Here is a 60,038-nt window from a genome sequence, read left to right as displayed (position 1 = left end):
CCAGGGAAAGCCTCTCCTCATCCCCCAGCCAGAGTGCAGGAAAGTCAAGAGAAGGAGACTGGCCCCTCCCTAAGGGCATGGTGGTTATAGTTGCTGTTGTTGGGGATTAGAATCAGTCTGGCGAGATTCTGTCTATTAGGTGTAAGCTAATAAAGGAGCTGAACTGATTCTGGACTGTCTCACTATTGTTCTTGGGCTGAACCTGACAAATAGTAGGTGAGCCAGCACTTTATTTAATAAACAAAAATACAAGTACAGAAGCCTGATTGGAATCAGAGCTACTAACTGTGTGGTGGCAGAAAGCTACTACTTCCCTCAGTCCATTTCTTTTTAAAATATTCATTCTCATCACCTGCAGGGATGCATGAAAAAGAAGCCTGAAATGTTGCTGCAAACAGTTCCAGCCCACTCCTGCACCTTTGGTTTCCAAGCCAATGAATGGCTGTTTAACAGTGTTAGTCATTAGCCTGTTTTCAGATGACATAGGACATACAATTAGGACAGGTAAGCCATGAACAAGTCATAGCTCCGGGCTGGTTGACATTTAACCACTGCCATACTATGTTCATGCACTCATTTCAGTTGTCATGATTAGTTAATGACATCTGCAGCAAACCACAATAGCACCAATATGATGGCATATGCATGAAAACATAACACCATGAATGCAACTGAAGGAGAATATAGAGGTCCAAACTAAAAGCCCCCTAACCCAAATACATCTTCCTGAGAAAAATAAAGCAATGATTCAGCTATTATGTCAAGCCAGTGCCAACTCTTAGCAACTCAGATTTTCCCCATTATGATCTGTCCCTAACCTGATCCTGTAGGCGTTCCCAATGCCATTGTAATGGAGTCCATCCACCTTACTGTTGGTTGTCCTCTTCTCTTTCTTGCACCTTTCCCAGCATTAGAGCCTTCTTCAGACTCAGTTATATGTTGTAAAATTAGGCAGTTTACAATTATTACAACAAAATTATGCCCTTTACAAAAAAGCAATTTCCTAGGGCAACTATAACTGTCAGCTCAGCCATACTACCATTTAGAAGGCCAAGGAACACTAATAAGCTGGGGCTGTAACCTCATCCCTCTTTAGGCTTGTCTTTGCCTCCAGTGCTGTCAATAATCCAATTACTGCTTCAGTGTAATATGTCCTGGTCTTTGGTTCAAACATACCCTTAAAAAATTCTACTACACCATCATTAGGTAATTGAATAAGGATGTGTCATGCAAGTACATAAGTCATGGCATTTGCATGACTACATCATTAAACATGTTATCATTTGCTTCACTTGTCCCTCTGAGGACACTCCCTCACATCCTGCTTGCTGCAGCCTGAAGACACTACTACTTCTGAAGGCAAATCCTCATGATCTCATCCCCAGCCTGCTGCTCCATATCATCCCTGGCCCATTGCTGAAGCTGCCTAGAGCTGTCTTTACAGGTAGTCCTTGCTTAACATCCATTCATTCAGCGACTGTTTGAAGTTATGACAGTGCTGAAAAAATGGACTTGCGACTGATCCTTGAATTTACAACTGTCACAGCACCCCCGCAGTCATATGATAAAAATTCGAGCCAGCTCACATTTATGACTGCCTCCCCCAGCTGACCTTTGTCATCTTCACCTGCCTTCCCTCCACTGGGCTACCATCCCGGCCACACACAGGGAAGCACTGCATTTCTGGGGTTTCTTGCTGCACCATGGCTCTGGGGCTTCTTGCCACACTGCAGCTCTGGAGCTGCTAGCACCCTTATGCATCTTCCCCCATCTGGCAGCAGCCACCCCCAGCCCCCACACAACCTTCCCCAGCACGACTGTGCTCATGTTGCCCCTCCCAAGCCATCTGCGCATCCTCCCCCTACCCCACTGTGCTTGTGCTGTGCCTCACCAGCCATCCGTGCACTGTCACACACCTGGCAGCAGCCACTTATCTACCTGTCAATCTGCTTGCAAGCCTCCTGGGATTTGCAACTTTCTGCTGGCTTCCCCACTGACTCTGGTTGTTGGAAGCCGGCAGGAAGTTGAGAGGAAGTGCTCACTTAACAACCTGCAATCCTCACTTAACAATGGCAATGGGGACTGCAGGGATTGCTGTCGCTAAGCAATGTGGTCACATGACATTTGCGCTTTACAACCACATTGCTTAGCAACAGAAATTCTGGTCCCAATTACCATCATTAACTGAGGACTACCTGTACTTGTTCTAGTTTGTTGGTGCTATTTTTTTTCTTTCTTCTGCCAGTGCAAAACTTTAATATTTTAAGTCAAACATCAAAAGCAAAGTGTCTGCTCTATCTTTATAGAATGAAGGACAGTGAATGTCATTTACTTGTGTCACTTTCAATTTATTTCATGGCAAATGGGATTCTTTGAGAAAAAGGGAAGAGGTATCAATATTTTTGGCCACATCTGGTGGCCATAGTCTGACAGGGCTATGATTTATAGTATTATGAAATGATGTCATAAACCAGCTAGAGATCATGCATGTAACTGCAGGTTGGAAACACCATGAAATTTTCCATAAGATCAGTGATCTCCTGGGAGACCAACAGTTTTGTCATAAGAAACATGTACTAAATAATAAAAAATAAGGTTAAATAAATAAATATTACAAACTAAAGCTTGAACTCCCTACTCTACCCCACTACATATTCAGCAGAATGACTGGTTTTCCTGCCTGTAGGTAATGCTGAGCAGAAGGGAAAGGATGGCAGCAAATCTTCCAATTGCTGTTATGAAACTATCTGCATTTAATTGTGTGAGTGGAGCTACCCTGCTTGATCTCATTACTGAGGCATGGTAACAGCAGATTATTGGAGGGGGGGAGCACAACTTATGTTAATATACTTTCTCTTGGCTCAAGGACAAGAGGAAACCACATTAACATAACTGTAAGATGGAGCCCTAAATTTAACCACAATATGCTTTAACACAGCATGCATACTAGGTCTATAAATTATGGGAAGAAGCGGAGTCTACCAATTGGGAGAAGCAGAGCTGTATAGCTTTACTAGACCCATGCATAAAGTCCATGTTCAAAACCAATTATGGATATTCAAGTGTGTCAGGCCCCATACAGCTGGCAAACCAAAGAAATGAGAATCATGTGGATTTTAGAATGGCATCGGTAATCCTGGTCAAAGCTAAAAATACAATCCTGAAAAGTGTAAGAGTATATTCCCAGGCAGACTTGCAGCAAGTCAATTAAGGCAGAATCTATTTGAAACACTTCCTTCCCATGGGCCCCACAACTGGGCTATGTTGCCTCTTCTCACATAAATTGAATTTCTCTTCCCCTGCTTGCTTCCACAGTCTCTCGCAAACTGTGAATGCATATTAATGAATAGCTATTATGAAGAAAACAGACACAAGAAGAGCTATGTACATATAGACCAGGTAAAAAAAGTTGATGTGAATACCTCTTTTGCTTCTCATGGGCTGATCTAGACCTAATTCAAAGTCTGTAAGTAACAGAAATTACAGATACATAAACATCCTGACATGTTGTTCCATGTAGTTATTAGTCTTAAAGCACCTCATCTGTTTTGCTGTTCAAATAAATTGCCATTCAGGCCACTATTCAAAGCAGTTAATATCACTGCTTGGCAACTGAAGATAATCCTAAAGAAGATTCTTCTTAAACTACAGGGAGAAACCCCAGTCCATTAAAATAACAATACCACCATCATCTAGTGGTCATCTAGATTTTTGCACCCCAGATCTGGTTGCAATAACTGAAATCTCTGCTTGATTAATGAAGAATTCAACAGCTCTATAAAGCATTCCCAGCATATATGGTAGTACCATATAATCAGGCAGAGTCAACAGTGACTTCTCTCACATTAAGTCCTTTGCAATGCTGATGCATTGCCTTTCCAGGATGACTTCTGCAGTGTAATTAAACTTTAAAGCCTATGGTGAGAGGCCATGATAATGTTTTGATAATTCTCAGCTGAAAGATGGAGAAGCATACATGTCATCACAAGGACTTATTTTTCTTTTTTTATAATAATTTTATTAAAGATTACATTGTACAGATAAAACTAATACAAAGTATAAAAAATAAAAAAGTAAAAACAAACTTAAAGTGTGAAGAAAAAATAAAAAAAATAAAAAGTGAGAAAACAAGTAATTTCCCCCTTTGTCCCAGCAAATATAAACAACTTTAACAACTTACCACCATCTCTTAAAATACAACTATCTCTTCATCCCATATCTCACCTCATTTTCTATAAACTAATCTTTAAAACTCTATCATCTATCCTAATCAGCAAAAGTCCATTAAGGGTTACCAGAAATAACAACCTATCTATTATAAACCTGATCAAATAAACCCATCTGAATTCCTTCCTTTTAAGTTTATATCTCATTTTCTATCATTAAACAAATCCCACAAACCTCATCATTCAAATCTAGTCAGTAAAAATCCAATAAAAGTTACCAGAGATAGCAATATAACTGTTTTAACCTTAATCAGATAAATTTGAAATACAACAAATGCACTCTTTCCCATATAATTCTTATGTATAAACAAAACTTTAAAACTTCATCATCCAGTCCTGGTCAAAAAAAAAAAAAAATCCATCAAAAATTTCCAGAAATAGCAACCTATCTATTTTCACCTTGGTCAAATACAGTGGTACCGTGGGTCACGAACTTAATTCATTCCGTGACTCTGGTCGCGACCCGAATTGGTCGCGACCCGAATCAAATTTTCCCATAAGGTTCAATGTAAATATGGTTAATCTGTTCTGACCCCTACGAATTTGGTCGCCAACCGATTTTGGTCGCGACCCGAATCAAATTTTCCCATAAGGTTCAATGTAAATACGGTTAATCCATTCTGAACCATATATATATTTTTTTAAACCACAAAAATATGACACAAAGTACAGTACAGTACAGTATGAAGAGAGAGGACACTAACTTTGCTCGAGGCGATTTCTGGTGTGGAGGACAGGAAGGCGGGTGGGGAGGCGGTTATTGTTTGGAGGGAGAGTCCCCCTCCAAAAGGACATCGGAGAGATCTCCTTCAGGGGTTTCCTCTCTTTGCCTCTTAGCTGCAGGCTGACTTTTGGAGAAAAATCTGTCTAATGTCACCTGTTTTTTCCTGCGCTGCATAACCCTCCAGCAGAGCCCTGTTTCATCACAACTGAACACTTGCTGAGCGATGTATCCTTCCGCCTTCATGAATTCCATGAATTCTTTCTTGTAGGCTTCTGCAGCAGCCTTGTCAGAACTCGAAGCCTCACTATGTCTTGTCACACTGTGGATGCCACTTCTCTTGCGGAATTTATCAAACCAGCCTCTGCTGGCTTTAAATTCCTCACTTGCTGCACTTGTAGAGGTTTTTTTTTGCAGTAAATCACTGTGCAATTTCCTGGCTTTTTCACAGATCATAGCTATCACCTGCCAGCTGTTTCTCATTCAGCCACACTAACAAAAGTTTTTCCACCTCTTCCAGCACTTGTGTCCTCTGCTTGGTTAACATCGTTACTCCTTTTGCCACATCAGCTCCTTTGATGGCATCTTTATTCTTCAAAATAGTTGAGATTGTCGACTTCGCCATCTTGTACTCCGAGCCCAGATCAGTCACATGAATACCACGCTCATGCTTTTCTACAATTTCCTTCTTCAATTCAATGGTTATTTTCTTCAAAACCTTATTCTTACCGTGCTTGCTCTGCGCTTTCTTTGGAGCCATGCTAAAAAGCACACCAAAAAGCTTCACAGCCAGTGTCTGTCTGCAACCGTGATCTCACCTACAGGAAGCCATGACCACCTGTCATGGCAGGGAAAATGGCCGCAGATCCTGTTCGTCACCCGATGCGGAATTCGCGAACGGAAGCAAAATTTTGCGAACGGTGCTGGTCGCAAACTGAATTGTTCGTGAACAGAAGCGTTCGTGACCCGAGGTACCACTATACTTTATATCCCCTTGCTCCCAATAATCTTAATCTTTGGTCCCTTCAAATAGCATCCAAACACTTGATTTATTTTCATTTTCTTGTCTCTTCTCACAAAATCACTGACAACATTAACAAATCCCTTTTGTAAATCCCATATAGAAAGGTTATCCAAGACTCTCTTCTGGTCTATTATTTGTATGTCCTTTTTAGTTATCAAAACATCAGCCAGTTTTGTTTATATATTCAGTATTTCATCTTTTTCCATATCCTTCTTGTAACCTGTCATTTTTAAGTCCACATTTGAATCAATTTCAATCTTGTTGAGTAAAACTTGTTCCTCTTCCGTAACATTGTTTAGTCTATCAATAATGGCAGAGATCTTTAAAACTAATTTCTGAGTCCATTGTTCACAAATATCTCTCAATGCATACATTGTTAAAAGATTTTGCTCCATTCTACATTATCAGATGAGTTTAAGTATTCTTTTCCTTTAATTATAATCTTTATGTCCTTCTGGTGCCCTCTAGCGTCAAACTTTCAAAGTCCCATCTTATGTTGTTTTTCTTCTGAATGCAAAAACATGAATAGTTTCCCATGGGAAGGATTCTTATATTTAATTTCAGAATATTATTAAATCTATCTGGACCCTTAGTCAGTTTATAACTTTCTAAAATCAACATTCTAATTACCCTTTTGCTGTTAATTCTGAAAAAAAAATTAATCCTTAAACTTATATTTAAAACTTCTTTCATAAAGTATTGAAGTAAACTCACCCAGTGAATACCATGAAACTTGCTGTTCCAGAGATTCTCAATATTTAAAAAAGCAATAAAAATTAATTCCAAAGTGATTAAGAAATGAGGATCAGCTGAACCGTATGTCCTTAAAGGCTACATTATGTCTATGAACTTTGATGGAATCTCCGACTCCCAGCCACTCAACTCAAAACCAGATTGCAAAAACATTGGTTCCTGCTGTCTACTCACAAGGAGCCACTGCCATGCCTTCAACAATGGCAGAGCTTCTAATGTACTGCCTTCACTGGAAAAGTTCTTAAAAATTCAAGGAGATATTTAGAGATGTATGTGCCTTGAAAATTGTCCGTCATTCATATTGAACTGCATAGCAGTCAAACATCAGGAGTTGAGCACTTCCAATTTGGGATGCTGTGATGAGTGCATGTTTCTCATCTCTTTCCTGATTAAAAGGCTTTCAAACTTCTGTATTATCAGACTGTGTGGATAAGAACTTTTATCATTTTGTAAATAAAACTTTTCATTACATATTATTTTGTTTTTAGCAAGCTATTGGAATGGCAACTAAACCTAAGCATTCAACAGCTGTCTCAATATCAACTATGCCACTATCTGCTGAGCCAGGCAAGATGGTGGAGGAGGATTCTCCTGCTACTTTACTAAAAGAGATCCTGGCTCAGGTACAACTCTTGAAGCTGATCCAACATGATCTGGCAGAAATTAAATGTGATTTAAAATTGATGCAAGAAAAAATGGCTCACTATAAGGATTGTTTAAATGCCCACAAGACTGTAAGCCAGTCATAATATTTTGGATAAACGAATCATCTGGAGTCACATTTGCGTAGGAAAAACCTATGTGTGATTGGTATAAAAAACCCTCCAAGTCAATCAAACCTGGCCAAATTTATGTAAGATTTTTTCAGAAAGCTCCTTTCTTTGGGAACAGACTTTCCAGCTAAGATTGAACATGTGATTAAAATTCCTTTAATGAGAAGGAAGACTGGAACTAGTTCCAATATTATTATTGTGCAATTCTTCCGTGTTACCACAAGAGATGAGATTTTACATATATTTCGCAAGGAATCAGTAAAGTCTCCTTTGAAGTAGGGCTCTAGTCAAAGCAAGTGATCAATTTATCCTGATTTTACTAAAGAGGTTTCAGAAAAAAGGATGTTTACAAAGCTCAAAGTCTTACCAGATCAATGCAACTTCAGTATTTCATGCATTTTCCAGCTATCAAGATCAGATTCACAAATTTGATAATCCCTTGAATGTTTGTTCAGACTATATGTTTAAATGGGAATTTTTTTTGGATAAAACATAATGCTGGACCAATGGGAATATATGTGGAATAAAGGCTTGAAGTTTACTCTTAATTATAACTTAAAAGAACATTTCTATAAAATGATGTATTGTTGGTATTTGACGCCAGATAAATTGTCTAAGATGTATAAAGGAATCTCAAATGTATGTTGGAAATGCAATCAGCGTGAAGATACTTTTTATCATTTATGATAGACTTGTAAAAAAGCTAAGAAATACTGGGACATAATATGTATTTTGATTAAAAAAATATTAAAAATAGATATACAATTGAAACCAGAGACCTTTCTTTTAGGTATGATGGATAAACAGAAAGAAAATATGGAAATTTGTTTCTTTATATGATAATGGCAGCAAGACTTTTATATGTGCAAAAATGAAAGGACCTACAAATACCTACAGTTGAAGAATGGATATTGAAATTAATGGAATTGGTAGAGATGGCGAAACTGACTACTTTATTCAAAGAAAGGACATTGTCTAGTTTTGTTTTGTTTCTATTTAGAAACCACTCTTGGATGTTTTACTCAACACTCAAAAAAATGAAATTTTGATTTTGGGATTTGATGACTGATTTATTCTATAACTATAGAAATATCGTGTATTATTCTTTTTATATTTCTTGTTGATATAACTTATTTCGTAACCTTTTTTAAATGTTAGAGCAAAGGATAATTTTTATTATGCAAATTTTTAGATATGGGAGTAAGAGGTGAATGTATTTTATACTTATTCCTGTGCCAAAGAAAGTCAGAAGCTACTTTTCTTTTTCTGTACTTTTCTCTCTCGTTATTTCTTTTTTCTTTTTGATTTCTCTGTACTTTTTTCTGAAACTCAATAAAAATTTAATTTAAAAAAAAGAATGATCAAGCAGGGTTTATAAAAATTAGGCAAGCAGCAGACAACATTAGCTGTAGATTTAATAGACTTGAATAAAAACATACTGTTTATGTATTTTGTCAATTTGTAATTTTATCATTAGATGCTGAGAAAGCCTTTGACAAAATACATAAATAGTATGTGTTTGCTATACTAAATAGTTTTGGATTTCCTTTGGAATTTATAAAATGGATTAAGATATATGAGTCACCCACATCTCCTACTTTTCCACTATTTAGAGGAACTAGACAAGGATGACCAATTTCACCCTTGCTTTTTAACATTTGCATGGAACCCTTGGCTTGTGCTATTAGACAACACAGGGAGAGTACACAACTTAGCTGAACACAAATTGGTTTTATTTGCAGACCACATTCTTTTATTTCTAAACCTCACACTACTATTCCAGTGTTGATGCAAAGGATAGATGCCTTTAATAAAATAGCAGGATAATCTATTAACTGGTCCAAACTGGAAGGGTGCCAATAGGAGAAAATTACCCATTAATTTAAGGAATATTAATTCTGTATCTGTACCGAATGTATTAAATACTTAGGTATGACTATAACAAAGGATATAACACAGTCAGCAACATGTAATATAAATAAAATATATAGAGGGGTTTCTTCAGATATTGATAGATGGAAGTCATTAAACCTCACTGTTTCGGGAAAGGTGAATGCTCTCAAAATGAACATTATTCCCAGATTAATTTATATTCTGAGAGGAATTCCAGTTTTTATGTCTGGAAAATATTTTCAGAAAATAAATTCTTTGTTTAGAACATTTCTATGGGGTTCTTCAATTCCAAGAATCTTCACAGAAAATGTAATTATCAATTAATGAAGGAGGATTCAGTCTTCTGAATCTTTAGCTAATAGCATCATGTATCAAGGATTAAATACTGGAATTCAACAAGTGGTCTTAATTTTCTGATTTGGGCAACTTTGGAATATACATATATAACACCTTTGGTCGGATGGACAGTATTACGATCTAAATATACTAAAACTCTAATATCTCTGGAAACAATTTTGTCAGTAAGAAAGCTAGGGAATGTAATGTCTAATAAGAAAAGATTTGAGCCTTTTTCCCATGCCAAATTTATGAGGACTTTATGGGGAAACCCAACTTTAAAAGTTGGGAAAAAGATGGTGATATGGAAACATTGGATGGAAGCACGGATATTGGACCAACTGATAGATGATGATGAATTTTTAATGTACTCTGTCTTAAGAGATATATATCATCTATCAGATGTAACCCAATGGCAATATTTACAGCTACAAAATTTGTTAGCAACATTGTTTGGACCAGCAGCATTTTCAGCTTCTAAGACACCTAAGACATTAGAACAATTTGTTAAATCCTTTAAAACTAAAAAATCTATTAGTTTTTATAGATATTTGCTATCAATAAATCAATCTGATATGCAGATGTTAAGGAATGAGTGAAATATAGAATTAGAGGTTTCTATATTGCCTAGACAATGGGAGAGTGTCTTAACTTCTATAGCAAGAGTGACAATGGACCTTAAACTACAACTTATATAACAAAAAATAATATTTCGAATTTATTGGACTCCACTACATCTGTATAGAAAATAATTGTCATAAACACCATTTTGTTGGAGATATAATAAAGACAATGTCTCCTTAAAGCATATGTTTCTACAATATCCTATACTTATCAAGTTTTGGGAGAAAGTAGTGGACTATATAAATATGATTATGTGACAAAAGCTAAAAATTTTCAGAGGATAATATTCTTTTGAACTATATACATGGAATTTGACATCTGAACAACATAAATAGATTATCCATGCCCGTACTACAGCCAAAGACTGATATTGCAGCATTGGAAAGATTTTATTTATTTATATTTATTTATTATTAAATTTATATGCTGCCCATCTCCCCCAGAGGGTGACTCTGGGTGGCTTATAATTAAAAACCAAGACAATAAAAACAATAAAAATATAAATACCTCCCAATTAAAATCACAAGTAACAAATCTATAAAGCAGTATACAATTCAAGAAGATGAGGGAAGCAGTATCAATAATCCCACCAGCCAATTCCAGCGATGCGAGCCCCCATCAAGCCCCCAGGCCATCTGGCATAACCATGTTTTTACAACTTTTTGGAAGGCCAGGAGAACAGGGGCAGCCCACACCTCAGCTGGCAAGCTATTCCACAGGGTAGGCACCATGGCAGAAAAGGCCCTCTTCCTAGGCCCTGCCAACCTAAATTCCTTGACTGGCAAGGTCTGCAACATGCCCCTTCTGCCGGACCGAGTGGGGCAGGCAAATATAACGGGGGCAAGATGGCTCCTCAGATAACCTGGTCCTGTGCCATGAAGGGCTTTAAAAGTGATAACCAACACCTTGAATTGGAGCCGGAAGCAAACCAGCAATCAGTGCAGCTTGTGTAACAGAGGCATTATATGTGCCACCCTAGGGGCATTCAAGATTGTCCACCTGCTACATTTTGTGCCAGCTGTAGCTTCCAAATACTCTTCAAGGGTAGGCCCATGTAGAGTGCATTGCAGTAATCCAAACAAGAGGTGATGAGGGCATGAGTGATAAGAAAGATAAATGTATGGCCCCATTTTTTCAATGGATTGAAGATCTGATTGTGCTTGCTACTTGTGAGTGGATTGCCTACAGATGCAGACTTTGTATGGACAAGTATAATGAAATATGGGACTCATTTATACAAAATACGGTAGGTTAAAAAAAAACCATGATAGTCATATAAATCTATTAGAAATATATATGTACTTGAATAATATTTGTATTAGATAAGTATATATAGAATTGAAATTGTTTATTGTTATGATATATTAACACTTTTTTTCCTTTGTTGTATTTTTTCACTTTTTTGTTAAACCACTTTTATGTATTTTTTTTTTGTAATCAAAATTTTTTAAAGAAATTAAAAATATCAGGAATTCAGCACAGGAAACATTTTGTATTATGTCATCAAATGTTTTGTTATAATTTTTATGTCATAATATGTTTTATAAAATTTGGCAAATTTCAATTCCATGGGAGTCATGGGTCCCAGATTTTGGACGTATTCTCTAAGTTAGCTCATTTGATGTATCTTGGTTCAAAAATTGTTGGCCTATGACAGACCATTTTGCCCAGTTAAAGGTTGTAAACATGAGAGTTTTAGTAGTATATCAATAGATAATGCAAGGTTAAATCGAGTGGGGTTTTTTGCCTTCAACCCTTACGTCACAAAGGATTACCAGTAGCTGCCCCTTTCTTAAGCTTATCTGTTATGGCTACCTTCACAGTGTTTTTTCTTCCTTATTCCCAGCCTTCCCTTTTCCCTCCTTGCTCAGTTCAACCCTGCCATCTGGCGGCAAAAGCTTTTTATGATATTGAACAAAGGATGACACTGGGTAACTGCAGATGTCAGTGTACAAACAAATTATGAGCCAGCTGGGAGAGAGGAAAGTGCCTAGAAGTTACTTAGTCCTAATCGGATATGACCTTTGGGATTCCTGCTGACAACATTTACAACTGGGATGCGATTAGCCAAGTGCTGAAACATGGTGTGACTGAATCTACAACCCTTGAGGAATGGAAGTACTTCAAATGCTTGGCATATTTCTTATATATTACAACTCTGCCAATTAAATTTGTCTATGATTAAAATTGTTTCAGATGTTTTCTAGAAATAATTGACTTTCTTAAACCAAAAGAAACAACATCTTACTTACAATGTAATTCTTTTTCCAAATTCACTTATTACTGTTTTACTATTAATCTTTCAGATCTGTCTGAAACAGATATTCTTCCTTTTTGTGAACCTTGCCCACTGTCACAGTTATAGGGTGCCATGGTTGCCTCATTTTCTGCTGAATTCTAAAATTCACTAGTAATATAAGAAGTAATTTCAGCAGCTGCTTACAAAATGAATAGGCAACACTGTGCATACAAAAGTAACTTACCAGGTTTACTTGAGTATGTGACAGCTTACTATAACATTGTGAACCAGCTTCCTTAACTATTCCATGAATAAAGAGATGCTGCTGCTGCTTGAACAGAGTACAATTACATAAAGGTGTTTGACTACCCAGATATCTAAGGCTGAATTTTCTTTTTATTAGTTCTGCCATAGCTACATATCCATACAGAAATGTGAATAGATAGAGTGCTATACTAATAGAATATTATCCAGAGATTTGGATAGAACTTGGCCGTCACATTTCTTTGCTATAGTATTTCATCAGTGTTATTCAACAGTGCAGTGATAAAGTCCTTTGAAGACACAAGCTGCAACTTCAGTTGCAAATGATACTGTGGAAAGGTCCTGGTGGAAATAGTTATCATACTGACACTTTGATTTTTCTATCAGAGATTCAAATAACGAAGAATATCAAATTAGATTTAACATCTTGTATTAAGTAAAACGTAAAAATAATGGCTAGGTTGTTTCTTGCTGTTTTCTGAAAAATGTAGTATGTCAGGTGGCAGTCAACTTTCATCTATAACAAAATCTTGGGAATGTATGTGAGAGGCAAACCACAATGAGGATGCAACACAGAAAATCAAGGCTATAAGTACTGATTATATGTATGATATTTAAAATAATAAATAAATGAGGTTTATTGCAGGGAATAAACTTTGCTAAAATTCAGAATCCAAGCTTAGAAAAACAAAGCATTAATTTATAATGAATCTCATCTCCAGAAGAGGCCACAAAGCAGGTAGAAAAATGGTATCACAGACCAGAGCAGAGTTAAGAGTGGGACAAGAGTGGAAGTGCACCAACACAGATGTAACGAAGGAATTAAAGCAAACCAAATACACAGTAATGCACAACTATATGGAATAAAACGAGTAAGAGAGGTTGAACTCCAATCAATACTTAATTTCAACAATTAATGTACTGTACATTTTAGCAAAATAAAAGCATCCATGGAGTGGTAGTGCCACTTGTAAGTCCAAATTAGAACTCAGAAAAAAAACCATGACTTAATAATTATATAACAGAAAGACTGAGAAAATGAAAAGAAGGAATAAGATACAAACAAGAGAAAAAGCTTCCATAACATCATAGCAACATCTTGATCCAGCTTTCCTGCTTCGATGTTCCTTATTTTCTAAAGGAATACATACTTTTTCTTGTTTGTACTTTTTAAACTCCAGGTTGAAGGCCAGCAGTGGGTAGCTTCAGTAAGTGAAACTTGCCTCACTATAAACCTTAAAGATCTTTTCAATGGCACAAACATAGGCAGCTGTTCTCTGGTCCAAGCCTAGGTTATACCTTGTGGCTACACTCATGATTTGCTAGAAAACAAAATATAAACATAAGCAACGTGGTCCCAATATTCTGGTCTGAAACCAAAACCTAAAAGGGATAGGGTAAGAAATGGTACTAGTACAATAATGACAATTGTTTCAAATGCTGCAATGGATATTACAGATGCACAAGAAAAGGCCAGAAAATCCACCATATGAAAATATTACTTTTGTTGTTTAATTACACCGATAGAGAAATGCAACCCAGAAGCACTTACCTTGGCTGAACGTTCCATGGTGAAAGCTAGTCCAGAATGCACAATGTCCTTCTCTGAAGCACCCTTTTAAAAAAATACAGGCTTGAGAAAAATACACTACAACATTCCATTTTCCTATCAATATTTATATGTGACTCTCTCTCACTTATTTTTGCAGTGTAATGGACTGAATGGATTTGGGCTGTGAAATTCAGAGAGCTTATTGTTATCAACCTATCTTAACTTAGGCCACTGATGAGAGAATAAAATCAATCCACGGATGTTGGCTTGCAATCTGAGACAGAACAGAATTATATTCCTCTTATTGCATTGGCAGGGTGTTGTCAGCCACCTTCTTCTGGGTAACCAATGCTGTCTTAGGCAAGGGCCGCCCAGATGAATTACCATTGGGCTGCTTGGGCAGGGTCTGTGGTGACTGGGGCATTTTCTTCCTGTTACCCAGGCTTCTTTTATGCCTGTTAATTCCAAGGAAGTGGATAGGGGCTTTCTACGATGTCACCCACCTGTGAGCTGGATTTTTGGCTCTCCTGGCTTCTTCTGATAGCTAGGGGGGCGGGGAGTGGGTTTGTATCCTGGATCCAGGAGGCTGTAAATGTTTCTTTGTGTGAGAGTTCAATGCCTTCAGCCCTGAAAGAGTGTTGGTTCCTTTCATTCCTGGATCCAGAAGTTTTAGACAACTACCATCCAGTCTGTAACCTTTCCTTTTGGGCAAAAGTTGTGGAGATGGTGGTTTGGGATCAACTACGGGATGTCCTTAGGAAAGTGGATTATCCAGACTATTATCAGTCAGGGTTCAGGCCTGGGTATGGAAAGAGATAGCGCCCTGGTCAATGATCTGCGTTAGGGCCTGGATGGGGGTAGTATGCCTGTCTTGGTTCATTTGGCTCTCTTGGAGGCTTTCAATACCACTGACCATGATATTCTGCTGGACCAGCTACAGGGATCAGGGGCACTGTTTTACAATCTGCTTCCTTGAGGGCAACTCTTAGTTGGTCCCAAACCACCATCTCCACAAAAGAGAAGGTTGGAGATTGGGCAGTAGTTGTCCATTCTTTCATCACTGGCTGGTTCCAGTCAGCAGTGTTCAGGAGCTGGCTCTCTCCCCATTATATAACGTCTATATGAAGATGCTGGGGAGGTCAATTTGGTAGGTCAGGGCCCGGTCTCACCAGTATGCTGATGATACCCAGCTGTGACCCCAGACCCCACTAGAGATGCTGCTGATATCTTGTGCCAGTGCCTGGAGGCTGTTAGGGTCTGGATGGGAGACAACAGGCTTAAACTGAACCATAGGAAGGCAAAACTACTCTTTGTACACTGAGATCCCTCCATGCCTCTCTCTTGTTGATGGGGTTGCACTGCCCCTGAATGAGGAGGTCCATAACTTGGGCATCCTCCTGGACTAGCAGTTCCTGCTGGATCTGCAGTTGGAAACTGTGGCCTGGGGGGACTTTGCTCAGCTGCAACTGGTACACCAGCTATAACCTTACTTGGGGCAGGAGGACCTGATTAGTGTAGATCACACGCTCATCACAATGTGCATAGACCACTGCAATGCAGTCTACATGGGGCTGCCTTTAAAGACCATCTGGAAATTCAGCTGGTGCAAAATACAGTAGCCCAGATGCTCACAGGTGCTTTCCGGTGCACCCATATTTTGTGGGCACTGCATTGGCTTCCAATCAGCTTCCAAGTGCAGTATAAAGTGCTGGTTTTAACCTGTAAGTCTTCATGGCTTGGCATCAGAACCACATCCCTCCACTGGAATCAGCCCAACTGATGGTGCTGGGAGAAACAGCTGGTTGTCCCCATTTTTGGGAGGGTCAGGGGGACCAAGGGCTAGAAGCATTGTTTTTCCATCATCAGGCTGGCCCTCTAGAAGGGCCCCAACTCTAGTTGCTTTCTAGAAGCTTCTGAAAACAGAGCTTTTCCAGAGGGTGTTTGGGAATGAATCTTTGTGCATTTCCAACTGTCAGCTTTTGTATTTTTAATTGTCATTGTTTTTCATGCTGTGAGCCACCAAGAGTCTGCATATTATTGCAATGGGACATAAATGTGATATATACATATGCACACAGACATATAAACATATATATTGTAATTTTAACTGATTTTAACTGTTTTGTAAACTGCCCAGAGTCATTTCAACAAGATGGGCAGTGACAAATTTTATATATAAGTAAGTAAGTAAGTAAGTAAGTAAGTAAATAAATACTGTATACACATGCCTACTTACACACATACACTTATAAACAAATAAATAAAGGAGCATGTTTGGTGTAGTGGTTAAGGCACCAAGTTAGAAATTGGGAGACTGTGGGTTCTAGTCCTGCCTGACTTAAGCACAAAGCCAGCTGGGTGACTCTGGGCCAATCATTGTTTCTCAGCTCTAGGAAGAAGGCAATGACAAACTACTTCCAAGAATCTTACTAAGAAAATTCCAAGGACTAGTCCAGGCAGTTGCCAGGAGTCAAATAAATTTGGTTCATCACTCTTAAAAACTATTAGCCTTTAACATGGCTGCAGTCAATAACTCCTCATCAATCTTTTCTAAAAGCTCTGGTTTTATTTTTATTGTTTTATAGGCCAATACTAGAGCCATTATGAAGCTTCATGTCTTCCCAAGTTCAGGTAAGTAGATAAAAATTGAACTTGGCAAGGATACTTTCTTCAAGACTTAAGAGGTTATACTATAGAGATTAATTGCAGTGTAACATTTAGAAAATACCTTAATCAAGAACTTTTCACCATCACAAAAAGGAAAGACATGCTATATTCAATTAGGTTTCAGGTAGGAATGAAGTTCCCCTTTTATCTTGAGAAATAGGGTGCCCTAGGCATTCTTCTTCTAGAGATTGCTCCAAAGAAACAGAGAAGAAGAAAATGATTAAACATACAACTTACTGCTATTCTAGCTTGGAATTCTGGTGTGGGTACAATAGGGATGTCTCCATTGCTATTCCCAAACTTTCTCTCCAGACTTTGCTGCACTGACATCAGCAGATGATAGTTAGAATCACGCTCATATTTGAAGGTAAGGCGCCCATAGCTGACATGGTTGAGATTCTTCAGCCATTCAAAGAAGGAAACTGTCACACCACCTGCATTTATGTACAAATCCTGCCACAAAGAAACAAATAGTTTCAGCTACCTGGTGAATTCTCAGCAACAGAACTGCAAGAATATGACGCTACCTACTCATAAACCCATGTAGAAAAGCAGCACAAACATGTAAAAGTAACACACTCATAATGTTGCTTGATTTCTACTTCCAGACATTGAAAATGACCTCAAGCACCTATATTATGATACATTGATTATCTTGTAACACAGTAGATAGAGAGTAGCCAACTTTGGTGCAGCACAGAAATTTATTTCCTGTGCTGTGGATGAATGATAATATACACTTCAGAAGCCTAGCCCATTTGCCCTTTCCCTTCTTATATTAGCAACAGTGATTCAAGGTACAGGTAGTCCTTGACTTACAACCATTCATTTAACAACCATTCAAAGTTATGACGGCGCTGGAAAAAAGTGACTTATGACCGGTTCTTGCACTTACAACCTTTGCAGGGTCCCAGTGGTCACATAATCAAAATTCAGGCGCTTGGCAACTGACATGCATTTATGACAGTTGCAGCATCCTGGGGTCATGTGATGACCATTTGTGACCTTCCCAGGGGGCTTCTGACAAGCAAAGTCAATAGGGGGAAGCTGGATTCGCTTAACGAACATGTGATTTGCTTAATGACCATGGCAAAAAAGGTAAAATTGGGCACAACTTACTTAATGACCACATCACTTAGCAACAGAAGTTCTGGTCCCAATTGTGGTTGTAAGTTGAGGACTACCTGTACTGAACAATTTGAGGTAATCATAATATTGGGAATTGTCAGCCATTCAGAGCCTCTAAGTAAGTAAATAAATACATTACATTTTCATTAGAATCCTGGTCTTTAATAGAGGAGAAGAAACAATATATTATGGAACAAAGGAAGCAGTAGTACTATCTCAAACTATAAGGATTATAGTTACAGAAAAAGAAGTAATGCCAAATGTCAGTCAGTGGGCAGAAACCAGTTACAGACTTCTTGTTTTATTCATACTTGTATCATATGGCATGTTTCAATGTGTAAACTTCTGAATACTCACTGGTACTTAGGACAGAAATTATTTCCTGGATTGACCACTGAAAATACTTCTTTGGATCAAATGAATTATAGAAAGCTCCTAAAACATCTAGTTTAGTATTGACTGATCAAAATCAAAGTATTTTCAGTAACACACTCTAGGACAATAGAATACAATATAGTCTGCCCATAGCACAGCAAGGGTACTGTACTATCCTACCTCCACCTCCAATTAAAATAGATGCATTTGGTACTTTTTTTTTTTTTGCCATGTTAAACAACCATTACACACTGAGCCAAAGTTTTCAGTGAACTTTTTCTTATGACCCCAAGAACTCTTTCCTGGTTAGTCACTGTGCCTTCATATTCTATCAATGTAAATGTGCTTCTGTAGTCACTTCTGCTATTTTCTCATCAATTCACAAAGTTTGAAGAACAATTTGTTTGGGATTTCTCTGTCCTAAATAATTTGGTATTGTCTATGAGCTCGGACATCATGCTGTCCACCTCAACTCTAGATTCTTTTTAAATACACAAAATCTGGGATCCCAAATATAGCACCAAAGTGCCTTGTCATCTGCAAGGGCCCTACTTAATTTAAATAATTAAATTATTTATGGAGGAAAAAAGGAAGTTTGCTACAAAGCAAAGCAAAATTCCCAGATGTAATTTTCATGCCTAAAAGGAACAGATCTCACAAGCGTTCTTAAAAAATAAAAATGATGTATTGCAGTCCAGTATTGTATTTATAAATATACACTCCTCCTCAGAAAAAAGTAAAAGCAAACAGATATCATGTAGGAAATCATGAAAGAGAAGAATAGAAGAGGCTGCCCTCTTCCCAGCAGACATTTTGTAAGAATATTCCTAACATGTTCTCAAAATTTCACATATATCCTCAGCTAGAAAAAGCTGCTGGACCTTGATTCATGCCTACTTCCAATTCATATCCTTGAGAGACTTTACTATTTGCCTTCCTGCACAGTGAGGATTGTACTTCCTCCTGTATTCTACCAACTATTTTTTTTTATTTTATAAATCTTTATTGGCTTATAAAATTTAACACACACAAATACTTAACAAACATAAAACGTGAAGAGCAAATACAGATAGAAAAAAGAAGAAAAAAACCCTAAAGATCAACACCACACAGCCACAATAAAAAAAAAAGAGAAAAGAAAAAAAAAGAAAAAGAAACACAAACATTTTTAAAAACAGGGTTTTCTTCTAACTAAACAGTGAGTTTTAACTATTTACATGTCTTCTCTTCTTGGTTCCTTCATCTTGTCTCTGTTTCTATTTTATTCACAGTTCTTACTTGTTACTCTAAATGTTCATCTGTATGGAATATATCGTTTCCATATAGCCAAAAAAGGGTTTCCAATTTGTTATAAAGTCATCAACATCTTTATCTTTTAGCTGGTCAGTCAATTTAGCCATTTGAGCAATTTCCAAAGATTTGAGTAACCATTCCTCTAGGGTTGGTACATTTTCCTCTTTCCATTTGGCTGCATAGACAATTCTAGCCGCGGTGATCAGGTGTAGTAGAAGATTTCCATGTTTTTCCTCAATTTCTTTATCCATAAATCTGAGTAGGTACAGTTCAGGTTTCTTAATAATTTCCATTGACAATATTTTGCAACTATTTTTAGGTACTGACTCCCAATATTTTTTGACTTTTGGACACGTCCACCACATATGGTATAAAGTACCAATTTCCTTTTTACACTTCTAATATACATTCAATATTGTGTTATACATTGTATTTAATTTATCAGGGGTTATGTACCACCTGATAAATTTTATAAAATTTTTCTTTCAAATTATAATTTAATGTAAATTTTAACCCTTTGGTCCACATTTTTTCCCACAATTCATACTCAATATTATAGCCAAAATTTTTCTCCCATTTTTTCATACAATCTTTATTTTGAACTTCCCTTTTAGCTTGTAATAAAATTTTATATATTTTGACTATCATATGATCATTATTTGTATTAATTTGAGTGTCCCACCATGATAATTCTTTGGTAAATTTATAATTTTTGATGTCTATTTTGAATTGTTCTTTCAACTGAAAATATGTGAACCAGTGGCACAGGTACCCCTCCTTTTCCAATTCCTCTCTTGTTTTTAATCTATATGACAATCCTTCCAAGTTTAATAGTTCTGAATATCTCAAACATTTATAATTTCCTCCATTATCCCGTCTTGTAAAAGCTTCTTGTGGAGAGATCCAGAGCGGAATATTTGGTGTTAAGATAGGTTTATACTTATTCCAGATTCTAAAAATTGACTTCCTTATAATATGATTATTAAAAGCTTTATTCATTTTAATTTTGTTATACCATAGGTATCTGTGCCAGCCAAATTTTAAATCATGTCCTTCTAAATTTAATAATTTCCAATTTTCTAATGTAACCCAATCTTTTATCCATAGCAAACCACTCGCTTCATAATACAATCTTATATCAGGCAGTCCCAAACCTCCTCTTTCTTTACTGTCTTGTAATAATGTAATTCTTATTTTTGATTTCCTCCCCTGCCAAATAAATTTTGACAGGTCTCTTTGCCAGGTTTTGAAAGTTTTATCCGTAATTAAAATTGGGATAGTTTGGAATAAAAATAATAGTTTTGGCAATATATTCATTTTAATTGTAGATATTCTTCCTAGTAATGATAAATGTAGGTTTTCCCATTTTACTAAATCTTGTTTGATCCTATTCCATATCTTTACATAATTGTTTTGAAATAAATCAGTATTTCTTTTTGAAATTTCTATTCCCAAATATCTTACTTTTTTTACATTTTGAAAGCCTGTCTTCTGTTCCAACAGTTCTTGGCTGTTTTGTGGCATATTTAAATTTATCATTTTCATTTTTTGATTATTTATTTTAAATCCTGCTAAGTCTCTAAATTCTGATAGAATATTTAGTAAATGCTCTAGGGACTCCTGTGGATTTTGCATTGTAATTACTAAATCATCGGTGAAGGCTTTTAATTTGTACATTTCTTGTTTTATCTTTGCCCCTTTTATGTGGTCTTCTTTTCTAATACCGTCTGTTAATACTTCTAAACCTAATATAAATAGTAAAGGAGATAGAGGATAACCTTGTCTTGTTCCCTTTTCAATCGGACACTCTTGTGTCATGTCTCCATTTATCACTATTCTGGCTTTTTGTGTCGTATAGATTGCTTTCACTGCATTTAAAAAAATCTCTCCAAAATCCATTGCCTCTAATGTCTTGAACATAAAATTCCAATTTAAATTATCAAATGCCTTTTCAGCATCCAAGAATAGGAGTGTAATTTGTTTTTCATTATGTATTTGTGCATATTCTATTAGATCTATAACTGTTCTTATATTATCTTTTATATACCTCTGTGGTAGGAAACCATTTTGATCATGGTTAACTATTTCTTGTAATATAATTTTTAGTCTTTCTGTTAAGATTGAAGTATATATTTTATAATCATTATTCAAAAGGGATATGGGTCTATAATTTTTGCATAATTCTGAATCTTGATCTTCTTTTGGAATTAAAACAATATTAGCCTCTGTCCACGATTTAGGTATCTGATTCCCTATCAAAATTGAATTAAATAAGTCTTTAAGTAGTGGTACAATTTGATCTTGAAATTTTTTATAATAACCTGCCGGAAATCCATCTGGATCTGGGGCCTTGCCCGTTTTCAATTTTTGAATCACTTGTATGATTTCCTGGTCTGTAATAGGATTATTTACTATTATCTTTTGGTCCTTTGATAGTTTCTTTAAGTTACATTCCAAAAGATAACTTTCTATCTTGTTTATTGGCACCTCCCGTTTTTTATATAAATTCATATAATATTTGTAAAAGGCATTTTTAATTCCTTCACTGTCAGGTAAATCTTCTTCATTATCTCGGATTTTAGTAATAGTATTTTCCCCCCTATCCTTTCTTAATTTATAAGCTAACCATCTTCCAGCTTTATTACCATATTCAAAATTTCTTTGTTTTATATATCTCAAATTTCTTTCGATTTCATTTGTTGTCAAAATATTGAGTTGCTGTTGCAAGATTTTTATTTGATATTTTATATCTCCGTCCGATGGTTTTGCTTGGTGGTCTTTTTCTTTTTGCTTAATCTGATCTAATAATAACTGAAGTTTTTGTTGTGATATTCTTTTGATATGTTTATTTAAATATATATAATAACCTTGCATATACACTTAGCTAGCATCCCATACCATTGCTATATTCACTTCATTATTTAAATTCCATTCAAAAAGTTCTTTTAATTGCTGTTTACTTTTTTCCACATACTTTTTTTTTCAAAAGGTTTTCATTTAACCTCCATCTATATATTTTGGGGGGAATTTTTATATTTACCTGGACCAGATTGTGGTCAGAGAAAGTTTTTGGGAGGATTGTTGCATTTATAATTTGGTTCGTTAAGTTTGTTGTTAACCAAATCATATCTATTCTGGAGAATGATTTATAACTATCAGAATAAAAAGTATAATCTTTTACATTGCCATTTTTATATCTCCAAGCATCTACAATAGTCAAATTGTCTATAATGTCAAAAAAAGATTTGGGTAGTTTTCCTTGATTATTTATTTTTTGTTCAGATTTTCTATCAATAGACAGTGATATAACCCCATTCCAATCCCCCATTAATATCCAATTATCATATGAAAGATCTATAAAAAGGTTTAATAGAGACTTATAAAATTGATTCTGATTCTCATTTGGAGCATATATGCCCACCACTATTGTTTTCAAGTTTTGCATTTCTATTTCCACTGCTATATACCTCCCTTTTTCATCAGTGATTACCAACTTAAGCTTTAAATTAGGCTTTACATACATTGCTATTCCATTTATTTTTTTCATTTGCTACTATAAATTCATTCCCTAGCCTTTTATTAGTCAAATATTTAATATCTGTTTTTCTGATATGGGTCTCCTGAATACATACAATATTCTGCTTTAATTTATTTAGATAATGAAAAAAAAATTTCCTTTTAACTGGCGCATTTACTCCATTTATGTTCCATGACAAACATTTTAGTTCATTCATTAGAAAGGAGAGCTATAAATTTTTTAGAATTTGAGGTTGTTGCTGCTGTATTTTGTTCTTCAGTAACCACTGATTTCCCCTTCGTCTCTTTATCTGTCTCTTTACCTCTTTTATCTTTAGTTTCATCTGTTTCCTCCATATCTTTTCTATATTTTTTGAGAAACTCTTCCGCCTTGGGAATTGTATTCACCTTGTATCTATGTTGATGAAATGTCACCGTAACTCCCTCTAGTGTTTCCCACCTATATGGGATTTTTTTTTTTTCATATCTCTATGAGGAATGTATAATCTTTTCTTTTTTTCAATATTCTCGGGGGAATTTCCTTAAATATCGTCACATCCTCTCCTCCAATGTTAATTTTTTTTATCATAAGAGGTCTGTATTATCATTTCCCTTGTTTTTTTTCTTGAGAACTCAACTATAATATCTCTTGGTTTCTTGTGAGTACTAGCATATTTTGAGTTCACTCTAAACATTCTCTCTATATATCCTCCTTCAATCTTTCTTCATCCCATCCAATTAAATCTGCAAACATTTGTACAATTGTATCTTGTATTTCTGCTTCATTCTTTTCTGGTACTCCCCTAATCCTGAGACAATGTTCTTTTTCTTTTAGTTCTAATAATGTTACTTGATCTGCTTCATTATCTTTGTTGTTGTTTAGTTGTTAAGTCGTGTCCGACTCTTCGTGACCCCATGAACCATATTGCGCCAGGCCTTCCTGTCCTTCACTGCCTCCCTGAGTTTGCTCAGTTTCATGCTCATTGCTTCAGTGATGCTATCTAACCATCTCATCCTCTGCCGTCCTCTTCTCCTTTTGCCTTCAATCTTTCCCAGCATCAGGGTCTTCTCCAAAGAGATCTCTCTTCACATTAGGTGACCAAAGTATCTGAGCTTGAGCTTCATTATCGATCCTTCCAATGAGCAATCAGGGTTGATTTCCTTTAAGATTGACTGGTTTGACCTCCTAGCAGTCCAGGGGACTCTCAAGAGTCTTCTCTAGCACCACAGTTCAAAGGCATCAATTCTTCGGCGCTCAGCCTTTTTTATGGTCCAGCTCTCACAGCCATACATTACTACTGGGAAAACCATAGCTTTGACTATGCGGATCTTTGTCGGCAAGGTGATGTCTCTGCTTTTTAATATGCTATCTAGGCTTGCCATAGCTTTCCTCCCAAGGAGCAAGCGTCTTTTAATTTCATGGCTGCAGTCTCCATCTGCAGTGATCTTGGAGCCCAAATAAATGAAGTCTGTTACTGCTTCCATTTCTACCCCTTCTATTTGCCAGGAATTGATGGGTCCAGATGCCATGATCTTAGTTTTTTTAATGTTGAGTTTCAAGCCAGCTTTCGCACTCTCCTCTTTCACCCTCATCAAGAGGCTCTTTAGTTCTTCTTCGCTTTCTGCCATTAGGGTGGTATCGTCCGCATATCTGAGGTTGTTGATGATTCTCCCTGCAATCTTAATTCCGGCTTGTGATTCTTCCAGCCTGGCATTTCTCATGATGTACTCTGCATATAGGTTAAATAAGCAGGGTGACAGTATACAGCCTTGTCGTACTCCTTTCCCTATTTTGAACCAATCGGTTGTTCCGTGACCGGTTCTAACTGTTGCTTCTTGGCCCGCATACAGATTTCTCAGGAGACAGGTAAGGTGGTCTGGTACTCCCATCTCTTTAAGAATTTGCCACAGTTTGTTGTGATCCACACAATCAAAGGCTTTTGCATAGTCAATGAAGCAGTAGAAGATATTTTTCTGGAACTCTTGTGCTTTCTCCATGATCCAGCGAATGTTGGCGATTTGATCTCTAGTTCCTCTGCCTCTTCGAAACCCAGCTTGTACATCCGGTAGTTCTCGGTTCATGTATTGCTGAAGCCTAGCTTGTAGGATTTTGAGCATAACCTTGCTAGCATGTGAAATGAGTGCAATTGTGCGATAGTTTGAGCATTCTTTGGGATTGCCCTTCTTTGGAATTGGAACATAAACTGACCTTTTCCAATCCTGTGGCCACTGTTGCGTTTTCCAAACTTGCTGGCATATTGAGTGCAGCACTTTAACACCATCATCTTTTAGTATTTTAAATAACTCAGCTGGAATACTGTCATCTCCACTAGCTTTGTTGTTAGCAATGCTTCCTAAGGCCCACTTGACTTCACTCTCTAGGATGTCTGGCTCAAGGTCAGTGATCACACCAGCGTGGACATCAGGGACATTAAGATCTTTCTTGTATAGTTCTTCTGTGTATTCTTGCCACCTCTTCTTAATCTCTTCTGCTTCTGTTAGGTCCCTGCCTTTTTTGTCCTTTATCATGCCCATCTTTGCACTAAACGTTCCGTTCATATCTCCAATTTTCTTGTAGAGATCTCTAGTCTTCCCCATTCTATTGTTTTCCTCGATTTCTTTGCATTGTTCATTTAAAAAGGCCTTCTTATCTCTCCTTGCTATTCTCTGGAAATCTGCATTCAGTTGCTCATATCTTTCCCTTTCACCCTTGCTTTTTGCATTCCTTCTTTCCACAGCTATTTGTAAAGCCTCATCAGACAGCCATTTTGCTTTCTTGCATTTCTTTTTCTTTGGGATGGTTTTAGTTGCTGCCTCCTGTACAATGTTATGGACCTCCGTCCACAGTTCTTCAGGCACTCTGTCTACCAAATCTAATCCTCTAAATCTATTCATCACCTTCACTGTGTACTCACAAGGAATATGATCTAAGTCATACCTGAGTGGTCTAGTGGTTTTCCCTACATTCTTCAGTTTAAACCTAAATTTTGCAGTAAGAAGCTCATGATCTGAGCCACAGTCAGCTCCTGGTCTTGTTTTTGCTGTCTGTATAGAGCTTCTCCATCTTTGGCTGCAAAGTATATAATCAATCTGGTTTCGGTATTGACCGTCTGGTGACGTCCATGTGTAGAGTCGTCTCTTGTGTTGTTGGAAGAGTGTTTGCTATGACTAGCTTGTTCTCTTGACAGAACTCTATTAGCCTTTGCCCTGCTTCATTTTGTACTCCAAGGCCAAACTTGCCTGTTATTCCGATTACTCCTTGACTTCCTACTTTAGCATTCCAATCCCCTATGAGGAAAAGGACATCTTTTTTTGGTGCTAGTTCTAGAAGGTGTTGTAGGTCTTCATAGAAGTGGTCAACGTCAGCTTCTTTGGCATCAGTGGTTGGGGCATAGACTTGGATTACTGTGATATTGAATGGTTTGCCTTAGATACGCACTGAGATCATTCTGTCGTTTTTGAGGTTGTACCCCATTACTGCCTTTCCCACTCTCTTATTGACTATGAGTGCAACTCCATTTCTTCTAAGGGTTTCTTGCCCACAGTAGTAGATATAATGGTCACCCGAATTAAATTCACCCATTCCCGTCCATTTCAGTTCGCTGATTCCCAAGATGTCGATGTTCAATCTTGTCATCTCATGTTTGACCACATCCAGCTTGCCTTGGTTCATAGATCTTACATTCCAGGTACCTATACAATATTGTTCTTTACAGCATCGGACCTTCTTTTCGCTTCCAGATACATCCACAGCTGAACGTCCTTTCGGCTTTGGCCCAGCCGCTTCACTCTTTCTGGAGCTACTTGGAATTGCCCTCTGCTCTTCCCCAGTAGCATATTGGTCACCTTCCGACCTGAGGAGCTCATCTTCCGGCGTCATATCTTTTAGCCCTTTAACATTGTCCATGGGGTTTTCTTGGCAAAGATACTGGAGTGGGTTGCCATTTCCTTCTCCAGTGGACCACATTTTGTCAGAACTCTCTGTCATGACCTGTCTGTCTTGGGTGGCCCTGCACGGCGTAGCTCATGGCTTCACTGAGTTACGCAAGCCCCTTCGCCACAACAAGGCAGTGATCCATGAAGGGGTCATTATCTTTATCTAATTCTAATTTCTCAACTCTTTCTCTTATACATTGAATTTCTTCTTTCATTCCTCTTTCCATCCTTTCCAGCCTTGTTCTAATCTTTTTTCCAACCCGTCTATTTTAACTTCTAATAGCTACATTAAGTTCTGTGTAATACTTTGAACTGTTTTTTTTGTGAAATCTTCAAACATGGCTCTCAGCTAATCTCTTTCTCCTCCCACTTCCGACAGCCTCCTATTCTGGTTCCTTGTGTTCATTTTTTCTATTTTTCTATTTTACTATATTTCTATATTTATACAATATATCTATACAATTTCAACAAAGAATATTTCTATATCTATTCTTATCTATAGTCTATACACAGCCTAATAGCTTAACATACTCTAATAAGTTTTCTAAACAATATGGCGATATACAATAATTAATTAAATAAGTCCTTTTCCAGCTTGGTCTTGAAACATTGATTCCGCCTTAGAAGTGTGCAATTCACTCTTCTGTTTAGAAAGTCTCTTTCCTTTCTTTTCCTCTGTAGTTATTTAGAAGTGGCTTTTCAATAGAAATGAGAAAGGCAACGACTCAAGCCCAAACAACCGGGCTGCAAACACAGTCTCCGCCGATTTTACCTCCTAGCTCCCTGGCTGAACAATTTCATGAAAGTGAAAGCGATGGTCTCGCCTGCCTTCGGGAGCCGCTGAGATTTCTTTGCCGGCAGCGCTCTCTGTCATCTTTTCGACTCTGCAGGATCACTGGCTATCCACGCTGCAGTTTTTTCTCCGAGCTGTAATTACAGCCGCCCTGTCACCATCTTCTCACCAGAAGTCCTGTATTCTACCAACTATGACGAAGCTCTGTAACGAATCTAGGATAACCTTATCATTAGCAAATTACTGGAGAGCCTAAGTGAGGGGTTTGGTTAAAACTTTTTGAAGTTCATATGACATCTACTTAGTCACACCTTTTTACATGTTTTTTCACTGAAAATCTGAGAAATGCTGTACTATTAATCCAGTCTAGGTTAGAGGAAGCTAATTCAGAAACTCATTTGTTTAGAAAAAGTATTTTTCTTTAAAAACTATTTAGAGAAACTACAGTAATAAAGGGAGCAGCACAGTGTACCACCTCAGCCCTGGCACTAGAGGATATACATATTCTTTATTTCAGTCCAATGGATTACAAATATGTATATTGCACAGAACAAGGTCATGATATTATGGACATGGCTTTAATTTTACAGTACATGTTTGGGCTAATTTATATAAAAAATACAACAGGAAAATAAAAGTAATAAAATAAAGCCATCAACTCATTACTTAACCTCACTTTGCTGGCAAATTCAGAATCAGGAATTAATATGCAAGCAGAGGTAACATCCAAAAATCTATTCAAAAATGATGTAAGTAGGCTTGTACATTCAATTTCTGTTAAACTGTTCTATGTATTTTCAACTCTGCGTGTTGTAAAATTCAGTCATGCTTCATTGTTTAACTGCATCACAAAAGATTGTCGAGTTTTGCAAGGCACTGCAAGACAGGGAATGCCCAACAGTAGCAGATTAGCTAGAGGCCCAAGCAGCAAAGCATGGGCATCACTGGAGCCAAACATACCGGAAGTACAAGGATTTTTCTCTGCAAAAAGATGTCATGAGCATCTGGAGTTGTGGGGCCATTGGCACCCTCAGCAATAATCTGTGAGGCACAAAAAGATAAAGGATTAAATCAGAATAATCTTAGCTAAAACACCAACTTTGAATAGATGCTCTGGCAAAGCATTGTTGTAAAAAATATTGAAATGAGACCGTCACATATTATTCAAGCATAATTCTTGTCTGTTCAGTTATAGGAAGCTGGTTATTCTTTCCCAGTGTACTGAAGTTCAACAAAAACTCTGAAGAAACTGATAAAATAATGAAGACTGCATTCAAAGACCGTACTTGAAATGGAGAGGTCTCATGGAGAATACTTGCTCCATTATGATTCCAGAGCTGCTTTCAAATTAGGGAAATCATGATGGATTACAGATGACTTCTATAATTTTGAGAGCACACATTCACCAGTTCTGATTTGTTATCACATTTGTTCTATAACATAGCAGAGAATAAAGAGTCCCATAACCAATAACTGGATATTTAGTTTCCACATTACAATTGATTTTCTAATGTGGATTTGGCAGCATAACCTTCCTTCTGTTACTATTATGATGTTGCAAATTATAGACAGATGCAAAAACAAGAAAAACTCTGACCCCTGCAAGACATTTTAACTGTTCCTTACCCTCAAAGCTGAAGAGCCCAACACACATACATACAATTGTTTAAATAAATAAATATTCTCATACCAAGTTTAATTTTTAAAAAGCCATGGATTTCCAATTCTACCCCTAGCAGTACCTGACCAACTGTAAACAGTATCCAGTATAACTGTCTGGTGATCTCTACCTAATCTCGTATAAACCCCAAGTAGGCCAAAAAATATATGTTATAATACATGTGTTAGTTTGCCACAAGTTTTTTTTTAACAGTTATATTACTTTTTCTCTTGAGGCTGTAAGAACTAAGAATAGACCTGCTAAATCAGGTCAAGTCCCATCTTAATTTTGGCCAATCCTTGTTCCCTGTAACTGACATTATAGAGGCAAGGAATCACCAACCTGTTAGGAACACTGAAACTTCAGACTTATAGCTTTGAGCAGTTTTGTTCTCCATGAACGTACAGTATTTAATTCCGTTTAACTTGGGTGACCATCAGAACATCTTCTGGTGACAAATTCCACAAGTTAATTGTATGAAGTAGTTCTTTATTTTGTCTTTTCTAAATCTCCTGCCAATTAGCTTGGTTGGCAAATCTTAGTTCCTAGTGTTTTCAGATGAGAAAAATGTCTCCCTATCTACTTTCTCTAGGTCATGAGTATAATGGATGGCATGAGCGGGGAAGATTCTGGAATGGAACTTCAAGGTTGTCAGGAGGGGGGAGAGACATTCCAGGGCAAGCGCCTCCTCAGTCCGCAGCAAGTGTGGGGGAAGACGAAGAGGATGAGGCTGGCCCCTCCCTAGAGTCTCATGGGTTATAGCCACTAGTTGCTTTAGCATAGGTTTAGTCTGGTGAGATTTTGTCTATTAGGTGCGAGCTAATAAAGGAACTGAACTGTACTGGATTGCTTCGTTGCTGTTCTTGGGTTGAACCTGACATCAGTGATTTTACACACTTTGATCACATCCTTCTTCAGTTGCTTTTTTCCTAAGCTAAAACATCTGTAACATTCAGGTTTTTTCTCATAATGCAAGTGCTTGATCCTTCTCATCACTTTGGCTACCCCATGCATTTTTACAACAGTTATATCCTTTTTAAAATGTGATAATCAGAAGAATACATAGTGCTATATAAGTAGACAGCAAATATTTCTATAAGGACAATTAAATGTTCCCACTTTTATTTTTAGACCCTTTCCTACTGATCCATAACAGCGAATTTACTATTTTTCATAGCCACTGCTCACTGAGTTGACTTCCTCATTGAGGTATCCAGTATGAACTCAATAATTTTTTTTACCACTCCAGTAAACCAGCCCCCAGATTTTTTTCTTACTGGAAACAAATACTTAATTTTTTTATGCAATAAAAAAACCCCTCTATAAACAATACCTTTGCTTGGACACGATGAGCATTTGCCTTTGTGAGCTGTTTCTCAATAGCAGCTGGAATAAGGATATCACAAGGTATCTCAAGAGCACTGCCCTCAAGTTTCTTAGCCTTTGGAAAGCCAACAATGGTGCCATGTTCCTAGAATGAAAAACAGACTTCAGTTAGCCAAGCCAAGAGCAGAAAGATGGGAAAAGATTTTTCTACACTATTTAGTGGTCCATCTGTGGCTGAAACAGGCTAGGGACTATCTGCATTGGGTTATTTCTAGAGAAAAAACTCACCAGTGCCTCCATGTATTCAACATACTTGTTTATAGTGTTGTAGCTCACTGGAATCAATTCCATCAGTGCTATAGATGGCACCATCTACTTCCTCAACACATATGCAGCATGCTCCATAGCGTTGCAGGTATCGCATTGAGTGAAACCCCACATTGCCAAATCCCTGTGAAGGCAAAATTGACAAGCATGGAGAAAATTTTCAGTCAGCAAGAAAACACACATATCTTGACTAAGAAGGAAGACCTGCTTCTGCTGTGAATATTCCCTTGCCAACTGGCAGAACTCAGACATTCCCAATATATACCCTCTAAGGCATATTGTAGACATCTCCAATCTATGTCTTCATGAAGGGTAGATGCCCTCCACTCCCCTTCTCTGATAGACTAGAAACCGGTGGGATTTACCATCTCTACTCAGCTCACATTTAAGCTGAAATTTGCAAGAAGCAGGATTTTCCAAGTAACCCAATTGACCCAGATATAACATCTGTTCCAAAGGTAATCTATTCTCTAGAAAAATAGGGAAAAAGTTAGCTTTTTCTTACTGTACTCGATTTAATTTCTTTTTTATGTCTCTGGTTAATGCTTTATGGTTTATGCTTTTTTTTTTTAATAATTTTTTTTATTTTTTACAACAAACACAAAACATACATAAACAAACAAGAACATAGAAAAGCATAAAAAAAAATCTTCCATTTTATACCGTGTGTCAACCAGTTACCAACTCATTGGTGCCCCTTTCATAATCTTAAATTCTCATATCATCTATTCAAAATATACTTGTGTACTTATCAATTAACAATTATTAATCATTCATAGCTAGTCTATAGAATCATTTATTACAAGAAATTTTAACTTTCAATAGGATTAGTAGTACATTTTCATCTATCAATTATATGTGTATATATATAATAATTGATATCAAATTTCTATTGTAAAATTTCCTAATCCATTACATTACTATATTTTCTCATCCAATCATTAATAAAACAAATCCCGTGTCATATAAAATTACTTATCTTCTTATTCTAATTTCAAATCTCAATTTAACTCATCTCTGCACATTCCATAATTTTCAATAACTTCCTCCTGCATAGGTACTTTTTCATTCTTCCAATTCTTAAAAGTTACAGTTCTAACCACTATCAAAACATACTTAATTCTTCACTACATGTTTCAACAAAAATGTCTCTAGTTTAAAATCTATATGTTACTATATCCAACCATGTATAAATTTTAGTCTAATCTCTTAAAACATTTATAATCAAATACAATTTTTAACTATATATCTCAGTTTTATACTTTATTCCAGCGCTTGCATAATTTTAAGTTCACCCTTTTCATTCAATATCCCAAAACATCTAGCTGTTTATTCCTTTTTCTATATTATTGGATAAGAGAAAGCAATAATAAATGTCCTTTCAAACATTCTGCTTTTTGAAGCTTCTGTCAGTTCCATCATTGTTGTATTCCCCTCATTTTTTCTTTAAGCATCTGAAGTAGTTTCTTTCAATATTGTTTTACTTCTTCTTTTTATACATTCTCTTAGTACGATTTTCCATTATAATCTTGTATAATCTTTTTCTCACCCTCAGTACCAAGAACAAGTCTGTTCCTCTTCATTTATCAGTTGATTAACCCTTTTAATTCTCAGTTTATAAGCCTCAAAATAATTCTGATGGTTTATGCTTTTGTTGTCTGTTTAACCCCTTTATAGTATTTTCTTTAAAGATTCTTTTAAGCTACTCTCTATGATTTTTTACTTATAGTTTTAATTCACTCATCACTGTTTTACATATGATTACTTAAAATCAACAATGAATGTTTAGCTTTTTTCTTTTCCTTTTAAAAATAAGCATTAACATATATTTATCACTTGTGAGATTGACCTATCTCCAAAAGGAGAGGCTGATCTCCCCAGTCATACATTTCATGCTACAAGTTCAGGTGACACTATTGCATTTATTTCATTTTTACTCAGCTTCTTGTTCTTTTACTTGCCCATTAAGCACACAGACTGGGAGATCTCACACAACAGGGTTGGGGGTTGGAGACAAGACACCAGGTAAACACATAACCCTGAAAGACAGGTGGTGGCAGCAGTAATTACCAAGCAGCTACCCCAAGGCAGGAAGGCAGAATCAGGGGGAATATACGAGCATTTCTGGGAGACAAAGTTTGAGACCTCCAATCTTTCCCTCTGCAAACATAGCATTGCTGATAGAGCTGCTTATCAGGCATTTAAGAGTTAATTGTGCTGTCAAGATAAATGCATTAGACATATATCCAGACAGAATCAGTCAAGTTGAAGAATAATTACATATTTAACAGAAATCATGACAGGTTAAAAATGTGTTTTTTCATTTTATTTTGCAGTGTGTGTTTGTGTGTGCATGCCTTCAAGTCAGCATTGATTCCTGGAGACTGCCTGGACAAGTCCCTACAGTTTTCTTGGCAAGATTTCAGAAATGATTTGCCATTGCCTCCTTCCTAGGAGAGAGAGTGACTAACCCAAGGTCACCCAGCTGGCTTCGTGCCTAAGATGGGACTAGAACGCACAGTCTCCTGGTTTCTAGCCCGATGCCTTAACTAAACTGGCTCTCCTTGTGTCCCTGCAGTTTTCTTGGCAAGATTTCAGAAGAAAACCACTTATCAGGCATTTAAGAATTGATTATGCTATCAAGATAAATTTATTAGACATTTATCCAGGCAGAATTAGTCTAGTTGAAGAATAATTACAAATTTAATAATCATGACAGGTTTAAAAATGTGCTTAATTTTTTCATTTTACTTTGCAGTATGTTCCCATTATTCTATTTAGCTTTCATTAAAAATGTTCTTTGTTTTACTGAAACTGGGTACGCATTCTGTAGTTAACAGCTGGCAAAGCTCAATGAACTGGTCCACGTGGCATCATTCCCCCATGTTAATTTGCAGAAAAGAAGACACTGCTGAGTTCTTCAAGGTCCCAATTAACTACAACCCAATCATGCCCTGTCAACAGGAATCCCAGTCCTCCATTCCCATTATACTGGCTTTATCTCATGCCTAGTTTTTAAGTAAGGCAGCTTCAAGAATAATTACCTGTATCGGTACAAAAGTATTTTCCTCATCTTCCAACACTATAGCGCCAAGGCATAAAATCCGGAACGCCATGCCATTCATTATCTTGGAAGCAGTCAGGGAGAATTGGGAAGATTTCCTCTCTAGTCACTAGCCAGCCTCCTTTTCAATTACTTCTCTCCATCAGGACTTTTTTTCCTTTCACATCTGTTACCTTCCCATACACTTCCATTTTCAACCCCAATTTCTCTCCAGGTTAGAAGAAAGTAAAGCTCACCTCTACTATTTCACTTGGGGAAGAGCAAGAGGCATTTTTCATTATTTCTAGAACACATCTTTGTCTTAAGGTGCAGCAGTCCTGCTTTTTCTCACTGCACTGACCCTAAAGTGAGAGAAAGTACTTATTTGCCACTTTCCCAACTCCTCCAGGAGAACCTAGCTAATTGCACTATCATGGCAGAGGCTGCCTTTTTCTTCTTTGGGGAGATTACTGCCCTGATTTTCCCTATATGTTTCTTTCTTTCACATTATTCTAGTGTGGGAGATACCAAGTGTGTAGGATGGGGAGAAGAGCAGAAAATCATCAGAAAAGATATACAGAGTCCTGAAGTGAGATTCATCTGATGTCTTCTACAGTGCTCTGATTGGTGGATATCTTTCCTGCTCACTGGTGATATGCTAAAGGTAGACAGTTGCATAGCCAGAGGGAAAAACCAATAATCCTGTCTATAAACAAGTAGCATGTTCACAAATCAGGAAAGACTATTTAACAGACATAATAGAAGGAAGACAGGGACTGGAATTAGGGACAGTAAATTTTTTCTGCATTATTTTGTGTTAACTCAAGGAAAGGTGGGTAGTGCTTTAATTCAGTAGTGGAGAGAGACCCTGAGAAATAAAATCAGCTCAGAGGCCTAAGCAAAATTTGCTCATTCTTCAGAGTATCTGGAATAGCAAACAACTTCTAAAAACTGAGCAACTAGTTGTTCCTTTATACTACTACAGTATGTAGGATTTGTTGGGGAGGGGTTCTACTTGTTAAAGAAAGCTTTTACTTCTAAGTGCTGAATTGATCATTTAAAGAAAAATCTAAATCTAAAAATCTAAGGTTTTTTTCTTTGTCACAAAACCAGGCCCTGTTTCCTTTCTTCCCTATTTTATCTGTAGAGCAAGGATGTATGCTTAGATCAGTTACGACATTTAACTTCTTAATGTACTTTCCATTCATTAAAGCATCCATTGTTCAATTAACTTTTCAAAAGAAAAATCCAAAGAAAACAGCAAAATACAAAGATGACAATCACTATAGAACTTTCCAGTAAGATGATAGCAACAACTAAATCACATTACATGATCGATTCTAGTTTAGATTTAATGCCAAGAATAGAAAAAGACGATTCAGATGGGAAATAACTCACAGTAACTGAGCTCTTCTGCTTGGAGTAACTGCTTGTATACTAACTTATCTGTGCCCCTCCTTGATATCTTTGACAAAGATTGAAACATGGCTTACTGGAGAATAACAATCCACAAAGACTCCCAAAGGATTTGAGGACTTCCCCTCTAAGTTTAATTTTCTTGGTAAGTTAATTAGAGTAAGTGAAGCATTTCTTGAGGGATTGCTCAGCAAACTCAATTCAACAGAGATGACTTAGAAACAATTTCTTGTACAAGCTCAGCTTTGCTCTGCTTGCCAAGTTTTTCAACCTGAGGCAAAAATTGCTTTTCGAGAAAGACATTTTTCTTGGACTTAAGGGAGGCTGGCAAACTGCCGGTTTAGAAGGAATATATTAACAGGACAGTCATTCTGAGGGAGAGCTGATACTAAAAAGAGGTATGGCTGAAGCAAAATATTGTTTGTGTTATTAAAAACAAGATTTGGATAATATGCTATTTATTCTGCTCCCACAAAAAACAAAAATAATTTAGTACCTCAAAGTCACAGTGCCTTGATTAAAAAATTGGCCTACTGTTGAGAAAATTCGAGTTAAAAGCAAAAGCCATTATGAAACTTACTGAATACATTTTAGTCAGCTACTCTCCTATCAGCCTAACCTACTTCATAAGACTACAGTGAGCATGAAGCAGGATGGAAGGCAGCAAAATTTTTAAGCTCTTTGGAAGACAGGTAGGAAGGTAGTGTAAAAGCCTAATTACACCATATATTTTCATAGATCACAGCCTTTGTTTTCAGGGATATAGCATGGTCATCAAATCAGATAGACATTCTGAATACTCAGAATCTTTTTTTTTAAACAAATGAGGCCCAAAGTTCATGTAATATAAAAGGCAGCAACAGGCATATGATGCTGCTGTTCATAATGCTAACACATCCTGAATCCAAATCAATTAATCCAATCAGTGTGGGCTGTGATTACTCTCCAGTCATCAATGATAAAAAAAGTATAACAGAAATAGTGTAAAAATATATATGAGAAGAATTTTGTTTATTCTATACACTGTTAATATCCTGAAGGAATATCATGCAGGCTTCCTGAATGTTCTTTAGGTGATCCCTAGTTGCTGGTCAGTAATTGCATCAGATTAGGAGTGAAATATCTAAGCAACACAGTTAAAAAGAAAATTATCTTTTCAGGATGGGTTCTATTCTCTGAGGCTTTAGCTGAGAGCTGTACATGATGATAAATGGTGCTGGTGGTTTTTTCCTCTTCCATAGTGAGTGATTCTGGATATCATTCAGACCTCTTCATTTGGTCCCACATCCCTAGATTAGCACTATAGTTTAAAGATTGCTTAATATGATGCTCTATATCAAAAACTTGTCACCAACAAATTCAGCTGGTCTATAGTTTAAATATATTATAGTGTTGTACTATAAAAAAGATAGGGAAAGCATGCAGAACATGGCTTCTGGAAGTCCTTCAACTCCTTTACTAGTAATGGCCATAGGAGATGTCCCTATTTTCTTCTATGTAATGAAGTAACATGGGGGCTGGGAGCGCACATACTTTTCCCCCAAGGACAAATAGAAGTGTGTGTATATGTGTTACCTGTGCATATGTGTGTTTTTGATTTCTCCTCATGGTGTGAGCATGCCTGTGCATCAAGAAACACAAGGTAGGTTGCATAAGCTCCACTGAGTTGCAAGACTGGTTTGGAGAAGGAGAGGGGGCTTAGAATGGAGGAATCAGCAGGATTCCAAGCACTGTCTGATTGTGTTTCCCACTGGAAAATGTTGGGAGATTTTTTTCTAGAATATTTTTCTCTGCAGTTCCTAGGCAGACTCAGACCATGTTCTACTCAATCTTTTTTTTTTTTTTGGCTGATTTCTCCCACCACACCAAATTTGGTCTCATCTTGTTGAGTTTTTGGAGAGTTAGATAGCTCCTAAGCCTCTTTACATTCCAGTGGACTGGGAAAGAATAAAAAGGGTCTGTTCCATGGTACAACTTCTGGCTTAGATTAATTGTGCTGTAAAATCTGAAAGGCTAGATGACATTTTTAAAGGCCAAATCTTGTAAGCCTAGAGAATGATATCATTAATCTATCTCTACCTAAAGACAGATGTGCACTATGATGGGAGTTGAGAAAGTTACCCAGAAGTAAGTGCTAACCAATTCTATGGCCATGTGAAAGCTTATAGTAACAATTTACTTCAACAGAAATTCAACAGGGGTATGAATACATTCTACGCGTGCATTGTTCCATGAACAGCACAGAACAAAACAGGGTTATTCTGAGCAGAAATTGTTCTGCTGGGAGGGTGGAGGAAGAGTGGGTAAAAAGTTAAAGACATCAACGCTGCTGGCTGAGGGAAAGGAGGAAAGGTCAAAGCTGGCATGCACTGCCCTCTCTTTCCCCAAAGAAGTCCCAGGACAGTATATCTCACTAGACTGCCTATCCCCAATCCTCCCAGTGCTCTTCAAACTTTTCATAAATGACTCAGTTGAGGGGATAGAACAGATGTTTAGCAAATCTGCAGATGACAAAGCTGAAGGAGACTGCTAACATCTCAGAAGACAGCTTCAAGGATCAAAAGGCTAATATTAGACTTGAACCCTAGCCCCTATTTCCCCAAAACGCAGTTCAAGCACAAGAAACAAAGGGTTGTGCACTTAGGTAGGAAGAACCAGATGCACCAGTACAAAATAGCAGAAGTCTAATAGCACCTTTTCCAACTAACACATTTTATTAAAAGGCATAAACTTTTGTAAGCTGCAGATGCAGGTAACCTATCTTTCCCATCCCCCCATCCCTCACCTCATCCTACATTAGTCTAGCCACTCTATGCATTTGATGAAATGAGCTGCAGTTCACGAAAGTTTGTGCATCTTAATAAATTTTGTTAGTTGGAAAAGGTCCTACCAGACTCCTTTTTTTTGCCATCATAGACTAACATGTTTTTCCTCCTACAAAGTACAAGATTAGTGGTACCTGGCTCAGCAGTCATAATTGTGGGAAGGAACTGGGCACCTTGGCAGAGCATGGATTAAGTATGAGCCAGCAGTGTGCTGCAGCTGCCAAAAGAGTCAATGCAATCTTGGGCTGCATCAATACAGGTATAATATCAAGACCAGAAAATAACTGAATAGTTCCAATTCTATGCTCCATGGATCAGACTGAACCTGGAATATTGTCTCAATGCAGTACAAGAAAGATGTTGAGGAACGAGTTCACAGAACAGTGGAAAAGATGGCAAAGAGATTGGAGGCTAAATCCTATGAAGAACAGTTAAAGGAACTGAGTATGTTTAAGGTAAAAAGAGAAGGCTAAGGGGAGACATGACAGCAGGGGGAAAAGTATGCATATATTCTCTATAGCTCCCATAGAAAGGACAGGAACTAGTGGGTGGAGGCTTGACAGAGGGAGAGCCAAACACAAAATAAGGAGGAATTTAGTGGCTGTGAGATCTATTAAGCAGTAAAACAGTCTGCTTCCTGGAGTCATGACTGCTCCATCATTAGAGGTTTTCAAGCAAAGGTTGGATAGCCATTTGCCTAGACTGGTATGAGGATTTCTGCCCTGGGCAGGGGATTGAATTAGAAGACCTCTAAGATCCCTTCCAATCCTATTATTCTATTATTCTCTTTCCTGCCTCCAATCAGATGCTGCTGTTCCAGTGCAACATATCCCATAGGCTGGCCTACTTCCTCAAGCACTTTCCTTTCCCTTTATTTCCTCCCCTCAACCACTGCCAATGTCCCAATACAGGTAGTCTTTGCTTACCATTGGTAACTGGGACTGGGAACTCTGTCACTAAGTGATACAGTCGTAAGGTGCAACATCAGGTGACTGTGTGGACTATGAGGGAAGTTCCAGCAGTCCTAGTTGCTGTCATTAGGTGAATCCCGTACGGTGGCAGCGTCCCACAGTCACATGATCACCATTTGCAACCTGCTGGCAGCTTCCCCATTGATTTTGCTTGTCAGAAGCTGGCAGTGGCGGTCACAAATGGCAATCACATGACCGTGGGATGCTGCAATGTTGTAATTGTGAGCCAGCTGCCAAGTCCCCAAATTGCAATCACATGACTGTGGGGATGCTGTGATGGCTACAACAGTGAGGACCCATTGTAAGTACCCCTTGTTCAGTGCCGTCATAACTTCAGTCGCTGAACCAGTGGATGTTAAATGAGGACTACCTGTATAGTAAATTCAACCAGTCTGTCTCATTCTAGATCTTCTCCATGTCTTCCCTCCCTCTTCTTTGTTAATGTCCCAAACCTGTGGCACATCCCTCCAGCACTCCCCACTTCCAAGTTTCCCAGTGCCTTCCTTCTTTCCTCTTCCCCTCTTTCTATGATCACAGCAAATCACTTTCTCTCAGCCTCATCATTTTCTTTTTCAAAGGTAGGTAGGTAAGTAGGTAGATAGATCCAGTCCCCCCTTAGGTATGGATGGGTGACTTTGGGCCAGTCATTCTCTCTCTCAGCCCTAGCTTCTATCCACCAATCTGCACCAGGTAAGCATGATAGATAATGGTCCACGACCTTCAGTGAAGATGTCTTCATTCTACAGTGGATTAATTTGGGCTGACAGTAGTAACAATATGTGTGTGTGCATGCATATGCATGTGTGTGTATGCACATATAATGCAAAATCATAAAAAAAAATGCTTGTGACCATAATAGATAATCTGTATAATATGGTGCTGTACATAATATGTAACTACACATAAAAATATCTGGAACCATGTAAAATATCAAAATCCAAATTATTGACAGGGTTGTTTTAATAATAAGTACAATCAAATATGCCAGCTCAGTATGAGTCCAATTTTGTCTATGTTACCACTTTTGAAATGCAGTATCAGTCCCAATTTGTAAGGATGGACTAGCTAACAGTAAACTAGGGTTTTTTTTCCAATTCTGAGAAAAAATGAGATTATATCTACAGTATGCTACAGCAGCTAAGTACCATATTTACCTGCAAAACAAATGTTTTACCAGAGAAGCCAGTTTTAAGGCCAATAAGATCCATATATGTTGTATTATTGATGTAGTTTTCAATTCCATATAGAATTCCACGGCCTGTGGCTGAGATGCGTCCATGGATTCCTCCCTGACTTATGGGTTTCCCAGTCACACAAGCAGGGGAATTGATATCCTGCAATTATCAACATGAAACAATAAATAACTGTACCAAACTAAATATTTATTTCACCAAAGGCCAGAAAGCTGAGAACTCTGTCATCTCCTGAAGCATGTGTACTCACCACTTAAAAAGAGAGCAAACTAAAAAATGTAATACAGCCAAACTTCCAGTTTCCTTTAAATCAAATATTTGGAGAAGGAATCAAGCTGCAAGGGTATTTAGAAAGTAGGCACACAAAAAATTTTGTCTATAGAATTAACTTTACCTGGTATCCAAGTGTAGTGGCATATGTATCAGCAATCCAGGACATCTCCCTTTCTCCTGTGTTTATATCAGGAGCACCTACATCAATTCCAGGACCTGTTCATATTAAACAAATTAGAGCAGTCAGTTTTTTGACAAGTCTTTTCTACCACAAATCACAAATGTTGCCAGAATGCATCCATCATTTGTGTATGTGTGTGTGTATCCACACACCTGTATAAAACTGAACAAATGTTTAACTTAGGCATTCTCTATGCAACCTGATGTATGTTTATTCAATAGTCGTGAATTATGGTAATGGATGGCAGCTTTATTTTTTTTTTTAACAATAAAGGTTGGAAAAGGAGAACTGAACATATAATGAACTAACAAAATATGTATAAAATAGTTTAAACTGAGTTATCTGTATAAATGTGAACAAAGCAAATCAGCATGTCAGCTCAGAAGTCCATTCAGCTCAAATGAACATATTTCTAGGCAAAAGGCTACAGAACTGCACACTTGTTTTTAACTGAGAAGAATCAGAGATAAACAAATATACCACCCTTTGCCCACTAAAATCTTATTCAGTCACATTTCTACTTTTTTCATTAAATGGTTCACACATAGTTGAAATTTATATTCTCAGTTATTAGGCAGTTTTTTTTAAAATCTGCACTCAATCGTTACTGATTCTGCAGCGATTGCCTGGACGAGTCCCTGCAGTTTTCAAGGCAAGGTGTTTCGGAAGTGGTTTGCCATTGCCTCCTTCCTAGAGCAGAGCCCAGCTAGCGAGTGCAGGAAGCGGGGTTTCCATGGCTTCATGCCTTTTTTGGGCATGCGCGGCTTCTGCGTTACCAGCAACTGGTCCCATCTCCTTTGCAAGGCGTCGCCAGCATTTTTCCTCCCACCAGGGTGAGAGTACCCACCCTGTGGGTGCTTTGTGCTTTGCTTTATCTACTCATGTAAGTTTTTAAGCTGCTGTGTTGGCAGGAGCTGGGGAGGAAGCAGGAGCTCACTCTGCTGCGTGGAGCTGGGCTCGAACCACTGAAGTGTTGACCACTTCTGGCCGGCAACTTTCAGCATCATTAAGCTGCTGCACCACCGCATCCCCCTTTATTAAGCAGTACAGTATGCAATAAAACAGAACTAATGGGCACAGATCTTGACCCCAAACTCTAAGACCTAGAAATGCAGCAATGGCACACAACTTTTCCTTTCTTAAAAAAAAAAATATCACTCCAGATATGCTCATCACTGTGATAACCATTGCAGAACCCAAAGTAAAGAGAGGTGCAACTGAAGGTACAGTCTGCACCAGAACAGAAAGAGTAAGGAGAAGAGAAATAGTAAGCAGGAAGAAAGAGGCCGAATGCCAGGAAAAAAACAGGGCCCTTTAAAAAAAATATTCAGATATTTTCATTTTAACATCTGCAAATGTGTCTGTGTGGTTCTCATGCTTAAGGAGAGGAGAGGAGAGGAGAGAAGATAACCAAAAAAACTGATCAGCAAAGCCACCAGGTCAGGGGAAGGAGCTCAGGGCACCTTGGTTAAGGCTCCTTAAACTAGGCAACAATACTAAAACATACAGGATTTTCTAATAATGAAAAATGGATATTCCCAAGTAATATAACTCTGCACTAGAGATCAGGCTTGATACATACAGTGCTGATTAAAGAATAAAATTCTCCAGATTTTAATGTCAATCCAAGGCAATCGGGTTGCCAGATGTCCGTAAGAGATGGCAGGCATTATACTTTTATAACTTTGTACAACACAGCCAGAGAATGCTGGGTGCTGTTTAACATAATAAGAGGACAACAGGTTGGAGGGTGATCTCCTAATCTCTTCTGATATTTGGGGCAGCCTGTGAAATAATCACTTTTTTTACAAAAATGAACTCACCTATAAAACCTTTCTTGGCCAATTCTAATGTGAATTTCCTTGTTATTCTCTCCAGTTCACTTTCCTGTATAAGAATATCAACATTCACTTATTATTATAGGCTCCATCAGGGATGCCAACAGGTAATTCTGACAAAAACCCATGGTATCTACATAACATGTTTTTTTCAGAAGTAAACTGCATCCTGACAAGACAAAAATCTTTCAGCATCAGTACTTTGCTTTAACAGGTAAGGCAAAGGAATTAATAGATAAAATTCTGAAGAATTCAGTTGTTCTTAGGTGGTTCTCTATTTTGTAGAGAACAATTTTTTTTATAATAACTTTATTAAATTTTTAAAAGGACAGTTAAAAATTAACAAAAACTAATGTTAAGAGAAAGAAGAAAAAGAAAATTGAAAAAAGAAAAAATAGTAAAAATCAAAAGTGCACAAAAGTAAAGAAACATCAAAAGAAAAAAAGAATTGACTTCTGATCCTCCTTGCAACAGATATAAGTAACAATATACATCAAATTCTTACTTTAAATTTAAAATATGACTTCCATTATTTCTATTAATGCATATTATTTCTAAGCAGAAAATCCATACAACATAATTTCATTTTTTTCTGTTTCCCGCAAAAAGTCCAAAAAAGGTTTCCAGTTAGCATTACAATTATACAGTGTATAATTGAATCAAAGCTCTCAATTTCACCATCTCAGCCAACTCCATCAGCTTCACCATCCACTCCTCCACTGTAGTTGGTGTCTTATCTTTTCACTTCTGTGCATATAAAAGCTTTGCTGCTGTTATCATATATAAAAACAAAGTTCCATTAGTTTTTCCCAACTGTTTGTCTATCAAGCCCAAATGGAAAGTCTCTGGTTTTGAATGAATATTAATCTTTAAAATCTTCTGTATACAAATATGTATCTCATTCCAATTTTTTTTTTGCTTTTTTACAAGTCCACCAAAGATGATAAAATGTCCCTTCCTGTTGTTCACATTTCCAGCATACATTTGAAGTGTCTTTATACAATTTAGATAATTTTTTTGGCTACAAGTATCAACGATGTATCATTTTATAAAAGTTCTCTTTAAGGTTATAACACAGTGTAAATTTCAGTCCTTTCTGCTACATATTTTCCCATTGTTCCATCCGTACATTGTAGCCAAAATTTTTAGCCCATTTTATCATACAATCCTTAATTTGTTCATCTTCTGTCTCTAGTTTCCATTAAAAGTTTATACATCTTTGCAATAACATGTTCATCATTAGTACATAATTCTGCTTCAAATTCAGTCTTACCATATTCAAAACCATAAGCCCTTTTATCTATTTTAAATCTTTCTTGTAATTGTACATAAGAAAACAATTGGCACACGTATTCTTCTGATATCAATTCCTCTCTTGTCTTTAATTTAAAATCCTTTGAGAAAATTCCATCACCATAAGTTAACCATTTATTTATTTCGTAATCATTTTCTTTTCTTTCTCCTGTCTTAATTTATACATCAACCATCTCCCTGGCTTATTTGCAAATTCATTTTTTTTTTGTTTGCTCATCCTTTTTTCCAATTCTCTCACTGTTAACATAGATAGCTGTTGCTGTAAAAGTTTAATTTGGTTTGAAATACTTAACTTTTGTGGTGTTAACTTTAATTCATCCTGTTTCTTCTTTATTTCATCCAAAACAGCTTGCATTTTTTCTTGACTCCTCTTTTCAAACTTAATGTTATGCTGAATGAAATACCCTCTAATATAAGCTTTGCTTGCATCCCAAACCATTCTCAGATCTGTACCTTTATTTAAATTGTTCTCAAAAAGTCCCATTAATCTTTTTTTTACAATCTTTCACTGTCTCTTTCTTTTGTAGCAACATTTCATTTAGTCTCCATCTGAATGAAATAGACTTTCTTTTAAGAGTCCAACTCAATGGGGTTATGATCAGAAAAAGTCTGGTAAAATCTCTATTTTAGAAGTATTAACAGCCAAAGCCTTTGAAATCCAAATCATGTCTGTCCTTGAGAACGATCTGTCTTTCTGAAAAATAAGTATATTTATTAGAAGTACCATTTTTCTGTCTCCATATATCCACTAAAGATAAATTGTCCATCAAATCAAAAAATGTTTTAGGTAGTTTACCCTGATTCTTTTTAATGTCCCTTTCTGATGTTCAGTTGTGGGTATACCATTCCATTCCAATCTCCCATCAGGTACCAATTTTCATAAGAAAAATTTGTCAATTTTTCCATAAGACATTTTTTAAAAATTCCTTTATTTACATTTGAAGTGTAAAGTCCCAAGATTAATGTTTTAATTCTCTGTACTTCGGATTCTACTACAACAAATCTACCATACTCATCAGCCACTATTAATTTTGGTTTTAATTGTGGATTAACATATAACATGACTCTCGAGTCCTTGGGGTTCTCTGAGCTTGGTTCTTTTCTTGCAAACGTTTCATTATCTGGCTAGGTAACATCTTCAGTGCTAACATGGGATGGGGTTTGCTCTCTATTTATGATTCTGTTAACTTTTTTGGACCTGCTGAAATAAATTCTTATCCCAAATTCTTATAAATCAATATTTTATGTCCTTTTTTCTAAAATGAGTTTCTTGTAAACAAATTACATCTTGTCTAAGTCTTTAAATAGTGAAACACCTTTCTTCTCTTCTGTGGAGCATTTGCTCCATTTATATTTCACGTTAGCCATTTGTAATAATTAAGCCAGTAATTTAGAAAAGTCTATACCTATGGCACCCAAATCAGAGTCTTCTTTTTCATCTTCCTCTTGGACCTGCTTGGCTTTTGAGATTGTCTGCTCATCCTCCTCCACCTGCATCTCCTCCAGGTCTCTTTTAATTTTTTCCAGAAATTCTTTAGCTTTATGAACAGAATTCAGTCGAAATCTTTTCTGTTGGAAAGTAAAAATCACTCCCTCCAGTTTATCCCAACAAAACAAAATTTTCTTGCTTCAATACCTCTGTCCAAAAAAAAAAAAAAAAAGTCCTTTCTCTTGCATAAAATTCTGATGGGAATCTCTTTTAATTATATCCACATTGTCAGTCTTCAATCTGGTATTAAAATGCCATTGTAGAATTTGATCCTTGGTCCTTTTCTTTGCAAAATGTACTAATACATATCTAAGTTCATATTGCTGCATAACGTAAACTTACCCAATACACCTTATCAATCTCATCTTCAGCTTTTTCTTCTTCCCAATTTAAACATTCTGCCAACCCTTGAACTACCTTTCTTCTAATATCTTCACCTGAAATTTCTGGAATAGCTCTGAATCTCAGGCAAAATTCTCCCTTAACACCAACAAAGACACATTATCAAGCCATTTCTAGTTTATGCCTTATTCTCCAACAGTTCCATTCTTTCAGTAACTTGCTTCACTTCTCCATAAATTTATTTCATCTCTCCAGCTATTTGTTTCACATAATTGTCCATCTCATCTATTCTTTCTTCCATTTTTTTCCAAAGTCGCAAATTTAGCTCCTAAGTCATCAAACATTGGTTTAAGTAAATTTAAAGCAACCATTTTCTCCTCTACCAGGTGCTCTACAGAGCCTCATCTTTTTTGCATTTCTTTCACTGCTTTCCTAGTAGCCATGATCTTTTCATTTTATTTTATTTTTCCTTTGCACAAGTAAAATGGCTAGCTGGATATAATTAAATACAGGAGAAAAGTAAACTGACAGTTCATGCCCTTTGGTGTCTTTCCAGCTGGAATTGCAAGTATACATCAAAGAAAACACACAGGGATTGAGTTACAGTCTTCCTCTGTTTTGAAAACCCAGCCAGTTAGCAGGCATAGGCTAGCATAACACAAAACTTTCCCATGGAAAAAACAAACCTCGTTACTACAAATGGAGTTTCGTAGAAAAATAAACTTCTGACAAATAAATCTTCCCTTTTCACTGTAAATAACTTTAAGTCTTTTTTAAATTCCAATCTTCATCCAGCTTTTTGTGAATTAATCAGATTCAAATTAAAACTCTATTACTTCTTTGAAAAATAGAGTCCCAAAAATAAGGATAAGCCCCAAGAGAATTCCTTATCTGTTGCGAAGGAAGGTCTCTCTTAAGTTGAAAAATAATTATAATCCACAGTGTTTAGAAATGAAGTTCAGTTGGCTCTAGTGTCCATAAAAAGCTGCACCACAGCTGCGAACAAAGATGGATCGCCCACCTCCCAACTGCTCAACCCAAAAGTCATTTGCAGAGGCTTTTATCTCTGCGATTGGCTTTCAAGGAACAGCCATCCAGAGGGCAGATGGGTTGATTTCATGCTTCCTCCTTGATCTGGAACAAGTTAAGCGGCAAGCACTTGCTGCCAGCCACCAGTCAGCTGCGGTGCTGTCTCCCCTCTCACAAAGAGACAACTAAGCCGCCATTGTCCCCACTGGAAGCCTATTTTGTATAGAACAATTAATATTTAGTCTTCCCCACTTCACCTTTACAATGACTCACTATCCACTGTTTGATATGGTACATTGATCCAAATTCCGCAACACACAACTTCATTCTCAGAACGAGAGTATGTCATCATGTCCTGTTCTTCTCATCCCAGAGGAAGAACCTATACTTACTGAATAATTCTTTGGCTCAACAGTCACACCAGCCTTTGCCCCACCAAAAGGAACATCTGAAATATACCAGATCGACAAATTAGCATCTTATCTTCTCATTCGTTATCCAGCCACAGAAATGTAATACGAGAGCAACTTTTAAGAACTGGTGAGAAAGTACTGGCTCATAATTCAAACTTTTTCTTTTCTTAGAAAATAGCTAGTAAAATATTTAATCAAGGTCTAACATATATTCATGATGAATATATATAAAAAGCTTACCAAAGCATGACAGCTCTGCTGCTTAGAAAATATATGGGCTTTTTTGTAACTTGAGGAAAGATATTTCTAAATCTAGGATAAAATCATCAGGAACAAGAGAAGAGAAAAAAAAGAAAATTCTCAGTATAATAGAGCTGCATCTACTTTACAAACCCAGTGAAAACCTAGAGCAAATTTCAGATGTAAAACCTACCAATTCTGTTACACTGTAGCATAGTTAGACCATATTGTCTCACTGGATAAACATACAGTCCTGGTTTATGTTACACAAAGCCATAAGGTGGTTGGATTGATTTTGGCTTGTTATATGTAACCTTCATCATTATGGTTTGTAAATCACAGTTTATGACTTAGGGTTTTATATGAACATTTAGCCTATTCAACAAACTGTTTTTACACAAAGTAATATTTAGCTTGATGTGTCAATTCAACCTTTCTCTGAAGTCTAAACAAAGATTATGTTCACATACAACACTGATCAAAAAATTGTATTTTGAATCCTAAGTGGTGATCATCATGGATTCCTTTAACATGAGCATTGTAACTTACAAGAAATCCAAGGTAAAGGAACTGGGCTAAAGAGATACAAGATGGTGGATATTTAGAATTCAAACACAGTAAATCAGAAACCTCAGATAAAATCCAGCATGCAAGAATTAAAATACACACCTACTCACTTTCTTGCTCAGTATGCTATATGAATACAGTTAAGCAATAACAGCTCCCTTTTAAATTTCAAGCCTCTTAATATTAGTGGCATTTCATTAGCCAACACTGGCTACTAAGATTCTTGTTAGTGACAATGTAGTATGATCAACAGAAGCAATGATGACACTCCCCGAGCTACTTGCCAATTAACGTCAATTCTTGGACTATATTTATTTCTTATTTATTTAGGACTATTTTATATTATATTTGTAATTGATTTTAGCTTCTCTGTAAACTACCCAGAGTTGTTTGATTGATAAATAAATGAATAAATAAATAAATAAGATATATAAATAAATAAATGCCTATTTCCTAACTTGCTTAAATATAGCGCTACTCTAAAAGTGTACCATCCACCTTTACAAAATTTGTTATTAAAAAGCAAGATGTTGTTGGGGAGGGACCACAGCATGGTGGTAGAGCATATGATTTTGAATGAAGGCAATATTAGGTTCAATTCCTGGCATTTTCAGTTAAAAATGACCAAGTGGCAAATACTGAGAAAAACTGTCTTAAAGAGCTATGCAGTCAGAATAGACAATGCTGTTAATGCAGAATGCTGAAGGATATATCATTGGCTGCATTTGTATAATAAATCAAGTAGACCATAGTTTACTAGATTATTGAATAACCTGGATTCTTGCACCTCAGTGAACCATAAACTACCTACACTGACTCAATTCACATAACACAGTGAACCTCAAAATAGTAAATTGTACCATATCTAACATTATGTATTAACTCAATCATTACATTGTGTTTTCATCATCCCAACTGTATTTAAGGTATCTGAATAATGGCATCTCCATGATGTAGTTGTACAGAAAACTGTCTCTTTTTATTTCCTATTTTCAGGGTTTCTTTTTTCACCAAGCCCATAGAATACCTAGTTATTCAACTGTTAAATGAAAAAAAAATATATATATATATATATATATGTGTGTGTGTGTGTGTGTGTGTGTGTGTGTAAGTAATCTATATAAAAATGTGAAGTCTCATTTGAATTGAATTCAACTCTAGTGACTTCATGGACAAGCCTGTTTAGTCTCACTGCAGAAGTATGGAAATTATTTACTCCCGTTTTCTTCCAGGACTTTTTTACAATAATATAGTCTACAGCTCTAGAATTTTCTGGTGGTTTCTCATTCGGCTACTAACCAGATTTGACTCTACTTAACTTTTCTGAGATATAGTCAGTTAGATGCTGCTCCCTAGTTGGGTATATTATATATGTAGTAACAATGTAATAATGTATATTAACAAAAAGAATAACAAAATATGTTTAATGCCGTTAACCTGACTGCATTTTTATTGTAGGAGGACAAAGTAGTTCCAAAAGTACATGCAGACCTTCTTCAAAACATTTAGATAGCATTAGCATAAGGGATATGCAAACTTTTCTATTTGAGCACAAATCTTTGTGAAGCTCACCACTGCAAGTGTTAAACAGTCTGTCTCAAGAATAGTGGAAATGTTTTGAGCTTGAAACACTTCCAAAATGCTTAAAACTGCCCAATTTGCACTTGAAGGAGCAGTTTCACACTCAAAATGGAGTTTTGTGATGTTCCACGCTTGAAATAGTTTGATGTGAAATGTTTTGTACATCCCTAATTAGCACACTTTATCATTACAATGCATATGCTGCTCCATTTCCAGAGACTCTAAGCAATTTGCAGCATTAATATAATGATTAAAAATCCATCATAAGATTAACAATGAATTAATACAATTATAATCATTCAATGTGATGTTACACCATTTGGGACTAGCATGATCCTAGTTATCCCCAAATGCCTTTCTGAAGAGCCATGTTTTTATGGCTTTCTGAAAATGTAGTATGGAGTAGGTGGTCCGGATATCCGGGTGTAAGCTCTTCCCAAGGAATGGGGCCATCATCAAGTGAGCTTCAGTTTGTGATACCTAAAGACAGCATTTCCTTGGTAGTAGAACTCCTCAGCAAGTCTTCTCTTCCAGATAATCCTGGATCTTCTCAGTTCAGAAAAGGGTGTCATTAAGATATTTAGGCTCCAAACCATTTATAACTTTAAAGTGACACCAACACTATTACTTCCATCTGGCAGCTAACTTGCAGCCAAAGCCATTCCCATAGTAATATTGTTATATCATAGTGCCCCCATAACTTCCCAGGCAGCAAAATATCTCCCCACCCACTGAAAAAGGACAATTAATGAGGAACAATACCTCCCACTCCCAAATATGCAGCCAGAAAAATAGCACGGTTGATGGTATCAAAGGCCATCAAGAGATCTGGAAGAACTTGGATACTTGAATTCCCTCTATCCTAATCCTGTCAAAGGTCATCAACAAGAACAACCAGTGCTGTTTTGGTCCCACACCCAAGCCTGAATCTCAACAGAAAAAGATCCAGATAATCCAACTCATCCAAAAAACACAACTGTAGTCCAACCACCTAAAAAGGCAAGTTGGAAACCAGTCAATAGTTGTCTAAAATAAGAACAAAAGCGTGCCCTGCTAGATTGGAGCCCTGGGCCATCCAGTCCTGCAGTCTGTTATAGTGGCCAATCAACTGCACAAGGAACTCTGTCTCCTATCTGTGAGGTAGTCACACTGCCATCAAGGCTAATAGATATTGGCCCCAATGACTTCTATGAATTGATCCTTTTTTTGAAGCAAGCCAAACTGGTAGCCAACACCACATCTCATTGTAGTGAATTCCAAAGTTGAATTATGCATTGTGTAAAAAAACAAAAACAAACCACCATTCCTTTTGTCTGTTCTGATTCTTCTAATATTCAATTTCATAGGGTGACCTCTGGATCTAGTATTTTCCGAAGAGAAAAATAGCTTATCCTTGTCCACTTTGTACACACCATGTATAATTTTGTACACTTCAATCATGTCTTACCCCCTTTCTAGAATAAAAGGTTACAACCTTTTCTCATATGGAAGCTGCTCCAGCCCCTTGATCACCTTAGTTATCCTCCTCTGAACCTTCCATGGCTCCACTATATCCTGTTTGAGGTGCAACAACCAGAACTGCACACAATATTCCAGATGCACTTGTACCATTGATTTATATAAGGGCATTATGATACTGGCATCTCTTTTTTCAATATTGTTTCTTATTATCCCTAACATGCTGTTGGCCTTTTTTGCAGCAGATGCATAGTGCCAACACCTTTATCAACTGTTCACCATTACTCCAAGGTATCTTTCTTCATCAGTCACTGCTAGCTCTGATCCTATTAGTTTGTACGAGTAGTTGGGATTTCTGGCACCAATGTGCATCACTTTACACTTGCTCACTTTGAAAGACATCTGCCATTTTGACACCCAATCCTCAAATGTGTAGAGATCCCTCTGAAGCTCTTCACAGTCCATTATTGTTTTTACCACCTGGAACATTTAGCATCAGCAAATTTAGGTATTCTACTAGTTACATCTGATTCCAGATCATTTATAAAAAGCATTGGTCCTAGGACAGAAGCCGGGGGGGGGACTAGTTTTGTTGTTGTTGTTGTTTAGTCGTTAAGTCGTGTCCGACTCTTCGTGACCCTATGAACCATATTGCGCCAGGCCTTCCTGTCCTTCACTGCCTCCCTGAGTTTGCTAGTTACATCTCTCCATTGTGAGAAATGTCCATTTACTCCTACTTTTTTCTGTTTTTTAGCCAGTTGCTTACCCACAAGAGGACCAGGCCTTTTATTCCTTGGTCATCAAGGTTTTTTGAAAATCTAAGTAGATGATATCTACTGGCTTGCCCTTATCCACATTTGTTAACACGCTCAAAAAACTAATAGTAGATTAGTTAGACAGGACCTTCCCTTAGTGAAGCATGTTGGGTATCCTTGTGCAAGACCTCTCCAAATGTTTGTCATTTTTTCCTTCATAGTAGTTTCCACTATCTTCCTAGAACAGATGTTAAGCTGACAGACCTATAATTTCCTAGAACTCCCTATGAGCCCTTTTTTAAAAAATGGAGTTAGGTTGGCCACCTTCCAATCCTCAACCACAGAGGCCAAGTAGAGACAGGTTGCATATTTTAGTTAGAAGGCCTATAATCTCAGCTTTAAACTCAGTAACTCTTGGGTGAATGTCATCAGAGGCTGGTGATTTGTTGATGGTCAATTTGTCAATAAGGCCTAGCACTTCTTCTCTTGTCACCTCTATATGTCTAAAACTGATTCCCTTCCTGAGAACAGGTGCTTAGGCATCTGCCCAATTTTTCTCCTGTGAAGATGGAAGCAAAGAGTTCATTCAGCTTCTCTGCAATTTCCTTTTCTCCTTTTAGCACACCTTTGACTCCTTCATCCAAGGGACCAATGGCCTCCCTGGCTGGCTTCCTGCTTCTTTGAAGAATCTTGATCTTGATCTAGTTAGGTCAAGTGATGGTTTCTTGAGGAGAAAATGCATTATTATTTCTTGGAAGGCATGAGACAGTAGTATACACAATATTTCCTGTGAATTTCATTACTAAGACTTTTCAATAGGTCTACTTCCAAGTCTACTATGCCTATCCTTGGTATTTACCCATACAGTGCTAACTTACCTACCACTGCACACTTGTATGTCATCAAAGCAGCTAAAGCTTTTACTTCATCAACACTAACTGATTTGCTATATCGAATCCCTGGAGAAAGAAAGAGAAACAAACAGGTATATATCAATGTATATTGAACACATATATCCATTTATTTATAAACCTCTCTACTCATTTTAACCAAAAGGATTTTGAGCAAACATAAAAAAGCAAACATCCTTTACTATTTTCTGTGGGCTCTTGTAATTAATGTTTAAGAATGCTACACAATTTATATAAAAGAGTCTAAGGCTTTTACACAGATCCTTGATTTGCCCTAGCCTCAATCATCACAAGTACCATGTCTAGATTTGTGTTAGCCTGATGCATTTTATTAATTCCCACATTGTTAATGAGAAGAAAAATTACATACTGGTAGATAATCAAGCAAAAGAGGAAAGATGACCTACTCAGCTTGAACTATTCTTTGACATGTTATCTGTGGAAAACGTCTTCCCTATTTGTCAGTTGGAAAAAGTATACTCACATACTTCACAGTTAACACTTTACAAACCAATCTATAACTGGGTGTATTTGTCATGGGTTTTCCACGCTTTCCAGATGTTTACATTTTAAAAAAATAACTCTGTCAATCTTTCTAAAACAACTCATCATTTTAGGACTGCACTAAAACAAGCTATTTCTAACATTAGAGGGTTTAAAAATAACCTCTGGATAATACTAATGGTCCAAAAAAGGAAAAACAAAAATCACAGCCAAGGAGACAGCAGTACCATCGTACTGAGCTAGATGGTAGCATTAACAAACAGAAAGCAGCAAACTACATGCCACCTTTCAAAGGAATTCTACTTTTAATACAACAGAAAATCTACTGTTTGGGTTTAGACCTACCAGATCTCAGCTGCAAAAATCTGGACGACCACTAGACAGTAGTAAAAAGTTAGTCAACCTTATCTTTGCTGCTTACCAAGTGATAGGTAAAAACTTACTTAGTGATAGTTTGAATTTTTGCAACCTACATCTACTAGGCTTATTGTGCTAGAAAGCAAAAAGTTAAAGCTTACTGCATGTACAGTACATGACTTTTCCTAACAACTTTAAGCACTAGGCTAGATATACCAGACTTCCTTAAACAGCAAGGATTGGTAACTACAATTTGACAGATCTGAAAATGGTCAGATATCTACTTTCATGTCATCATTTCTAACATTTGTGTATGAAAACGTGTTCCTTTCTTCCCATAAAACACAGATTCACTAGTCATACTACTCATTGTCAGGTGATTGCTTACCCCCTTCTGTTTTTGCAGTCCCACTTTTATTGGGTTTCTGAAGATGGTTGTGTTTACTTTTAACAAATTCTAAATATGTGATCATATTGTATATTAAAGACTGATTTATTTTGGAATTTGTAACCAAAGTCTTCCATCTGCTGAATGAAACAACTCCTAATGCATCTAATTCTATGCATAGATTTGCACAGCACAATGAAACACAAACTAGTCAATTATATTTTAAACTAATTTATTGTGTGAATCCAGCCCATTGTTACCTTATGGTGCAGGTATCAGATAAATCAATACAACTGAGTTAAGTAAACCATAGTTCAGTGAATCATGGCTATATCCAGTCAACAGAACCAATAACTGCAATCCTATGCATATTCACTCAATAAGTTTTAATATCTTCAGGGCCAATCATTGCTTAAGAATATCTAGATTTGCTGTTAATGTACAATTAGCTTCATTTTTATTGGTTGTTTAAATTTACAGTACAGTAGAGGAGGTGCTCTTCAGGCTCACCTCCTTTGCAGGGCAAACGGTGCTGGCTGTGTTGGGCACGACAGCCCTTGATCACCTCCCAACAGCCACCGTCTCTACGAACAGGGAAGGCCACCTCCAGGACGTGGCCGCAGCTCCGGATTGTGTCGAGGATTCCACGAACCCGCAGCACTCGTTCATTCTCGTCCTTAGGAGTGCGAAGCCGCTTCACGAGCTCCTTTTCAACCACGCGCGCCGCCCGATCGCAGTATATTTCGACTATCTCCAGAAAGCTAGGTTCTCCGTCAGCCTCCTTTGCGTGCTTCCACCGGCAGGGCACGAGCACTTTCCCGCGACTTCGGCCTAGAATGTCCCCGCCCCTTGCGACTGGTTCCTGTTCCCATGGAAACAAGGCCTGGTACTTCTGAAGCCCTACCGAATGCCGGGATCCCACTCGGGACTGCCACGAATAATCCCACTCAAAGGCCGTTTTTCGCAGCCCACCCCGCGCTTTCAGCAACCACCACATTGGAAACGCAAAGAACGGAGGGCACTGCCCTTTTTATTAGGCAGTACCGGAGCAAATTTCACTCGTCTCTGTCACGGACAACGACAGGTGAGACGAAGCGAAGGGACTGAGTGGAAGGGGGATATCGAATGGCGGAATTTTGATTGGACAGGAGTCTGTCCAATGGGAAAAAAGGGCGGGAGAGAAACCTTGCTCGCGGGGGTAAGAGCAAGAGAGCAGTAAGAATGTAGGCTTTACGTCTAATGGTGAATAGAAAGCTGTAGAGAGTAGACTTAACACAGTGTTTTTCGAACTTGACAACTTTAAGAACTTCCAGAATTCCCCAGCCAGCATGAAAAAGAGGAATAGGATGGTTGTGATTGATGAGATCTTCAAAAAGAAAGAGCTGGGAAAATTTTAAAAAAAATTACAAAGTATCACATGGTACATGGATGTGGTGGAAGGGAGGGTGTAGATGTAAAAAGGTGTGAGGTAGACATGTATGAATAGTGAGTAGTGTGGGAGTAAATTAGATTTAGCTGTACTTTATCTTTTTTCTTTCCTCATTTTCTTTTGCATACTATTTCTTATAACTTTTCTATGATTTGCATAAGGTTGCTTACAGAGAATAGCATAATGGTAGCATGTACATAACTCACATTCTCCACTTTCCATTTTTACTTTCATAATGAGCTATTCTCAGTCTTGTTTACTTCCAGCTAACACAATGTTGTTGTCTGCATAAGTTGTCTAACAGTTTATTAGGCAAGTTTAATGGAACCCCATTTTTTAGTCATTGGATGCAATGAATAAAGCATATGTCCAGTAACCTCCCTAAATATTGGACATGTTACATCCAGTGTAGTCTGTATTGAGGCACCTAAAAAACACAGCCTCTCATTAAATTTAACTTATTTTTGGTGATTTGTATCATGTATAATGATGTCATTACACAAATGATACAAAATATGTCATTTGTATCAATTTATATTGTTCAAGTAATGTCAGCACACTTTATGCAAATTATCTCAATTTGCATGATTTTAATACATAAATGATATAATTTTTGTAATGACATCATACATTGCCACCCAGAGTCACTTGTTCAGATGGGCAGCTGTATAAATGGATTAAATAAATAAATAAATAAATAAATAAATAAATAAATGTGTCTTTTGAATTAACGTTTCATTATTCAGTCTTCCTTGGAAACAATTCCATTGAGCCAATCAACATTTTTTAAATAGTGAATAGCAATAGGACTGGGATACATAATAAGAACTTTTTTTAAGCTTTAAAAAAATTAAGAGGATGAAATTAAAATATTCTCAATTAAAGTTAATTATCTCAGGCTGCTTTGTGGACTGCAAAATATATTGGAAGTTAGGTGATACTGTGCATTTAAGAAAAGTAAAAATGGTTGCTACCAAATATGCAAGGTTTTTTGTTATTTCTCATCAGTTAATGAGAACATGCAATCCTATACACACTTTTCTAGAGCTGGGCACACTGAACTTAATGAGATCTTATTTCTAAGTAGATATATACAGGATACTGCTTTAATTCTCAGATATATGGAATGTAAAGTGGCTTAATATTTCAATTATTTGAATTTCATTCCTGTTAAAGGAAGAATCACACAGTTTTTCATTTACATATGATACAATATAAATACCAAAGGGTATTCAAATACATTTCAAGATTTCATGTTTTTATAGGTCTCTTATTAACTGAATTTACTAAAATATTAGCAAAGTTTCTTTCTCAGAATTAGCAGCTTTTCCATTCCACTCAGTTAAAAGATGCCATATCAAATTCCAGCTTTACTCATTCTCTCAATTCTTTGTTGAGCGTGGTTCACATGGTAGTGATTCTGGATGGGAATGTTTTCATGGCATGGGCTGAACCAGATAGTTTTTCCAGGGACTATATAGTCCAGTTTTTGTTTTTCATTTGAAGAGGTACTATTTGTTCCCTAGTTGGTGGGATGGGGTGGGGATTCTCATTCAGCTTTATGTATAGAAATGTGTAATTAGTATGTTTTCTGTTCTTTTCATGACTGAGCATAATTTAATGGGCACATTTGCATGCTTTCATGCATTCAAGCTGGCATACATAACCATTTCATTTTCACAAAAGCACTCAGGATTGATTAGGCAGAGAGTGATGAGTTTTGTGCTTAAGCAGGATTTGAAGACAGGTATCTATATGAATTCAGTCATTAAGGTTTATACGTATTTATGGTTTAGCTTGATATATGAACTCAGCTAATTGTGCCATGTGAAACAAATCATGGCTTAGTATGATGTGTGAAGTCAGTGATAGTGTATTATAACTTTCACACTTTCAGTCTAAACTGTGCTTGGAGAATTTCACATAATATGAAACCATAAAAGTATCTTTAACAAAACAAGAGGAGAAATCGAGGGGAAATAAATTCACTAAGGAGAAATCAAGAATGGTAAGGGAAGATCAGAAATGAACATTGGTGGTGGAAATCTCAAAATAGCAGCTGAAATTTGAGCACGTGTTTAGTTTCCTAGAGCAATCTAGAACAGTGTTTCTCAACCTTGGGAATTTTAAGATGTGTGGACTTCAATTTCCAGAATTCCCCAGCCAGCTATCTGGCTGGGGAATTCTGGGAGTTGAAGTCCACACGTTTTAAAGTTCCTAAGGCTGGGAAACACTGATCTAGAATGTTGCTAGAGCTTATTTTGTTCACAGTCCTACTCATTCTGGTTGCTGTTTGAGAGTATATAGTATTGAAATCTTTTCCCAGAATCTTTCCAAGCCAGTTTGATCCTAAAGACACCAACCTGTCACTTTGCCCTGGTGAATCATATTTTCCTATTTTTTTAATAAAAGAAAGTGAGAGTTCTCATTTTTGCATGATCTTAGGGTTAATTGGCAGAACATTTATCTTTCTGATTGTGAAGAATTACCTATGTTCATTACTGCAGTTTCATTCTTTTTTGAGATCATGGCTTAATGTAGACATTATTTCAGTAATGTTTCATATAATAAAGCAGCTAGCTTGGTAACTTTTACATTTATTTATTAAAATCATCTTTATACCACCTATTCAGAAGACTTTTGAGTAAATAAATAACATTAGTGTAAAACAACCCACTAAATCACCTTCCCTATACTAAAAACCATTATAAAAATAAAACTAGAAGGTCACCCAATGTTCATCAGCTAGATGCAAACTGCATGTTTGAAAAGTAAGGTTTTCAATGCCTTTCTGAAGTGAAGAATCCAAATGCACCTAAATCCTAAATTTTATGTGCTACTTTCAAATTTAAACACTAAACTAATTTCTCATATTTATTCAGATACACAAGCACTATAACAGCCTTCAGCAATGTCTGTCCTTCCAAGTAGATGGACAAAACACTTTTTTCCATTTGCGAGTGCAGTGCTTATAGTGGGTGTTCATGTCCACTGACTTCTTGATGGATGAGCAGCTTTCAGCAGCATTAATGCAAGCTTTGTCTCTTAAACAATGCACCCACTCTGCAAGGCATTCTATTCTTAACAAGGACTTCATCATTTATTGTCTATTGGTCACACTGCTTGTCTTTCTCCTAGTGTTTTGCAAACATCTGTGGCCTGATATCAGTATGATGAAGAAAGCTCTGAGAAGTAGAACAACTGGCAACCAGACAACCCAAGGAGAAACTATAAAGATTTTATTGAACTGCAGTCACATTGAATTTGTTGTGAAGGAATAAGCTATTTTAGGGCATTTGAATTTTCAGATTTTGATTCCCTTGATAACTCTCAGATAATCCAAAAATGTTTCACTGTTCTCCTGAAAAACCGCAAGTGGAAAAGCATCATTTTGATGCTGTCATATTTCATTGCTTGTTATAACACTTATGTGTATAACAGGATCTACTGAGATATTAATTTTTCATCAGAAATTTTAAAAAGACAGATATGGATATTCCATTTTAGTTCCTCATCATATAAGGGAACACATTGCTAATTAAATGTATCCTTATTAAGTAAATGCAATTTTGGGAAGCCTATCAAAATAATAGTTATTAATTTTAAAAAGTCAGAATTATTGGTTGGTTTAATTAATGTAGTGGTCAAGTTTATTAGTACTAGGAGATCATTCCATTCTTAGGACAAGCCTGAGACCTAGAGAGAAAATTATATTTTTATCCCATCTTTGTATATATATTTTGGTCAACTAAAGGTGGCAATCATATGTAATGCTCCCACTTCCTATTTTCCCCCAACAACAACCCTGAGAGGTGGGTTGGGCTGAGGATGACTGGCCCAAAGTCACCCAGCTGACTTTCATGCCTAAGGGAGGACTAGAACTCAGTCTCTTGGTTTCTAGATGAGCACCTTAACCACTACACCAAACTAGCTCTTGATGATGTATTCTGACCTTTAGTTTTTCAGCATCATTGGTGATCAGTAGGGATCTGCATGTTTCAAAAGTGGTTCAGAAGAAGCAATCAAAACCTTATGCAACATAATGTCTCTCTGCTCTTCATTAAAGTACACATGTCTCTTTCTAGGCCATATCTA

General features: G+C 36.9%; 1 protein-coding gene across 1 annotated transcript; it reads right to left on the bottom strand.

Moving 5' to 3' along the window:
- Positions 1 to 14,058: 14,058 nt before the first annotated feature.
- Positions 14,059 to 55,511, bottom strand: LOC103064736 (glutamate dehydrogenase, mitochondrial-like). The gene is made up of 12 exons (XM_088134684.1): positions 55,025 to 55,511; positions 53,233 to 53,313; positions 47,733 to 47,788; positions 43,152 to 43,215; positions 41,269 to 41,363; positions 40,836 to 41,015; positions 31,413 to 31,550; positions 31,107 to 31,244; positions 29,074 to 29,154; positions 17,310 to 17,525; positions 14,406 to 14,468; positions 14,059 to 14,175 (listed from the first exon to the last, which is right to left on the bottom strand). Exons 1-12 carry the CDS (start codon positions 55,509 to 55,511, stop codon positions 14,059 to 14,061), a joined length of 1,716 nt encoding a protein of 571 aa, XP_087990810.1.
- Positions 55,512 to 60,038: the final 4,527 nt, after the last annotated feature.

The sequence above is a fragment of the Python bivittatus genome, unplaced genomic scaffold, assembly GCF_059951505.1.
Source record: "Python bivittatus isolate LINGU-HERP-01145 unplaced genomic scaffold, Pbiv_v1 ctg000080_np1212, whole genome shotgun sequence".
NCBI classification, from domain to species: Eukaryota; Metazoa; Chordata; class Lepidosauria; order Squamata; family Pythonidae; genus Python; species Python bivittatus.
This window is presented reverse-complemented; position numbering and strand designations above follow the sequence as displayed.

Bases quoted from the DNA above. Each gene is read 5' to 3' on its own strand.
- LOC103064736 (XM_088134684.1), bottom strand. From the start codon at position 55,511: ATGTGGTGGTTGCTGAAAGCGCGGGGTGGGCTGCGAAAAACGGCCTTT. The intron at 29,155-31,106 runs GTATTGTTTATA...TGTGCCTCACAG, and splicing joins CTCATCGTGTCCAAGCAAAG to ATTATTGCTGAGGGTGCCAA. The intron at 14,176-14,405 runs GTAAGTGCTTCT...TTTGTTTTCTAG, and splicing joins CCATGGAACGTTCAGCCAAG to CAAATCATGAGTGTAGCCAC.